This window comes from Cavia porcellus, unplaced genomic scaffold (genome assembly GCF_034190915.1).
Source record: "Cavia porcellus strain 051 isolate PalLab524CR breed Dunkin Hartley unplaced genomic scaffold, mCavPor4.1 scaffold_10, whole genome shotgun sequence".
In the NCBI taxonomy this organism is placed as follows: Eukaryota; Metazoa; Chordata; class Mammalia; order Rodentia; family Caviidae; genus Cavia; species Cavia porcellus.
This window is the reverse complement of record NW_026947493.1, coordinates 50609338-50681426: the sequence shown is the minus strand read 5'-3', so window position 1 is coordinate 50681426 and position 72089 is coordinate 50609338. Positions and strand designations below refer to the sequence as shown.

At 36.5% G+C, this 72089-nt stretch overlaps 1 protein-coding gene across 1 annotated transcript; it reads right to left on the bottom strand.

The window, feature by feature from the left end:
* Positions 1-32411: 32411 nt before the first annotated feature.
* On the bottom strand, positions 32412-59187 carry Pi15 (peptidase inhibitor 15). The gene is made up of 6 exons (XM_003480052.4): positions 58995-59187; positions 58160-58461; positions 41760-41878; positions 40641-40773; positions 40424-40539; positions 32412-38081 (listed from the first exon to the last, which is right to left on the bottom strand). Exons 2-6 carry the CDS (start codon positions 58430-58432, stop codon positions 37946-37948), a joined length of 777 nt encoding a protein of 258 aa, XP_003480100.1. The 5' UTR covers positions 58433-58461; positions 58995-59187; the 3' UTR covers positions 32412-37945.
* Between the last annotated feature and the right edge of the window lie 12902 nt (positions 59188-72089).

Genomic DNA, 72089 nt, shown 5'->3' with positions numbered 1-72089 from the left:
TGGTTGCATTTTAGGGGAAATGTCAGTTAGGTATTTGTCCACTCATAGTCCATACCCAAAAGTGCCATATTTTTTTCCCATTTGGCAAACACAAGTGAAATAAAAATACAGATTAGAACTAGAAAGACATCCTTTTCTCCTCATTACTCATACTGAGCAAGGTGTTTATTGTTTTCCTAATTTAATAGTTTCTTCTTCCAACTTAGTAAAATATCTTGTTACACACTTTTTAGAAAATGTTAGTTGTTCTCAAAAGCCCTATCAGTCCTCCATGAAAAGTTATTAATATCTTCCTTCCTGCCTGTCTCTCTCCCTCCCTTTCTTTCTGTCCTCCTTCTAGCTCTTTTCTCTTATTTTCTCTTTCACCCTCTTCCCCCCCCTTTTTCTTTTCCATGTGAAAACTTTAAGTGTAAGTGTACTGAAAAGCGTACCTTCTTCCTCCATTTCATTAATAGCTTATAACATGGATTAATAGCAATAAAGATACTTGTGTACTTTCTTTATGTCTTAGTTACTTTTTACTCATCACTGAGACAAAATACCTGAAGCCAAAGTTGGGAAAGGAAAGGTTTATTTCTTACAGTTTTTGGAGGTTTCAGTCTATACTCAATTGGTTCCAAGGCAGGGTGGCATGGCGGGGCTGCAGTTTATCGCAGCTGAAAACAACAAGGCAGAAACCACTTGGCAAGAGAGAGACACACCTTCTTTCTGCCATTATACTGTAAGCTGTCTCCACCCTTATGTGGGTGTAGCACTGACACCATCAGTCCAAACTCTAGACAATGAACTAATCACAAATGAATAATGCAAATGCGTGAGGCCTGAGGGCCACAGACATAAGCCATGACACTTTACATTGTTCCCAAATCATTTGCTCTATCAGTGTTTGTTTGAAAATCCATCAACATAAAACTCAAGATCTTTAAGTCAAACTGAAAATTCAACTCCTTTGTTTTAGTACCTATGAACAACAACCAGTAAACAAATTCTATCTCATGATAAAACAACAAAAATTTGGCAAAGTGAGGGTTAATGTTAGTTGGTGATTGTTGTTATAAAAATGTTACTCTGCATATCGTCTGACTTAGGCTCTCCAATGCTCCATTTACCCTTTTCCAACTAAAGTTGGTTTTTGGAATAGCAAGATAGCATTTATCTAAAAATCTATAGCCATCTGAATTTATTGCATTGTACTGAAATTGCATATTAGTTCTATTTTTATATTCACATTGGAATCTAGCTTGTTTCAACATTTAGAATTGTGGACTGGGAAACTATTCTTATATTCATAAGATGTTAGGATCCGAAAAGATATTTAAAGCAAAACCAAAGTTGTGTTTGTGTTACAGACATTAGGAGTTAGAGGTTTTATGACTGTAGATAAAAGTGAATGTACTTTTATTATCATATTAAAATATATATTGGAAATTTTCTTAATCCTCTAGCCATAAAATTTTGAAATACTAGAAATAATACTCTTATACTTGGAAGAGGAGAAAATCTCCATTTGGTAGACTAAACTGTTTGATAGTTAAAATTTGATTAGCTATCTGAAAGGGAAATTTTTAAGTACCAGAATTACCTTAACTATTTCAATCTAGAATGTGAACAAACTCTCATATTTCCAAAAAATAAAATTTAAAAAATAAAAGATACATTGTGATTTAGAAGTACGAAAGCCAAATTATAGAATAAACTTATTTTTAAAATTATACAAGTATATAAAAAATTAAATTATCTGCATCAAAACTGCATACTTCAAAGAAGAATAAAAAGCATGCAATGTGTTTAATGATTCGTGTTAAATAATATACCCAAAACCTAGATCATTTCTTCTGGTGTAATGAGTAAATATAAAAACATGAATAATACATCTAAGACATTGTTCTTTGTTATTTTTTTTACTAACTCAATTTTATAATCATTTTAGCATTATTACCTATAATCAGTTACTATTTTACATATAGTCATAGTTACTTTTGTCTGCAACTATTGTTCAATATTTAACTAGAAGCAATACCATTTATCAGCATTTACTAGATTTTCAAATTGACTAGTCATCATGTCAAGAAAGGTACATACAAAATAGAAAAGGTCATTACAAACACACATCACAGTTAATGTTCATAGATGTATATCTGTCTGGATTACTTTATGCTCATCGCTGAGACAAAATACCTGATGCCCAAGTTAGGAAAGGTTTATTTCTTACAGTTTTTGGAAGTTTCCGTCTACACTCACTTGGCTCCAAGGAGGCGGGTATGGCTGGGCCGCAGTTCATGGCAGCTGCAAACAACAAGCCAGAACCAGCAAAGAGCAAGACACACCTTCTTCCTGCCATTACATCATATCCTGGCTCCACTCCTAGGTGGGTGTAGCACTAACACCATCAATCCAAGCACTAGACAATGCAAATGCACAAATGCACAATGCAAACTCATGAGGTCTAGGGGACAGAGACATAAACCATGACATTCCACCCCTGGCCCCCAGGACTCATGTACATCCTTTATACAAAAGACATCTAGTCCACCTCCAAGAGTTGCCAAAGTACTAACAGTTTCAGCATTGCTGAATAGTCCAAGTCCCAAATCTCCTCCAAGATCTATTGCAAACTCTTACCTGTAACCCCTGTACAAATGAAACAAGCTTAAACATTTCTCAAATGCAATGGCATAAAATAAACATTACTATTCCAAAAATTACAAGTAGGGGAATACAAAGCATTGGAAACAAAGCAAATCTAACATCTAGCAGGACAAACATTAAATCCCAGAGTTCCATGCTCAGCATCTGAAGCAATCTGGTTGCAAACTCCAAAAGGCTTGGGTGATTCCACCCCCATGGCACTTCTGGCAATTTTAACTCCCACAGCTTTTCTCTTACATCTTCTCTGCTCGCTTTTTGCAGCTTTCCTTGGATCACCCACGCTCCTGGCTTTTCCAAAATTTGGGGTCTCCACTGCACCTTCGGCTTCACCTTTACATCTTCACAAATTGCCCTCTCAGGGGCACACTGATTGGCCTCCCAGGCCCTTTGCAATCGAGGTGGAAGCCATCTTACCCTCAGAATTCATGCATTTTCCTTGCATCTAAAATCAGCACCATGTGGATGCTGCCAAGGTTTGCTGCTAGCTGAAGCGGTAGCCAGGCTTTTCTCTTTCTTGGCTGTAGGGGTCAGTTGCCTGGACTATAGGGCTTTGTTTACCTGATTGTGACAAAAAGCTTCTTGGTGTTGCTGCCATTCTGGAACCTCATGTGACCTCTGTCGCCATTCTGGAACCTCATGTGGCCTCTGTCACCATTCTGGAGCATGGCACTCTGCAGCTTTCCCCTCTGAGCAAATTCTTTCACCTTTTCAGTGAGGCTGCAAAGGGTGGTGACCCAGTTCCTGGGATGCCCCAGGGCCATCTTTCTTATCTCTCTGTTTTCCCTCAACAATCAAAATCTCAGCTCTGTCTTTACAATCCACAAGCCTTCCTGGAATTTTACTTCTGGCCAAACTCACAGCATTGTAAATTATCCTGCTGGGTTCTTTGCTCTCCATTTGCAACACAAAGCTGGCTAAAAGCCCCCAACAACAGCCATGCCACAGCCTCAATGTTTGATTGCTTTTTAATTTCTTTTTCAAGATTAATCAGTCCATTGTCCTTTGTCTCAATCTCAGGCAAAGTCTCTGGGTATGAACAAAATGCAGACAAACTTTCTGCCAAGCCATAATACACATCATGTGGAGTCTAACAACCAATGCAGTCCTTCTTCCCAGCAGAAACCTCCCAAGTCTGTTCTTTACCATCAGGCTTTCTATCAGCCTTCTGGTCTCCTGAGCTCTGACCAGAATCTCCTCTACAGAACAGCCTAAACTGCTCCAGCTCTATGCATCCAGGTGACAAGTCCGAACCTTTCCAAACTCTGCCCACTAGCCATTTCCAAAGCCTCTTGAGAAACATGGTCAGGTATAGTCACAGCAAAGGACTCCACTCCTGGTACCAAATTTTGTCTTGGTTACTCTATGCTTGTTGCTGAGACAAAATATCTGAAGCCCAAGTTGGGAAAGGAAAAGTTTATTTCTTACAGCTTTTAGAGGTTTCAGTCTATACTCAGTTGGCTCCAAGGCAGGTGGGCACAGCTAGGCTGCAGTTCATGGCAGCTGCAAACAGCAAGCCAGAACCAGCAAAGAGCAAGACACACCTTCTTCCTGCCATTACATCACATCCTGGCTCCACCCCTAGGTGGGTGTAGCACTAACACCATCAATCCAAGCACTAGACAATGCAAATGCACAAATGCACAATGCAAATTTATGAGGCCTGGGGGACACAGACATAAACCATGAAAATATCCTAACTTACTTGCTATCTAAAGATTCCTTTACATTATGCAGTTGTTTATTCAAATGCTTTGCAAGCCAAGCCCAAATTCAGACTTAATATATTTACTTTTAATTGACACAGAAGAGCTGCACATATATATTAGATATAGTGTAACATTTCAATAAATGATCTATATATAATGTATTATGATCAGAACTGGGTAATTAGTATATCCATCCAGCAGATATTCCTCCCTTCTTTTTATAGAAAATATTTTAAAAATCTACTAGTCATTTGGATATATGCACGAAATTTTTGTCAACTATAGTCACCCCACTGTGCTGTTGAATAGTTTTTCGACCATATCTCTGCCCTTGTCAATTATCTTTTCTCTACTTCCCCCACTTCCCAGCCTCTGATAAGCCAAATTTTGCTGTTGTATTCAGGATAGTATAGAAAACAATTAAAATCAGGACACAGAATTTATAATATTATTTTATGATGGTCACCCAGAATTAACACAAGAAAGTGCAGGAAATCTATCCATAACACTAAAGACATAGAATATTCAGCCAAAGGCCTGAATTCCACAGCAATGTCCCCCAGGAGTCTAGATGAAGACCTAGAACCCATGACAGTGCCTCCACAAGTCCAGCTGCTGGTCTAGAGCCCACAAAAAGAACTCACGCCAGTCTGTTTTACAGATCTATTCTGGGAAGACCCAAAGGTCAGTGATGGAAGCTGCAAAGTCTATAACAGCAGAGTGAAGGAGCTGTGTGGTAGGTTGAGGGCTTTACACTGGAGCCAAGAAGTCATGCTCATAATAAAGAACCAGGGCTGTCCTGAAAAGCATCACAGCCATCCTCAGTGACAGGGAGGTCTCAAGCTCCATCGATGATAAGCACATTCAAGTACATGCCAGGAAGCCAGTGTGATGAGTTTGTCCTAAACATTATATGGCACATGTCTTCCCCTCTGGGGCCAGGAAGCAATGCATGATAAAAGGACCAGAGCTCCCAAAGCAAACCACAGTCATTGTCACCAACAAGGTCCAGAGCTCTTCTGATGACAATGATAGAACGCACACTGGGGAAGCTAGTCATGATGAGCTCCTCTAGGAAACCCAACAACTCAAACAGCAACACATACAAGAACCCACAACACTTCACCTCTCCTTCTCCACATCTCTATTTATGCTGGCAACTTTCTTCAGGTGAAACATATACACTCAGCGTCCTGCTGATTTAATTCCACTGGCATTAAGTTGACCACCAGTTTTTAATCCATAACATTTGCTGTCTTTTTCTATGAAATCAATTTAACATTGATGCAAAGATCCAACCCTGCTTTTGGTGTCTTGAAAAATACCTTTAAAAACTTTCACAAACAAAATTATTCAAATTCTGTAGTAAAATTCTTATTTGCTTTAATGGACCATTGAGCCATCACAAAAGGAGAAAATTTGAAGTGTGATTTAACAAGAAGAAAAGAAAATGGGAAGTCTAGTAGGTGATTTGATCTAAAACTGTGTCCCACTGTCATAAAGAGGATTGAAACAAATCAATCCTATAGAGGGGGCAGCAGGAAAATTCTCCTGACTTCATCTTGGCACTAGGTGGTAAGAAAATATAATTGTCCTTGAGAATTTATAACCACTACTTAGTCTTTAGATGACAAAAGTTTGCAGCCCAAATTCAGCCTGTCTTTGTGACCTAAAAACTCTGAATTAAGGAACTTTAAGTAGTTCCAGATGGATGGGGTCCATAAGACTAACTGAGGCAAACAAACTCCTGCTAAGATTTGAACTTCAGCCTAGGGCTTAATCCACAAAGTTCCTGCCAACTTTTAGGATGTTATATATGTTTTAAATATGTATATTCAATAATTTCATTGTAATTATTGAATAATTACACTTTTATAAACATGCAATATAAACTGTTTCTCCAGTTCACTTTTTTAGTTTTTAGATGCCCTTGTTGTTAAGTACAAATTTCTGTTTAATGAAGTTCATCTATTCATCTATCTTTTAAGAGGTTTTTGCTTACTGTGTCATGTTTAAGGAGTGTTTGTGTTTTTCCTCTAGAAACCTGTTTGTTGATTTTTCACACTCATTTCTGTGCGTTTATATCAAATCAATTTGTTGTGTAACACAGAGTTCAGTATTGTCAGTGGGTTGATTTTTAAATAGGTCTTCTTAAAAGCTCTCTTATCCCTGGAGAATGGGGGACCAAAGGCCCTTTCCTCTTTTTTTCTTATTTTGGTACAGGATTTTGGTTAGGCTTGAACAAACATGATTCTCCTTCTTAAGTCTCCCAGAGTCCTGAGATTACTGGAGCTGAGGTAGGATTTTTAAAAAGAACTAAAAAAAAAAAAAAAACTATAGATACAAAGGAGCAAGGAAAACCATAATTTTAAAATTGTATTTTTAAAAAAGATTGCAGCCTCAGGATAAAATTCAAGTTACCTAACATCTGTACTCTCTAGGCTTGTAGGAGCATCTTTTCTTTCAGATCTAACACCCAAAATCCCTCCAAGATACAATAAGTCAATAAATTATCTTAGTCAATGAAGTAGATTCAAAGGTTTCAAAGAATAATTTAAGTAAACATCATAGATCACCTGTCTGAAAAAACAAAACAATGAAAACAGACCTGCCTGTGCCTCTCTGCTATGCAGTGGACCATCTTTTCACCTTCAAAACACTGAGTTACCCTAAGTGGGCCATTGCTTTTCTCCTGAAAACCAACGCCAAATTCTCTATAGATTCACACATACCACAGATTTTCACTGCCAGAAACCACATAAATGCTCCTGGCTTCAGATTATAATGAGCCTCTCTCAATGGCCTTCCTCTTTTTGGGCAAGTACTTTTAAACTTCTGCCTAATAAATATTTTATAGCTCTTTTTAAAAAGCACAATAAGTATTTTTAAAAAAGAACAGATGCTCAATCAGTAACGAAACATTTATAGAAAATATCAAGCTTTCTCTAATGAAATACAGACACCTCTGGAATAAGCTGGGAAATACGCATATGTGAGTTTTTCTCTGACACCCTGTTCATTTGAATTTGACTTTCTTGACTTAATAACTTGTTGGGAGCCGCCAACACCGGTCGCCTTACTTGGCGGACGTAGGGCCTGTGGGTGGGAGCGGAGCCTGAGCTAGATTGCCCCTCCCATCGAGTGAGTCAAGTTGGCGCCTGCTTCCTGCCCCCTGATTGCCCTGGCGACTTAAACAACCCGCTCTGTAAGATAGTCTGCCTAGCAACAACTGATGTTAGCCAATCAGCCCGCATCGCGCGCTTTGAACTGATTGGCCACTGTTACCCTATAAAAGTAAATGCCTCTCCCGCCACAAGAGAGAAGCACACAGGAAGCACAGAGAGAGATAGAGAAAGTCCACCGGCGAGAAAGGGCTGGTGGCAGAGTGGAGGCCTCGCGGGGCCCACGCGGAGACAAATAAAGGCAAGGTTGCACACCGCCAGACTTTGTCGTGTGTCTTTCCTGCCGGCCGGGAGCGACCTCGACAATAACTGACTTAGCAAACAGCTTACTTAACAACTGACTTTAACAACCAGCTGATATGACAACGGACTTAACAACTATAGTCCTGACCTTAGTCCTAAAATCTAAACATATATTTTCACCACCTTGTTCTTCCAGGTCAAGGTTCCCTAACCTATTTTGAATTTTTGTTTTTCATACAAATGTTACATTCAGGTGATCATTTTTCACTGAAAAAGTGAATTTATAGATCAATTTGGAAGACATTGTCATCCTCAAAATACTACTTGTCAATGCATAAAAAGATTTACGCATTTCAACTGACAAACATCTCAGATTTCGTTAATTTTAAAATATTTTTTAGCGTCAAAATTTCACACATTTAATTTATATCTAAGTATTTGAAATTTTGGTGCCATTATAAATATGTTTTTTTCAATTTAATGTGTAATTTTTGTTCCTAAAAAGATTCAAACTGCCATTATTTGTGTATCTAGTAACCTTGTCAAATTTACTTATTAATCATAATTGTCTATTTTTTTTTTTTTTGGTTTTTATGTACACAATCATATCATGTATTACAAGTTTTAGTTTTTGTCTTCCTTATATCTACTGTTTCATGCCACATTGTTGTAGGCAGCTGAGTTAGTTAGAAATATTATAGGCAGAAAGACCGGGCTAGGTCCTCAAAGGAGCTACTACATAAGCTCAGATACCTTGCAACTGTGGAGGAGACAGACACCTCCTGCTGTGGACCAGGCCTCAAGAAGAAAGATCAAATGCATCCATATCCTAAGGATTAATATTCTAAATAGTTCCTTATCACTCTGAGGAAGCCAGGAGTCACAATCCCAACTTCCTAGGGAAGAGTCACTGCTCTCTAAGAATGCCTGCTTTCTTTGTGACTCCCTTCTCCATTTGTCTCTAATGTAATCAATTTTACCTGATCTATTAATCTCACTGGCTAACTATAGTTATGTCCCACCTTGTGCCCAATTGCCTTGTGAGTTCTTAATTTCCTCCACCTTGAACCCATTTTACCCCATGATTTTGCTCTATAGAAGTCCCTGGAAAAGACAGAGTCATTGGCAACCTGCTTGGGACCCCTTCTGTCTCTCTCTCAGACAGAAGCTTTCTTTCTCTCAATAAATATCCTCAACTATTAACCTCTGTTGTTCCTAAAATTCATTCTTTGATTTTAGAGAACACGAACTCATGGACATAGGAGTTGGGGATTTTCATTTCGTTATATCATTTGGAAGTGTTCCACTGAGATCACTGGATGGGGTTGAGAGTTTGCTTTTGCTTCATAGACTCTGGACTGAGACTCATTTAGGTAACAAGTTTTTATGCTTCAAATTTTGCTTTGTGTTTGCCCATTGTTTATAACTACTTGTGATAATTGCTTGCCGTTTGCCCATTTTTAATTACTTTGTCTCATATAGTTTTATTGAAATAATGTAAATTTAAATTAAAACATGGGAAATTTATAAAGTTATAATATTTCTTTAATGGTATATTATTATTTTGTTCTTGTACAAGTTAAATTTAAATTAGTTGCTAAATTTACTGATGTACCTTGCTTGACTGTATTTAGACAATAGTACTAGAGAAAATATTAGAATACCTCTGACAGGCTTTAATGTAAACTTCTGTAAAATGGTTCTCTTAAATGGAAATCTAGCTCAGATTTAGAAAATATGTATGCCTACAAAAAAAACCAGGACTCCTTCCTCATTTAAGCAGCACTAGGCTGGTGGCCAGTCTCCAAGACTTGGAGGACAGGTTTCACTGAGACAGAGTGCTCTGATCCTCCTCTGTACTCTAAAGGAAATGTCAAGCCCATTCTGCTTCAGTTTCCTTCCTTTGAATTTACCTCTACTCATTTCCCACTTTGCACTTTCCTTATAGAGGCATGTGAAAGCAGAAAAAAAGTCTAGACTATTCAAATCTTTTCCTTCTTAATTAAACCCACAGAAAATGAGTGTTTGCTACCACTGAAGAGAGAAGTCATCTTAGATGAGGGACACATACTTCATCTCTGGGTCAGATGAGACATCATGGGAATTGTGCCTGTCCAGAAGAACACACAGGCTCAGTGTTCTGAGCAAATCTCCTTTTGAGATTAAAATCTCCCCACTGAGTCACAGTGGGGAGAACCAGCTTCCATGTGACAGTGGAAGAAGCTATCCCCAAAAGCAGCACACATATGGGACCTAAACACGTTTAGAATAAGGAGGCTCTCCAACCTCTCAAGTTGTGGACTTTAAAACCTTTATTGTAAATTGATAGAGCAATAGATAATGATCTTGCTCAGGCTTTTAACTATCCGTATAAAATTTTGACAAACAGTGGTTACTCTGCCAGCTAGTTAATCATTCTTATAGCAGCTGCCACCCTTAAAAGCAGAGAATAGGTTCACCAGCATCTATTTGGTGAATCCTCATTGAAGCCAGTGGCCAATGGAGTCAATGGAATGTTGGCCAGACAGACAGCTGGATTCCTTTCTGGAGACTGATCGCTGGTTATCTGAGACAATAGAAACTGAGAACTGAGGATTCCTGGCCAGGGCAACTCTTTAGTGGATACACAGAAATTCCTCAGTGGGCATTTGCTCATGACCACTGAAAACTTCTACTTTTCTATCATTCTTATTTCTAAACTTTTCAGTGGATTTTCAGATCACTTAGACCACCCCCTTCAGAGATTAGAGTGAGGTAGTTTACAACAGTTGTTTACAATTCACAGCAGCTAGTAGGAAAAGATTTACATTTATGCTTACATATATTAAATATTCCTTGCATATGTTAATTAAAAGTAAATAGTCTTTTCCTTTTCTGAGCCTTTACCAGCTGGTAAAATGTGATTGGTAGATGACAAGTTATAAATTTAACTTGTGAGCTTCAAAGATAGAAATTTTAATAAAGTACAGCCTTATCCTGTTACTAGGAAAGGTTACCTAGGTAATTAAGTGGGAAACAAATGTCTGGAGACTCCTTGGCCCAGTACGTGGAGCAAAACTTCTCCAGTCAATTGTTCTACCTATCTCTAGAAGAGAGTTACTTCTTAACCCGAGAAGCATTCCAATTCCAGTTCACCTTTTAACATATATGCTCTCTTCCAATAAACAAAGTAGTAGTTTATTAACAAGTTATGCTTCTTTCTTTAAAAATTCCTTATGGAAACAAAGTTCATGAGCTATCTGGGAACACAGGATTATGCATCAGGCTGAGGGTGGATAGGTCGACCAAATCTATCACCTACTCTGGAGCATTGTCAACCCAGGGACACCTAGGAAACATTTATCAAATAGGAATAAAAAGGGACACCTTATTTTATTTCCTTTTTTGCATAACTAAGTAGCTCAATGTCATTCATAGCTCAGTGAAAGGTCCAGAGTTCAATGCCCAGTACAAAAAAGATTTCATACTTATGCCTTGCTTTTACATTACAGATATGGGCAACACAGTGCCAAAGCCCCTTACTCCTTTGAAATGCATCCTTAAGCACTGGAAGATGTTCAAATCTTCCATGCTGAAAAAGAGCCAATTGGTATTTCTCTGCACAAATGTGTAGCCTACCTACCCACTAAAGCCAAAGTAGAATACAGAGGGAAGTATTAATTGTGATGTTCTTTTACATCTAGTGGCATACTGTAAAAAAAAAAAAGAGGAAAAATGGTTAGAACTACATCATGTTAAAATTTCTTTGCATTAAAAGATAATTCTTAGCTATACTCCAGGTATAATTATAATCCTTATAAGATGACTCCCATTCATAGGTCTCTTTCTCTCAGTGACTTAAAGTAAATTAAGCTACAACTAGGAAAATTTTCAGATGACCCTGATAAGTACATTGATGTCTTTAGAGGATTTACTCAGACTTATGAGCTAGGCTGGAAAGATGTAATGTTACTCTTAAATCAAACATTGACTTCTAGTGAGAGACAGGCAGCATTACAAGATGCTATGGCCCTTGGAGATGAGTATCATATTATTACTTTTAGAAGACCAAAAGATAGAGACCCTGAGGAACCACTAGATCCCACTAGGGCACAAGCAGTGCCTATCCAAAACCCCAAGTGGCCTGCCAACAACATAGGAGATTAGAACAGGAGACATTTTCAAGTGCGTATTCTTGAAGGTCTAAGAAGGACAAAAACTAAGCTATTTCTAGTTATTTTAAATTGTCAGCTATTTCTCAGCATAAAGGTGAAAACCTCTCTGACTTCTTAGATTGTTTATCAGAGACAATCATAAAATATATGTCCATAGATCCTGATTCCATAGAGGGACAGATTTTGCTTAGAGACATGTTGTTACTCAGTCAACTCCAGACATTAGAAAAAAGGCTACAAAAATGCCTTTTGCTCCAGATAGTTCACTTGATACTTTAGTAAAAGTTGCCTTCTCAGTATGTTATAACTGTGATGAGAGGGAGGTCAAAGAGAGAAGCAAAGAGACCGAGAACAAACAGCTGCTTTTGATACAGCCTTAAGAAAAATAGACCCTAAGTCTAATTCTCAGGCTCCAAGAAGAGCTCATTACCTGCTATCACTGCCATAGCCAGATGACCTTAAAAGGGACTGCAATTAAAAGCCATGCCCCAACTGCAAAGGTGACCACTGGAGGTCAGACTGCCTTCTGAGGCCAAGGCCCCAGAGTTCAGATCCATTCTATCAGTTGGTCCAGCAGGACTGAAGGGCCCCAGGGCACTTGCTGCCCTCTCCCTCTGGTCAGACTGTCATCTCCACAGAGGAGCCCTGGGTAATCATGACTATAGAGGGAAAAGAAACCAGCCCATTGCTGGATACTAGCACAGGCCTCTCAGTCCTTCTTTTCAATCCTGGCCTTTCTTCTAGTCACCACACCTCAGTGAAAGGAGTCACTGGTGAGGAGGTAGTTAGCTATTTTTTTCACAAGCTGTAACTAGGATGGTTTTGTTTTTATACATTCATTTTTGATTATGCCTGAATGTCCAGTTTCCCTCTTAAGAAGAGGTATTTTATCATATTTAAATACTGTGATGTATATGCACCCAGGTCAGATACACTGCTTTCCCCTTGTGGAGACAGAAATAAATCCTGAAGTATGGACAACTAAAGGAAGAATAGGTATGGCAATAATAGCTGTTCCTGTACAGATACATCTCAGAGATTCTACTATTTTTTCCTCATCAGAGACAATATTCTTTAAGACTTGAAGTTAAAAGAAGATTAATACCTATAATTGATAATCCAAGGGCACGAGATTTACTTGAGTCCTGTAATAGTCTGTGCAGTACTCCAATCCTAGAAATTCAGAAATTCAATGGGGAATGGAGGTTGGTACAGGACCATACATTGATAAATGAGGCAGTAGTGCCCATTCATCCAGTGGTACCCAATCCATACATTCTCCCTTCTCAGATCCCAGAAGATGCCAGTTGGTTTTCAGTGCTATATTTAAAAGATTCTTTCTTTTTTTATTCCTTTACATACAGATTCTCAGTTTCTTTTTGCTTTTAAAAATCCACAGGACCAAGAATATCAATTGATATGGACTATGCTCCCCCAAGGGTTCAGAGGTAGTCCACATCTTTTTAGATAAGTGCTTTCGAGTGACTTGGCATGTTTTGAGTTTTCCCAGATCACAGTCTTGCAACATGTAAATGATATACTGTTATGTGCCCCCTCAGAAAAGCTCTGTAGTCAAAGCACTTGTGCTCTGCTAAATTTTCTAGCAGACAGAGGTTGTAAGGTTTCTAAATCTAAGGCACAGCTTTGTAGTCTTGAAGTAAAATTATATCCAAGGGAACCCTAAGCCTAAGAAAAAAAGGAATTAAACTCATTCTCTTCTTCATGTAGCCCAAAATTTTAAAACAGCTAAGGGGATTCCTAGGAGTTACAGGCTTTTGCCACCTTTGAATACCAGGTTATGGTAAGATTACATGACTCCTCTATCAACTTATAAAAGAGACCCAAAAAGCAGATACCCATATTTTATGCTGGTAACCTGATTCCCTTGCAGTATTCCAGAAGCTTAAATAAACACTTCTAAATGCTCAATCCCTGAGCCTACCCACAGGATATCATTTCAATTTATATGTGGATGAGAGGCCAGGCATGGCTTTGAGAGTGCTTATGCAAGATCAAGGACCTGTATACAGCCTACAAGGTAGCTGGGCCATGAATTAGACATTGTAGCAAAGGGGTGGCCTGCTTGCTTCAGAGCCTTGACAGCTATGGCTCTCTTATTGACAGAGGCAACAAAACTGACTTTAGGCAAAGATCTCATTGTATATACACCTCACAATGTGGCAGGACTCCTTTCTTTCAAAGAGTCTATGCTGTCTAACAACCGACTTCTTAAATACCAGGCTCTTCAAATAAAGACATGTTCCTCCTTAAATCCCGCCACCTTCTTGACAGAACAGGAGGAAAATATTGAGATTGATAAACTTAACTGTGAACAGGTAGTTCTTCATACATATATAGCCAGAAAAGACTTATTAGACACCCTGCTTACTGACCCAGATTTAACCCTCTTCTGTGATGGCAGCTCTTTCATGTAAGATAAAAACAAAGAAAGAAAGGCAGGGCATACAGTAGTAACTTTACACCATACTCTTGAAAGCTCCTCACTTGTACCTGGAACTAGCACTCAGCTAGAGCTCATAGCTCTGACCAGAGCCTTAAAACTCAGCAAGGGACAAGAGGTCAATATTTATACCGATTCTAAGTATGCTTTCCTAATATTACATGCTCACACAGCCATATAGAAAGAACAATTACCTAACAGCTAATGAATCTCCTATAAAATATAAGGAGATAGATGATCTTTTATTACAGGCTGTTCTTCAAAATCAGATGGCATATGACATTCTAGCAGCAGCACAAGAGATTACTTATATAATTATAAAAACTGAATGCTATGTATACATTCCTGATTCCTCTGCTAATATCTCAGCAGCTATTCAATATATTAGATAAATTAACAACATGTCAGACTCTTAAGATTCCCTAGAGCTTGTCTTTCTCCTTCTTATGGAAAGCTATTACTAGTTTCTCTTGGTACAAATCTTGATTAACTATACTCATAATTGTCTATTGATTTTATTCTTTGGCCCATACATATTTAACTGTTTCTTTGGCTTTGTCTCCTCTGGACTTAAAGCTGTGCACCTACCAAGATGAAAATGCCTGGTGTCTATTGAGGGCCTCTAGACAGAATCTCTGCAGTGTGTCTCTGACTGCCATTAAACCATTCTGACCCTCTTCAGCCTGAAGAAGCTAGATTGGTAATCACCTTATGGCAGTACAGGCTACTTCTTCAGAGCAGGGATTGTTACAGGCAGCTGAATTAGCTAGAAATATTATAGGCAGAGAGACAGGGCTAGGTCCTCAAAGGAGCCAGTGCAGAAGCCCAGATATCTTGTAACTGTTAAGGAGACAGACATCTCCTGCTGTGAGCCAGTCCTCAAGACAAAAGATCAAACAAATGCATCCATATCCTAAGTACTAATATTCTAAATAGTTGCCAGTCTCCCTGAGGAAGTCTGGAGTCACCATTCCAACCCCCTAGGGAACAGTCACTGCCCTCGAAGAATGTCCACTTTCTATGTGACTCCCTTCATTTGTCCCTATTGTAATCAACTTTACCTGAGCTATTAATCTTATTGGCTAACCATAGTTCTGTCCCACCTTATGCCCATCTGCCTTGTGAGTTCCCAGTTTTCCCCACCTTGAACCCATGATTTTACTCCTTAAAAATCCCTAGATAAGACAGTCCTTGGCAACCTACTTGGGACCCCTTTGTCTCTCTCAGACAGAAGCTTTCTTTCTCTCAATAAATATATTCTACTCTTAACCTCTATTGTTCCTTCTTTGCTTTTAGAGGACACAAACTTGCATACATACATAATTTCAGTAGAAATTATGGTGGTGGTCTAAAGAGGTGGAAGGCCAAAGTGGGAATGTCTACCACTTTCTGCTTCTTTCCCAGCTCCTGTTTACATGCAAAGAAAATTCCAATTGGTTGCTTGCATGTCAGCAATGCCCACCCTAAGCACCACCCCAGTTGGAAGTTATATGTATATCCCATGCCCCACATTTCTGGCAGAGAAAGCCAGACCCTGGAGGTCATGGAGTTCTTTCTGTGTCCTTAGAATAAAGGCTACTTTTACTTTATACTCTCTCTTTTGTTGTGCTGAAAACCCTATCATTCTGTTCCCTTAGCAGGAAGGAAGCATGAGTGATTCCTGGAGTCCTCCCAGTTTGAGTCCCCCTGCTAATTCATGGACCAGACCAGACCTTGGTTTAATTCCTCATTTCTCAGCATGTGGAAGCTGCTCAACTTGTTGCCACAGGCCTGCAAACAACACCATCCTAGTTCATTTACCTCAAGTGAGCCAACTTTCGTCCAGAGTTTTTCTGTTTCCATGGACTGGGCCCATGCTGGTTTACCCATTCTGTCCCTGGACTGAGGTAGCAGTTCTCACGTTCCTTGGACAGTTCAAGGCAGAGCCATTACTGTGGTCCTCTGGGATCCTGACCCTTGCCTTTTGGTGATGGCCAATGGGTTTGGATTGAAACCATTTTTAATCACACTTCCAAAATAGGTGATGATCTTTTTTTGGTTAGGCATGATCTGCAACAATTTTCACATTTCTTGGGGGAGGGCCAGAGCTCTCCCACCTTAAAATGAAATTGTCCATTTTGGCTCACTTTTAATTCAGTCATGGGAAATACTTTTTCCTCCCCCCAAAAAACACACCTCTGGGGTGCCTGGTTTGTAACCTTGGTACTCTTGGCCTAAAGAAAACTATAAGAATTAAACAATTAATCTTTTACTGCCAGGAGGCTTGGCTGACCTATGAGCTTAACAGCAGTCCATGGCCTAACGAGAGGACATTTGACCTCTGTATTCTCAAAAATTTATATGATGTTTGTTACACTGGCGACAAGTTAGCAGAAATTCCATATGTACAGGCCTTCCTTACCCTAAGGACATGCCCTTCTCTCATTAAATGATGTATGCAGTTCAAATATTTTTAGCTAACTCTACCAGAAACTCTCCCCTCCTCCCCTCAAAATCCCTTAGATGATGTGCCCCCGTTTTTACTCCCCCATAACCAAGATCAAACCTTCTCAGCCAAAAGTTTCTATACTCCCTGTGCTGACCTCCCCTCCTCCCTTACCCACAATGGTTTCTAATCCTTCCCCTAACATATCTCCGCAGTCTCCAACCTCTCATCCCCCACCCACCCAAGCCGTCTGTTCCATCTAAGGGTTCTTTCTGGTTTCCACCGCTCACCTTTGGGCCTTCCTGGTATGTATCTGTGCCAGGTGTGAGTCCTTCTTGTGGGCTCTGGACTGCCAGTTGGGCTTGTGGGAGACATTCTCATGAACTCTGGGTTCTTATCTGGACTCATGTGGGACATTGCTGTGGAATTCAGGCCCTTGACTAAATAATTTATGTCTTTGGTGTTGTGTGTAGATTTCCTAAATTTTCTTGTGTTAACTCCCGGTGACCATTATAAAATTATAAACTTCATGTCCTGATTCTAATTGTTCTCTGCACAACCCCTAACTATAACACCCTGCATCGACATTTTCTCCACCTGCTCACCATACGTGGTCTTGGGCATTCCAGCCTTCTGGCAGGCCACATGGGCAACAGCCATGCTGCTACAGCTTACATGGAGGACAGCCACCCTCTTGCAGCCCTCCACCACATGACAAGGTGCTGTCATCTTGCAACAGGTCTCAGGGTCAATGGCTGCCCCTTGTGGCTCCTCATGTGATTAGAAGTGGGCACACTGCTGTGGGTCACATGATGACTAGCCGCCATCTTGCTCTTACCATGCTGCCAGCAGCAGTTAGGCTGCTGCAGGTCACACGATGACCCACTAACAGTCTGTGTTTGCTTGTCACATGGTGACAAGTGGCCTTTTTGTAGCCAATCATCAGGTAATTGCCTACACATGTCTGCTGGATGGTTGGCTCCTCAATGGCCATCTACTCCACTCTGCCTCAATCTCTGCTCTCACTTTGGGAACAGGCTGGTCCTCAGGAACTTGTTAATATACATGTACTTTTCTCCCTTTATGACATCTCAGATTAGCTATAAATTAGGTTGCTTCTCTGTCAACCCACAAAATTATATCAGAGAATTTGAATTTATAACTAATTGTTAAGATTTACATTTTAAGGATATTTAAGTGATTCTGAACTTCACTCTCAGCTCACAAGAGTGAGCTCAGCTGTGGCGAGCAGCTCGAGAAGAAGCTGATCTCAGACATAAGGCAAATACCTCTGAAAATGACCCTGGGCCTACTGCAATGCCAGAACAGGATCCTAACTGGAATTACTAAAATGGAGAAAGTTCTTATAAAATATATAAGATGATTGAATGTCTAATTATGGGCCTTAAAAAAGTTGCTCACAAACATACTAACTATAACAAACTTTTAGAACAGGTCCAGGAGGCTAATGAAAATCTAGCTGTGTTCCTAAATCAGCTTAGGGACACCATAATTAAGTTTATCCAAACTTTCATGAAGAGATGATTGTTGTTAACTCTTATTTTACTTCTCTGTCTGCTCCTGATATTCATGCAAAGTTACAAAAGGCTGAATATGGCCCTCAAAACCCACAAAGAGACCTTCTTAATTTAGCTTTCTGTGTTTTCAACAACAAAGAAAAAACTCAAAAATAAGAAAAAGAGACACACAAAAAAAGAAATTTTCTAAATATCAATCTGATCTCTTTGCAGTCACACTTGGGGTTCCCAAGACAGGAAACACAAAACAAGACAGAGCTGCTTGAGCCCCTCCAAGACCTGCTCCAAGTGCAACAAAGAAGAAAATGTGGCAAGAGAGTGTTCCAATCCTGGTGTTCCTTTGGGGCCTTGCCCCTATTTCATTCTCAAGGGCCACCAGAAGAGTGACTGTCTTAGCCACCAGAGAGCGAGTAAGCCATCTTCTTACTCCTTGCCCTCACAGGAGACTCCATCACTGCGATTCATCACTGACTGATCTACTCTCAGACTTGCTGCTGAAGATTGACAGGGCTTGGGGCCCACAGCCCCCATTAAGGTATCCTTCTCAGAGCCCCGAGTCTCACTGGAGATCTCAGGTAAGAAACTATCTGTACTTATAGACACAAGTACAACTTGTAATGTACTTCCTGAGTTTTCAGGCCCTTGTATTAAGTCCTCAACCTCTGTAGTGGGTGTGGATGGCCAGCCTACACAGCCTTTGTAGACAGGGCCTATTCCATGCAGATTCCAGATGTCTTTTTTACCCATAGCTTCCTAGTAACTCCAACATGTCCCACACCCCTTTTAGATAGGGATCACCTTCAAAAGCTTAACATCTCCTTTACCTTCTCCCTCCCCACAAATCTAGTCCTCCAAACACCCTCATAGAGCACTGCAAAGTCATCTCCTTCCCTTCCTTCTTCTCTGGTTGATCTCATAGTTTGGGATACTTTCAATCCCACCCACGCTATCCATGCCATGCCTATTTTAATTCATCTCAGGGATCCTTCAATTTTTCCTTGAGTTCCCCAATATTCCATAGCTCCCAAACATTTACAGGGATTTAAACCTATAATTAAGCATATTTTACACAATGGTTTTCTTGAACCTACCCATTCACCCTATAATACTCCCACTCTCCTGGTACTCAAGCCTGATGGGTCTTACTGTCTAGTGCAGAACCTTAAGGTAATCAATAGTGCTGTTACCCCAATCCACCCAGTGATGCCAAACCCTTATACCATGCTCTCTCATATCCCTCCTTACACCAGTCATTTTACACTTGTAGATCTCAAAGATGCCTTTTGAAACCATCCCCCTACACCCTGATTGTCAGGATCTCTTTGCATTTACATAGAGTGATCCAGACACACCCAGGTCTCAACAACTTACTTGGACAGTGCTCCCCCAAGGGTTCAGGGATAGTCCCCACTTCTTTAGCCAAGCTCTTGCTGCTGACCTTGCAGAACTTGATCTCAAACCTAGCACTCTCTTTCAATATATAGATGACCTTCTCTTATGTAATCCATCCTATACATTACCCATACAGCATTTAGCTAGTCTCTTTAATTTTCTTGCCAGTAATGGGTACAGGGTTTCTCCTGCTAAAGTACAAATAGCTTCCCCAAAAGTCAAATATCTAGGTCTCTCTCTCATCCCCACCATTCGTTCCATCACTACAGATCATAAGGCTATTCTTCAAGAGCTCCAGGTGCCCACAACTAAAGAATAGGTTACATCTTTCCTAGGTTTAGCTAATTCTTTTATCTCTGGATTCCTAATCTGCAGCTCTAACTCAACCACTCTATAAGGATTGTAAAGCCCCTTATCAGAACCCCTAGACACCACTATGCCCATATATGCCTCCTTTCATAAATTGAAAGAGGCTTTCCTAAGAGCTTTAGCCCTTAACTTTCCTGACCCCACCCAACCTTTCACCCTATATACTACCCCTCAGGGCCGCAATGCTGTAGGTGTACCAGGACACAAGAAGGGACCTCCTTTTCTAGTGGTAGCCTACTTGTTAAAGCAGTTAGACAACACAGTAAAGGGATGAGTACCTTATCTCTGAGCCCTTGTGGCTGAAGCCCTACTGACACAGGAAGCTAAGAAGTTTACAGTAGGGAAGTCTATTACAGTACACTCACCTCATCATCTAAATGAACTTATCTTACATAAGGTACTCCCTGTTCTGATGACCCCTTCTTGCCTTGAACAGATACATCCAGCCCTCTCTCAGGACCCTTGTATCGATATCGCAACTAGTGATCCTCTTAATGTGGCAACTTTACTTCCCACCTCAGAGGGCCATCCTCACCATGATTTTATTGAGATCTTACAGATGACTCCCACCCCTTTCTGTCATGTTAGTAGCACACCTCTCTCTTTAGCCTTTGACACATCATTCATAGATAGCAGTTCAACAAACACAGACAGCCAAAAAGGGCAGGATATACAATAGTTAACCAGTCAAAAGATATAAAGGCTAATCCACTGCTACCTGGGACATCTTCCCAGAGGGCAGAACTTATTACCCTTACAAGGGCTGTTACACTAGCAAAGAACAAAGTCATAAATATGTACACTGATTCAAAGTATATGTTTAGCATTTTACATTCCCATGCCTCTATCTGGCAAGAAAGGGATTTTATTAACTTTCAGGGAACCCCCATCATTAATGCATCTCTTATCCTTAAACTCCTAAAGGCAGCACTACTCCCAAAGCAGGCAGCAGTCATTTATTGTAGGGAGCACCAAAATTCTCCAGATCTCATTGCTCAAGGCAATGCCTTTGCATTCACGTGCCAAGTTAGCTGCACAAAGGCCTTACCCCTCTCATCTTCTTCCATTAGTCCCAAACAGTCTACCTCAGCCTAATTAATCACCAGAGCAGCTAAAGTCACTTCATAAACCAGGTTACACACAAAAAACTCAGGAATGGATTTTCCAGGGATCAAAACTTGTTCTTCCAAATCATCATGCCTTAGACATCATCACTGACTTACATAACTATTTTCATATAGGCTCACAGGTACTATACAGACTCTTAGCCCCAGGAGTTATACATCCTTCTCTAAAGGCTATCATTCTTCAAATTACTCACACCTGTAATCTCTGTGCTAGGTTCTCTTCTCAGGGAGAAATAGCACCCCATTCCTTTCCTAATCATCAATTTCAAGGACACACCCCTGCTGAGGACTGGAAGATAGATTTTACACACATGTCCTGCCACAAAACTCTCAAATATCTTCTCACCTTTGTTTGTACTTTTTCAGAATGGATAGAAGTCTTTCCCACAACCAGGGAGACCATTAATGTAGTTACTAAAGTCCTGTTACAGGAAATCATCACAAGGTTTGGTCTACCTCAGAGTATTCAGTCAGATAATGGTCCAGCCTTTATTTCTCAGATCACTCAACAGGTATCCTCAAGCTTACGCATCACCTGGTGCCTACACCATTCCATAATATCCATAATCCTCAGGAAAAGTAGAAAAGGCAAATGGCCTCATAAAAGCGTACCTTAAAAAACTCAATTTGGAACTACACCAACCTTGGCCTCACCTCTTGCCCTTAGCCTTAGCCAAAACTCAGGGCACTTCCCTGGGCTCCTACCTTCTTAAGTTCTTTTGAACTTACGTATGGCAGGCCATTCTTACTCTACAATCTTCCTACTCCCCAAAATCTGCCTCCCCTCTCCTCCCAGTCCTCTCCTTCCTCTGACACTTGTGACAACATGCTGATCTCTGCCTTCCACAACCCTCTGGAGAGGCCAAACCAGATCCTCCCATATCCCCAGGAGAACTAATTTATCTCAAATCTTCTAAATCCACAAGACTACAACCAAGGTGGAGCAGCCCTACCTGGTCTTCTTTCAACCCCAACAGTGGTCAGAATTGCTGGACTCCCATCCTGGTTTCACATCATTCAAGCTAATGGGTGCCCTCCCAATCCTGAATCTAACCATCCTGAGTGGTCATCTCATCTTCTGTCACCCACCTGTCTCTGTCTCCCCAAGGCTTCACAGCCACAACTCTCAGGCTAAGTCATGTTTTGTTATCCAATTTGGTTCTTAATTCCTTACATTCTATTAATTATCTTTTTTTACAGCAGGACTCTCAACAGTCTTTCCTAAAGAGTCCCACATTATGTGTAAGATTGTCTTCATGTTGTTCTATGTGACAACTGTCATAGTTCTCTCTACCCTTAGCTATACAGTCAAACATGAGATCCCCAAAAGCCTATGCTCTTATCTCTCTTACAGTGACACAACCATGGCCCTCCCCAGCCCTCTTATACTTTTGAGCTCAATTCTTGAGCCAGAGACAAGTCCTCATACCTACACTTTTAACTTTTATGCTTTATGATAAAAAATAATCACCTCTCATAACTTCACTACTTCTAACCCCACACTTATTTTTCAGAATTCTAGCTCACCATGGTAATGATTCTACTTCACTGTGGTACTGATAAAATGACATATCTAAATCAAAGGCACCTTTCCTTCTACCTCACCTGGGTCCTTAAATGTGATAGTGGCCTGCCTCCTCATAACACCTTGTCTCTTTGTTTTTCCAGTCTAATGCATAGGCATTCACCAATGATAAAGTTGTCCTGGCTGAAACACCTGGCATCAGCTTCTGCATGGGCATCAATTATCATCCCATAAATCTTCCTAAACCCAATATGTCAACCTCTTTCAGCAGGAAGTAGTAAGAAAGAGACTTCACCCTTTCCCTAACAATACAAAGATGGGAATGAAAGGTTTTTGCCTCAGTAGAAATTATGGCGATGGTCTCAACAGGTGGAATGCCAAAGCAGGAAAGCCTACTACTTCCTGCTTCTTCCCCAGCTCCTGTTTGCACACGAAGAAAATTCCAGCCAGCTGCTCATGTGTCAGCAATGCCCGCCCTAAGCACCACCCCAGTCAGAAGTTATATGTATATCCCATGGCCAATGTCTCGGGCAGAGAAAGCCAGGCCCTGGCAGTCATGGAGCTCTCTCCACATCCTTAGAATAAAGGCCATTTTTACTTTATATGCTCTCTTTTATCATGCCAAAAACCCTATTGCGTAGTAGGTTGAGAGTTTCATTCCCCTACATCACTAAGACTCAATCATAAGGCTTATTCTCAACCTTAGTAAAAAAAAAAGTAATTTAATATTTTGTTAATGTGAAACCAGGTTTAGGCATGATGGTAACAATAAGACATAGTTCATTAATTTTTATCAGAGTAAAATTCTGTTTTTGTTTTTCATTTGTGTGTGTGTGTTGAATATTGCCAAGTGGTATTTCTCCTTTTTGTATGACATGCAGGTTTTCTCCTTTATTGTGATACAGATGAAAATTATATTAACTGATTTATGAATGATAAAACAACTTTAAATTATTGGAATAAACCCTTCTTCATCAAAATATGCATAGAAACTATTGTTTTATATATTATTGATTGTATTTAAATATTTTATAGGATTTTAATAACTTCATGATTGTTTTTAACTTTGGTTTTCTGTTTGTTTCTTATAACAGAAGCTTTAATAATTAATTTTAAAATTGTATTTTTTTTCTTTAATATCTGAGTTACATCCTCAGCCTTTTTCATTTTTCATTCTGAAACAAACTCTCTTTACGTTGCCTGAGTAGGACCTGAATTTGCAATCCTGCTGTGTCACCCTCTCTCAGTGCTAAGGCTCTTTTACGATCTTCTGTCATTTCTGATTTTTACAATATAACCATGATTGTTTGTGTGCAATTTTCATTTTATGTCTTAAGACTGAGGTGGCAGTTCTTTTTAAATCTATGGACAAAATTTTTACTTATCTTTGGGAGACATGCTAGGCAGTCATAAGAATGTTTAACTTTGGTTATGATTACAAATTATGAAAAAGATAGGGAAAGTGGACTTGCTTCAGACAGCTTCTCTTCTAGAAAGTCTTTGAGAATTCAAATCCCCCAAAAACCCCAGGTCTTCCGTAACGTGCGCTAGTTGTTCTGTTAGAAAACTGCACCATAGCGCATTTCACACGAGATTGTGTCTATGTTTTCCATTAGTGAGGTGAACATAATATAAATATTATGCACTTTTATTTCATATGCAAAATATAAAAATGATTTTTGTTTGTGCCAAGGTAGTTTTGTTGGTATAGTGTACTTTAATAGAAAAAACCTAGGCTACTAAATAGCTGTTTTAAATTCCCTAAATAATACTAATAGAATTACAATTATTTATTTAAATCATAAGGCAACATTTTGCCAAAAGTACTTAACAAGATCAGCTCTTATTCAATAATTGATTTCTAAATTTATAGTAAGTAGAAATTACCTATAGAAAATTTACTTTTGAAAATACTTTTAATTAAATAAAATATAGAACTATCTTTTTAGAATTTGTAGCATTCTCTTAATCAGTGTTCTTCACACTAATCAATATTTCTTTTAACTTAATTTTCTCATTGTTTTATAAATTCCTATGCGCTTACATGATTTTTCTGTGTTAATACTACCTAATACAAATACAATCCTAGCACAGACCTGGTAGTACACTATTTTTAGAATGTTTATGAATATGTAATAAGGAATAAAATATATAATTATATATAATATATACTGATACAAATATAAATATATTGATGCAAATATAAAATATATACTGATACAAATATAAACTCCAGTTTCAGGATAGGGAGGCTAAAAGTAAGTAAACATTGCATTTGTTTCATAGGCAATTATGAAAAGCTGTCAGGGCTGTCCTTGGAAAGATGGATTTACCACTTGAATCTGTCAAAAGTTCTCAGATGTAAAAGATCAACAAGGAGAGTACAGAATTTAAGGAGAAAAATTTCAGCACAGAGAAAATGAGTGCTACTTTGAATGGAACAGAGAGACTGAAGAAAAAAAGTACTATTTTTTGATGAATAAATCACAGAAATGTTACAAGGCACAAATTCATTTGATGAAGACCAAACATCATTCAGACATTTCCTCAATTTCATCTTACCCATGAGGCCTTGCTGTCCACCAATATCTGAGGTGAACATGGTCCCTTCAGCTTCTTCCCCTGCCCATGCTGTTTTTCTTTGTAATAATGCTGCCCATCCATCATTTAACAATATGTTTAGCAATTTCCTTATCTCTACCACTTCATTTGGCTTTTAATTTTGCATTGTGCTCAGCATGTGAAATATTCTCAAGAACTATTGGGAAGATAACGAGTGAGCTGAAAGAAGCCAGAGAATAACTGGGTAATCAGGATCAGAAGTTAATAACTGTAAAAGGTGCATTTTATGAATCTGAAGAATGAGGGTTAAACAGTGAGCAACACAGTGAATATATACACACATATATACACATATACATATGTATATACATATATATATGTATATACATATATATATATTTACTATTTTCTATTTTGGAGTTGGAAGAAGAGAGAAAATATTCTAGAAAGAAAAACTGATAGACAAAAATACGTTTTCTTGAAGATGGCTTCCCTGATTCTCTATAGTCTACTTTGAACCCAGTGAATACAGCCAGACTTCTGTTTTGTGTCAAATCATGGCATTTTCCTGCTCAGAATTCTCAGTGACTATTTCTCATAATACAAATCAAAATCTTTAAAATGATCTGGCCCACACAACCTTGCCTTTTGTGATGCTCCTGACTTCGTTTCTGACACTGTTTTCTTCCTTTCCTTCGGTGAGTTGCTGTAAACATATGATCTGGTACCCCCTGAAGGCCTTGCCTGTCTTCTTCCTCTGCTTGGAAACTTCTTCCTTCAAGGTTGGCTTGGGAGAAGCCTAGGTAGAGGCTTGTCATCGCTATCTACAGTAAACTTTTCGCATCTCTCTGAGCTCTTACTTTCTTTCTTTTTTTTTATCAGTACCAGGGATCGAACTCATGACTGCACACTTGCAAGGCAGGCGCTTATGCCACTGAGCTAACTCCCCGGCTGAGCCGTCACTTTCCTTAAGCCTTTCCTGACCCTTATGCAAAATTAAATGCCTTTCTCTGTATTCCAGCACTTCATCTCATCTTACTTTTTCTCCATAGCATTTATTTTCCTCTGCTTTTTTCCATGATTCCTTTCTTGTGTGTTATTGATCTCCTTCTCTTCCTAGAATGTATAGTCAACAAGGGTATAGTTTTTAATCTAGAATGTCTGCTGTATGGTTCCAAAATCTGCAATAGTGTCTGCCATATTTTTAAAACTAGAAAAAGAACTTGTGAAAAAAAAAGCTGTCCTATATGGATCATTACAGGATGAGGCATCCACAGAGACTTTAGCATATTAATCAGACAAGTTTGGTTTTGACATTTATTCATGAGTATCTCTATCGGTGGTTCTTCATCTGGAGTATGACAACACCCCCCCCCCACACACACACACACATCAGAGGGGTATTTAAAAGTAAGTGCAGGTAATTTTAGCTGTTCCCATAGAGTAGAACCTGCCATTAGTGCTCAGAGAAACCTGGTGAAAAATGCCTTTCAAGACATGGAACAGTCCTTCACCGTAAAATTTCTGTCACCTAAAGTGTCAACATACCCTCACTGAAAAACATTCGTCAATGTCATTTTTCCTTATCTGGAATGATAACACCAAAAAGTCACTTATTAATTTTGAGTCTATTAAAAATTGGGAAATATTTTAAACTTTATGGACATTATATCCTGCTTCTGAGGGATTTTAAATCTACCTGAAAATTAATATATTTTATAGTTCATTGTTATGTATCTAAAAAGATATTGCATTTATTTACACTACTCTTTCTGTGTGTGACGGTTTTTCCTTTCTCCTTCACGTTGGTTAAGTGGCTTACGTACACGAAGCCAGGTGAAAGTGTTCTCTCGTCAGCTTCTCCACAGAGCAGCTTCCTAAGTACCATGGGAGAAGGGTTTAGGTTCCAGGTACATCACTGGGTTCTGCCACCCCCAGGTTGCCCTTTTAAATTTGCATTGGAATTGCTGCCCGTTTTATTTGTTCCTTCTTCTTTCTCTATGACTTACTCTTATTTTCAAATACATACACTGTAGGAAGCAAAAACATAAACAAAAACAAAAATGGAAAAACTTGGTACTGCTGTCCCAGAATGTTTTTTCTTTGCCTCAGTCTTCGCCATGGAAGGGTGAAATGAGGGTCAAACTAAAAATGTCTCTGTAGACAAACTGTTTCATGAGAGAACCATTTAGACTGCATGAGCCTGTCCCCAAAGGCCATTTACTAAATTCTGATTCCAACTACGTGGTTTTTTTTAAAAAAAGAAAAGGTAATTTAACACATGAAAAATACTAGTTTTCTGGAAAAATAGGTGTGGTTGTCTGCTTCTAGGCAAATTAACAGTGTTAGCATAACTCCTAAGGATAAAGGGCCCAGAGATCCTTAGTTATTTTCATACCAAATCTACAATTGTGATAAATAATAATTTCTATTTACCTTACTAAAATTATGTTAAATAATCTACATACATTACTTCATTTAAGTCTTAGAACACCATTTATTCATTGGCCTGCTAAACAAAATTCTAAATGCTAAAGTACCAAATGCATTTAGAACTAAAATTCCAAAGTTTATTTCGTACCAAAAACTAAATATCAAGTACTAACTACATTTTTATAGCAACAAAGGGAGCAAAATCTTTGCCCTGATAAAGCATATGTCCTGAAGGAATAGAAAGCCACTAAATCAACATGTAGGAGGGTAAGGCAGTTTAGCAGCATACATACGTGTACACACACACACACACACACACACACACACACACCTTCACATGCTTCTAGTGTTTGATGCAATAATGCTAAAGCACATCGAGAACATTGTAGAAGCACAAGACAGTTATTTTGAATCTGCAGGTTAAAAGAGTGTTCTTTGTAAAAAAAAAAATGAAATGAGAGAGGACAAAAGTCACTTGACTTGACTGTTGGAGAAAAATGTTACAGTTAGAAGAAAAAACAAGTGAAAAGCCCTAAGGTGGGGTGAATGTGGTGGAATAAAGGGTAAACGGAGTAGACACCGTGAACAGCAAGACAGAGACGAGGGCTAAGGGAGGCACCGAAGCCTCGGCCTCATAGATTCGTTTACATAGTGAGGGACCTCAACCTCCACCAGGAGCCAGGAGCGTGTGGAATGAAGGCCCTCGGAAGTTCTCTTGCAGGGAAGACACCCGTTGTGCTTTGCCTTTAAAACGATCAATCCAGATGCTCTGTAGTCGGGACTATCAAACAGCAGAGGCAGAGGCAGAAAGACATGGCAGGAAGCTGCCCCGATATTCAGATCCCAGTATTCAGTGAGTGTACACTTACTGGGGTGCACACAATTGGCAAAATGTTTTGGATCTTGTATTTCCACTACATATATGCGATATAAATCATAGGATACATTAATATTTATTAGACATTAGGTTATATTAACCTCCCAAATCAGTGCACTATGCTCATTATAAAACATAAAAAAGAAATGTTTTTTAAAAAATTAAAACATTTTAAAATAGTTTGTTATCAGTTATAAAAGTTATATTTTGCTTTACCAAAATGTTATTTTGGTATCTGTTACTAACACTTTAGGTTTTCACTTTATTAGTATTTAGCATGTTTAGGACAATACGATCAAATATTTTGAAAAGCTTTCTTGGTATCTAACTTCAAGAATTATTTTACATTTATTTTGGCTTAAAAATACTTGCTAATCATGATAGTTTAACTGTTACCAACAAATCAACTGAAGCTAATGTAATCATTCATAGTATGTTTGTTATTCCACAAAGTTGGAAATTTTGAATTCTTTACTCATTCTGCCATATCTGATTAGGTCATCATTAGTTTACCTCATAACGTGACTGACAGAAACCATGTTGTCATAGGCAAGGTAATTATCAGCTGTTAAATTTCCTCAGTATTAGCTTGTTCATTTGTTATTATTTTCAATCTTGATTTCTCAGGAGTTTTCTGAGAACATTTGGCAATGTTAAGGCAAAGTTTGATTTCAAAATTAGTTAATGCTACTTGGTTCAGGAAAGTATAGAGTGTGAAAAAACTTTAATAATAAGTAAGCAGACACTTGGAGGCATAGAGAAACTGTAGATCACTCAGGCGTCCCTGCCTGTCATAGGATGTATGAATTAATAGAGAACAATTGCTGTCAATCCATTATTCTGTAGGAAATCTTGGTCTCTTGCTTTCTTTTGAAGATACAATTAAATAAAAATAGACACTCTTGTGTCTTTTTAAGGACTACTCTCAATGGTTGCCTTATGTATTTTGGCGGAGCATAAATCCTACTTTGTGCACCATTAGCCTATGATAGAAGTTGTGGTTTCTTGAACTAGGTTGAGGTAAAGCTGGTTATTACTTTAGGGTAAACAGTTTTGGACACAACAATCAGTGCACTGAACTCACCTATTCCCACAGGACTATGAGAGCTTCTAGAACTTTCCATTTGTCCTATATTTTTAATATTACTTTTTCCAGAAAAAATATAACAGTATTAAGATTTCACATTCATATATACTATTTTAGTGGCTATTTGATTTTTTTTAGAAATTTTATCTCTTTTATTTACATTGAAAAAGTTTGCTTCCTGAAAGAAGAATCTTAATTGCTTAAGTTTATTATTTTTGTTTCTTTTCATCTTTCCCAAATAATATTTTACCAAGAGTATTGAATAAACTTTAATATTTCTTTGCAAACCTACTTTTACATTATCTTCCACTAAGCATGTATTCTCGGAATCATGCCCTCTAAGGTTATTTGAAATACATTTGACCATACATCTTGTTACCTGGTTATCCCCAGAAATATTCAATTTATTCTTTCAAAATACATTATTTCACTTTTATATTTACAAGTATTGCTGTATGCATTTACACTTCCCCTTGATTTTTCCTACAATGCAGTTTACTGGTTATATTTTTCCTTAGGAGACATCCTAGGAGACCACTTTTAGAGAAAGTTTCCTCACTATTTATCAACTGCATACTTGCCGGGACTGAGTGTTTGTGTCTCTATAAATTTATGTGTTGAAATTCTAATCTCCAATGTCATAGCATTAAGAAGTGAGGTCTTTGGGAAATCATTAGATTATGCAGGTGCAGCTATCATGAATGGAATTACTGTCCTTATAAAAGAAACCTCAGAGGCCAATCTCACCCTCTTTTTGCCACAGGAGAGTAAGAGAAGAGGGACGCATAAAAGCACCCTCCCAGAGCTGATCTCAGACTTCCAGCCTCAACACCGTGAGAGATATCTATGGTTTACCAGCACTCCATCCGCCATATTTCATTATAACAACTCACAAGGGATAAGACCGAAGTCCTCCCTCATGTGAGCCTACCAGTTAATCAGTCCCTTTCTGATGTACTTTGGACTTTGTCTGGCCTTTTGCTATTATGCTACTATAAATTATGCTTTAATGCTTTATAACATTGTGTACATGTCATTTCATATTTTTGCCAATGTATCTCTGGTAAGGATTTGTAGAAGAGAAATTTCTAGGTCAAAGAGTAAATGAATATGTAATTTTTAAAGATATTCACAAATTCTGTGGTTTGTAGTTGACAAATTCTAGGGTTTGTAGAGTTTTCACAGGTCTTCATTTGTAGAATGAAACAAGGTTATATCACTTTCAGCACTTTTTACTTTTGAAATATTAAATGCTTTCATTGCTCAGTATATTGTACAGAAATTTGAAGAGTAAATTCTTGTCTGCACTCAAGTTTAGTAAAAGTCACATGTCCTTTCAAAAGCTGGCATGTTATCCTCGGTTAGTAGACTGTAAGGGAATATGACAGGGTCTCATTAGTCTTTCCTGGAGGAAGAGCATTGGGATCAAAAGGATTCGACAAGGATGGACACCAGCTCTCAGGTTTGCTGAGACAGGTGTGTCACTCTTTCAGTAAGTCAAGACTCACTAGCTCAGAGGAAGGGACAGGAAGAGGCGGTGCCCACAAAAGCATTGGTCTGCTGTGTCTGCCTGGTACAAGACTGTGAGGGAAAGCTTTCGTGTCAGGCCTACTCTGTGGGCCTAGAACTTGCAATCACACACACACACACACACACACACACACACACACACACACACATACATAAACACACATGCACATACACAGAAATCAACAAGTGGAACCCCACTGTCGCTGGAGATGGAAAGAACTTCCCAAAAGTGTCAGTGTAAACTGGAGGCTTGAAATAGGGGCCAGTGACGGGAACAAAGACTAGCAGTAAAGAGAAGTGGAGAGAGCCCAAAGGATTGCAGTAGAGGGCTTGCTTTGAAAATCTAAATTTCTAGTCTTATACTACGTCTAGGAGAGATTTTAATTAAAATCCTAGATTCTGCTACATTTCAAGGGACCTGGTCTGAGAAACTTGCCTCATTCTCAAACAGATGAGCCACGCTGAAAATGACTAGCTGACCAGTAGCCCAAAAAGTCCCTTTCTCTGAGAAATGCCTTCAGTGTCTCCCACGTCCTCCATACAGGGAGGGGAGAGGAGATTCACCATCAGCTGCTGTAACTGTGCTCAATCAGAACATCTTTCCTTCTCCATGGAGATGTCTTTTAAATTGATAGGTCAAAATGTTTCTTGAAATTTAGTGGAAAAAGAAGGGCAGGAGATCAAGAAAGGGGAAAGACAGGGAAAATAGAAAAATTGGTGTGTTTCAGTGATGTGCTAAAATTACCATCATTGTTGCTTTAGAAAAAAGTAATGTTATGCACTGTGTCAACTTGAAAGACTCAGCAGGGAGCCGGGATCCTTACTTTGTAAATACTCTCAGCCTGTAGAGGAAAGGGGCACAGAGACCTGCTTCCCTCTTTTGCCCTACTGCTCTTTTTGCCCAGTTTCTGTCTTGAAGAATGGTGCCAGTGCCATGCCACCCTGCCTTGCAGCCAGATGATTGCAGACTGAAACTTCCAAAAACTGTAAGCTAAATAAACCTTTCCTTCCTTCATTCTGAGTGTTGGGTATTTTGTCTCAGCCACAAGAGCAAAGTAACCAAGGCAAGTAATTTAGTAAAATGGTCATGTTGTTTAATTATGAGTCTAAGATTGTACTGAAATAAGAAATAAAATAAACTTTAAACAAAATAATTCATCATAATATTTTCTTAAAATAAAAAATAATATGGTGGACTCAAAATGCTACTTTGTTATGATTCACCAGGACAGAGGTTTACACAGGTATTTGATCTGTACACGTTTATGACATTAAATCACGACACCAAAGGCACCATCACAGCATTAGATACTGAACCAAACGTAACAAATTCATCTTTAAAAAAAAACCCAAAATGATACATTTTAAGGTTATACAAATAATTGAAATGTGTTACGTGCTTTTCAAATACACTGTTTTCATATACGCATTGCAATAATCTCTAATTGATAGTAGGGTACCAAAATTCTGCTAATCAAATAACAAAACACAAGATGCTGCAATATGTAGCCAAGCACCAATTTAGCCCATCATTTGATTCTCCTCCAAACTAATGGACTACAAAAACATGGACAGTGAACTGAGTATTTAAAAGAACCACTGAAGTAATCTAGGCCTCAAATGTCTTGAGGTTTAGTTTTCTTTTTTTTATTATTAGCAGATTGTTTAAGAAACAGTAGGAAAGACTGGAAAATTTAAATTGATGTTTTCTGTTCAGTGAAATACTAGGGCTCAGACAAAAATGTTCCCTGGAACTTAGGAAAATGTGGGGACAGAGTAGATCCATTTTGGGGGACTGTACTTTGGGATTTTCCATAAAATTTAGAGCATAGAAAAGATTCTTCTGAAAATATTTAGTAAACAACTTCAAAGTACATTTTATTTGGTAATGCTAACATAGTTTAAGAAATATGTTAAAACCGGATGATTTACAATACCTAATCATTACATAGCTTAACTGGAAATCTACCTGAGAATATTCATTGTCTTTACCAGTTATTGGAGACACAATTCTTATCAGTAGGGAAAAATATAAGATAGAAAGACTTTGAATGAAACATTAAAATTTTATTATTTGTTCAAAAGTATAACCAAATAACACTACTGAATTATACATCAACAGATAAAGATGGAGATACCAGTCTTTTATACATGTACCAGTTATTTAGTTTATTTCCTTTTAACCTCATATACTATGTTAAAAAATAATTATCCTGAAAATGAGACACAACTATAATTCCTTTTACTAATTATAGTTGTACTGACTACAGACATAAACCAAATAAAAATAAGTTTTATCAATGCCTGTTTCAAAAAAGAAAAAGCAAAAAATACTTTAGTAAGTACCCTTCGAACTGGAAAATCATACACAAATAATATTATTTGGGAAAGTGGATGCCAAGACACATTAACTCACTTTTACCCTATTAGTAAAGGACATCACTGGAATCAAGCACTTTTAAATGCTGTACGATTAGGACATAGTCAAGAATGAGAATACTGTGCAACTCAAAATTTTACAGAAAGCAAATGACTTTTGCTTTGGCTAAGAAGCCACCAATAATTTGTATCTACAACCAGCAGAGGGCGCTAGGGCCTGCAGTATGGTTAATAACAAGTGGACTCTTCTTGAGTTTGGAAATTGCCCAGCTAAATAATGCTTTAAAGAAGAAAAGTGGTGATGCTAAAGAAGTATAACTGCATTCTTCAGCACTTAAGTAATGTTAATTATTAAATAAAACATTTAACTAGCCTGTTTTGTGAAGATTTAACACAGGTTTTTATTAATATTTCTGAATTAAGAATTGAATGAATAAAGGAATATTACTAAAGTCATTAACACTAACAATTTACTTAGCACCACATGTTTAGCACCAGAATAGGTATTGATAGCTCACACTTAATTAACTTTAACTGCAGAAAAAAAAAACCCTAAAATTGGCTTGAGACTATGGTGATTGTAATGTATTTTTAGCACCATTGACCATAGTGAATTGTTACAGATTCTAAGTTTTTGATTGACATTAGTAAGTCAAAATTAGAACATGACATACTTTTAAAAATCATTTTATGTATTTAAATGCTTTCATCCACACATATGACAATACAAAATATTATAATACCAAAGACAATGTTAAATATTAATAGGTAATTTTATCCTCCCTAAATACTTGAGTAGGTAAAGGCTTCCATCTGTGTCAAGATTTGGCTCCTGTGTTATTGAAGAACCTAAGTATGTTGTTATACTGGTAAAAAATGAAGACCAAAATCTTAGAATTATAATTCCTTCATAGAAACATTCAGTATATCAGTTTGGATACTGCACTTACTTAATAGACAGGGCATGACCCTAAAACATTCAAACTGGCATAAATGCATTAGGTTAACTTACAGAGGTGCTGTAAGTTGACTTAACACAAGTTTGTAGGTATAGGGAAATATGTATTATTTCAATTCAAATTTTCTGAGAAAACTATCTTAGTTCACGTGACCTGCTTTGTGGGTCAGCTCTGTCCTATAGCTACAAACTTTCAAGTGAATGTTTTCAGGAGTTTCAGATGGAAGATATCAGCACCACCAAATGAGGTTGATAAAGAAGCTTTGAAGGGCCAGAAGACAGGCCGTTTACACTACTGAGGAAAATCCTAAACAGTGGTAACCGTTATTTATTCCATATTTTCCAAGTACACTTATTTGTCATAACCAGAAATATTAAGACTATGCCTACAAAACTTGCAGACAATTTTATAAAGAAATCCATTGCATAAGAGCTAAAATGGTATTTTTTTCATTCTTTCTTTGATACAGAGGCCAAGAACTTATACTGGAACATAATATTCTGACTTTTCCATTGAATAAAGAATGGTTAGAAAGAAAAATCAACCCTGTAGAACATATATGCCAATTACTGTTTCTTTAAAATGAAACATTTCCAAGTGAAAACCTCAATACTGACTCTTTAAAGCAGCTTTTATGAAATAGCTTATACCCAGACCCTTTCTGCCTCTGAGAATTACAGTGCAAAATAGTTATCCTAGCACCACTGTTGCATGCTATGAAAATATGAAAGACTGTGTTGATACTAGCAAACTTTCATTTACTTGAACCTAGAAAATAAAATACTTCACATGGCCTTTTTATATTAGTAACTTTAAAAAGTAAAGAATCACAAAAATACCCATTATGTTTCAGTTTAGTTGTTAAATTATAAATAAGCTTATTGTTCTGCTTGTATTTTAGAAAGAACTGCTATGCAAGCATAATTTGTAAGTGTGTTAGATACAAGTCTTGATCAGACTTGTTTGACAACTTATTTGGATTTTTGTCACATTCAAAGCTTTATATTTAAGAATTTTTGTGTTAAAAAAAGAATCAAAGGTGAAATTACTCTAAATTGTTGCAATTTAGACTTTTTAGCTAACTCTAAAAGTCCAAATAAACATATATTACATTACAGCCATTATATAAAAAGCTAGGATAAATACAAAGCATTAGACAAAGTTTGTGCCCAAAAGGAGCTCTATTAATAGAAATTTTAATTTTCAGAAATTTTACTGATGTGCTAAATTTACCTTCATAGGAGCCTCTGAAATTGTGGCAAATGTCACCATTTTTTTAATAAAACTAAGAAATAAAGCCACACAAGTAAGCTGGAAAGAGAATTTGAATATGAAGTTCAAGTTGTTTATTACTACTTGTTGAAGTCTTCCTAGACTACTATATCAATATTAAAGATGGACATGTTTCCTAGATTTATCAGGCAAATGCCCCACTCATAGAGTTGCCCTCTAATTGCCTAGATGTCTTATGTGAAATTGAATTGGGGCCTAAATCATAGAATTACTTCATTTTATTACTCAAAATATTTCTTTTTAATAGCATCCAGATGTGTGCCCACAGAGGCAGGGTAGTATGACTGCAAAACATTTGGCCAACATATTCAATTTATAAACATAATTGGGCCAGTTGTTAGTCATCAAATAGACCCAATTTCCAGATGTTGGGTTCCTTTCCCATTGAATGGATCTAATTAGTAATCTGTCATCTTTCAATGTATCCACCCTAAGAAATTGCAAATGTGTTCAGAATTTAAACTAGTAGCTTCCTTTTATTACTTGCATTCTAGACCTAACCTTGTTTACTTGCTCTGTAATCCTATGGAAGTGTCACACTGAACAACACACAGACAACTAAAGTGTGATATGTTCATTTTTCTTGACCAACATGTGGCATTTTCCTCTAGGAAAAGAATTTCATGAATGAGGAAAGGTTGCCTCTCCATATCACATAAGTGAAATTTTCATAATGATTTAAGTGATTTTCATAATCCAAGTTAATCACGAACTGAACTTTTTCTTTCTACAGAAACACAGAAATAAAGTTAGAAAAACATCCAGAAAGGTAACAAAATTCTGTCTGCACACACAGTATGCATGAAAGATCCTCAATATAGTATTCAAGGAGCCCAAAAGATAAGTAGACTGAGTCTCAGTAAGTAATGACAGGCAAGGCAGGAAAGAAGTGGCCTTCCAGTTCCCACATGCAATCTCCACCATCTGCTAATGGGCCTCAGGATAGACTCTGATGTCAGAATATGCACTTTGAAAACTCTACTCCTGTCTCTTGGTGCAATTACCCTATTTCTGAGTTTTATCATATATCCCCCAAATGTTGTTTCTCTTGGACTTCATCAGTTTTTGAGTGTCTTGCTTTCAGCTTTCCAAAGTCTTATCTATTCTGCTCCAGAAATATGTGGGAAGTTGTTAACTTTTCCCTTCCCCTCTTGTTCCAAATACTCTAAATTTTCCTGAGAATGAGAAAGTTTACATATTGCCATAGTCGATGATTTATTTCACCTATGGGGATAGCTTGTTATTGTGTTTGCTTCCTCAAACCACATAAAAATCAATTTGTTAAAAATTAGATTTACAGAAAAATTACTAGGCTGTTATATTTCCTGAATATCTTTGTGAGCTTCATTAGGGCCAAAACTATGTCTAATTATCTTTGCACTATCAAAATATAGCCAACAGAGTCCCTTGTATGCAGTAAGCACTCAACATGTGACTACAAACTGAACAAAATGACGCTAAATAAAAGGGTTAAATTGACTACACACTTTGATGGACTCAAATGAGATAAAGTATCTCCAAAGAGAAATTTATGATTACTTAATTAAATTATCAGTTGCTAATAACATTGAATCTTGTTTTGTGAGCAGCATAGAAATGGTGCTGAACATATCACACCACCTCAAATGTACTTTAAAATAATTTTCAGTTTTGCTCATGTTATTTATGTGTTACATGATATAGTATATGTTTGTGTGTATGCATGTGCATATATGGGCATATACATATGCATACATAATAGATTGAACATGTATTTTACTACTTGGTAACATAATAATTTATCTTCTTTATAGTGCAAAGTTTGGGAATTGTATGAAAGAACTATGTTATCACTACATATATTATATTTTAATTTAGACTTAAGAGGTCAGAAAATTGAAAGGGATTTTGATTATATCCAATGACTAAACAATATACTAGACAAACACTATACAAATGAATACTAGCATGAAAACATGATTATCATAAAATATGTATAATATGTGCAAAATTCAATATATATATATGCCTGTGATTCCCAGAAACCATTATATTTTCTGGGGGAAACAGTAAGCTTATTTAAACCAGTACAGGTAGTTTGATGTTACTCCTGGAAAACACAGATTGTCAGTACAAGATCCTCCATAAGTTGGAGGACAAGATGAACATGGTACTCCCACTTTATATGGTGCTTCTCCAATCCAATTGCCTCTAGAAGGGGAATAAAAGATTGCATTAGTAAGACAAATTGATCAAAAAATTAGATTATTCTTAAACATACTTTATTGATATGTGATCAACTTTTGAGACATTTAGTTTAGAAAAGCACTGAGAGTTATATTGATTTCTTATTTCTGTAACTCTGTCTGTATAATTTGGTTTTTAAATACTTTTCATCGGAGTGAATAAATATTACCTTAATGTACAGGTACGAAGTGAGGCCCTGCAGTAGATGATGATATCATTAAGCCAGGGAATGCTTTGTTGAACCCCACCCAAGTGCAAGCTATAAGGCCATGATTACCTAAACTTAGTCCTCCTAAACTCATGATAATTATCCTCTTTAAGGCTGATTTTAAAATACTAGCATTTTCTGGAATGCTTAGAAATGATGAAATGAGAGAGAATTCAGTATATATACAAAGAATACACTAAATTTGTCACAAAATTTTTTGTGAAGTGACAAAACATTTTAGATTCCAGGCTTCATAAAATAAACACTCTTCTGAACTACATCCCTACCCAGTCCATCATACTGGCATAGTAAAAAAAAGTTCAGATGAGCAATTAAGGATGATTTCAACTCTTTGCTCATATATAAATCCATGGTTACTTACTGTTTGTAGTTAATGGTATTACAGTTTGATACCATTGAACACATTTCACTGAATTACTTTGTATTATCAGTATTTCTTTCACTGATTGATGGCCATGATCATAATAATAAAACAAAGTCAGCATTCATGACAGTTAAAAAGTAGCTGTGACGGATTGTGACTTTCTGTAATGTGATTTTTTAAATTATACAGGTGAGGGTAATAAATGTATGTTGAGTAGCATGGTGATTAATAACTTGAATATTAAGAAATGTAAAAACTGGGGCTGGGAATTTAGCTCAGTGGCCTAAGTGCCTGCCTGGCAAGAATGAGGTTATGTGTTTGATCCCTGGTACACCAAAAAAAAAAAAAAAAAAAAAAAAAGTAATGTAAAGAAATGGATGATCAGGAAAAACTGTCATCAATGGCAAAAAGCTACGATTTGGCTACTAGTTAACATTTTAAAACTTTTAATTACTTAGGTTTCAGAAAAAACTTTTTAGTATTACTGAGATACATCATATTAGTACTAAATCTTAATTTCTTGAATCTGTAAAGCAATAATATATCTCATCAATGATACGAGAAAAATTTAATCACTGACCAAAAACAGAATAGTTAAATGAGACGAAAATACCTTTGACCATTTGATAACTTACTTACCTGGTACATTTGTGACAAAGACTTAACAGCAAAATATAAAATGTGGAAGTAAAAATATCAAAGAAATGCACAAATTTGTTATTTTTGTAAACAATGCAGGCACATTGTCTGTCCCAAATCTCTCCATCTTAATAAGTGTGAAGAAGGAACCATCAGGAAATCGCTATTTTTCTTTTCTAACTTTGTGGAAACACTGCCACTGGCGCGATGCCCTATCAATGAGTAATGCACTTATTGGTGACACATTTTCTCATTCTCTCCCCATGCTGGACTAGCGAGAGAAAATCTTTGTTTGGGATTGACTTTGGAAGACACTAAGACTATCATAAATCCTTTGCACATTTGGTTACTTATTCCAAGTGGGAACACAACAGAGTATAAATATTGGAACATTTTATCATATAAAGAACTATTGTTATCAGGAAGGCATTTTATCAAATGTTGGCAAATGTTTGTTGATCCTTATTCTACAAAAAACTTCATAAATATGACTATCGTTTATGGTCTTTGATAAATTTTTACAATATATTTTATGTAGCCATAGATGAGATTACAGAGTATTTTTAATCCAAAAAATAACAGAAATAAAGGATTCATTTCAAATGTCTTGCTTTCCTACTAAAAAAAGTGAGCCAATGTTCTGATACTGATAATTTAAAATATGGTGGTGCTGATAAATACTTATAATATTCTTTTTGAAGGCCTTTTATATAGTTATTAAAACAGTTATGTATAGTGCAGTTTTTACAGTTTCCATGAGAGGAAAAAAAAGAGGGTAAAGAGGATTTAGTGACTGCCACCATCCCAAACTGTTTTGCTTACAATTTTAGACTAGAAACTTTGCTTTGGCAAAAAGAAACGTGTCACCTGATAAGTTTTTAGGAATATGGGCATGATGATGGCCAGAGAATGAGAACTGAGGACTGAGGACTGAGGGATGATGTTTAGGGGGCTGAGAGCCGGAGATTAGAGGCCACAATGCTAAGTTTTACTGATTTGTTAAACACTCCTATCAGGCTAGAGATATTTAACACCATTCAAGATCCTGGAAATAGAACCGAACCTGGTACTTACTTTGGGGCGTAGTTGCATACCAAGTACACAGCACGTCGCCATACTGATCCCCAAACATTCATGTTCTGGCAAGTATGAATTGCACATCCTATCCGATTAGAAGTGGCCCAAACCATCTGTGAAAAGAAACAAATATTTCCTCATATTATTAAGAAAATGATGGTATGCCAAAATAAGAACATTTTTTAAAGTGTCAATCATAAAATATTGAAATAACCTGTGTATAGTGTGTGCACATGGGGCCAAAACACCTCATAGGACATCTGGGGTTGCAATCCTGAGGATATGGGAAAACATAATCTTTCACTTCATCATACCATGGCTTGACCAACTGGAGAACAGAGCGGTATCTGTATGTTAAGGGGCAAAAGAAAGAAAACAGTACAGCAATTGTACTTTTTACTGGGCTCGTGTTATATTGTTAATTCACTTTTTAAAGATTATTATGATAATACAAGAGTATATTTAACCCTCAAATTACCAACATATACTAGTATTTTTGTATTTCTCTAGACTGGAGTAAATGGTCTTGCATTTGTCTAAATTTATATTAGATTACTTTGAAAAAAGAAAACATTCAGGAATCATCAAAGTGCTATTCAATCCATTTTAAAAATTCTAACAGAACTTTATAAAAAACTCAGAACTAGGCTATCAAAGTGGTCACAATAATAGCAGTGATGCATTTTCCCCTTAAATACGGATAACTTTAATTATAGTGATAGCACAACTGATTTTCCTGCTCTGTATAGAAAAGAATGGGTCTTTGGAAGATTGGATAGTGATATTCTGTAGTGGTAAAAATTTATCCTATCAGTTGAAATAGACTTTACTATAATTGCATTTACCTGCATATGTATGAATGTGTGTGTATATATATTTATATATGTAAATACTAAAAACATGTATTGTACTTGCCTATTAATTAATATGCAAGTAAAAACAATTGGAAATTGTGCACACACATATGTGCCCATGCATGTGTGTACATAAACATGTACGATACAAATGACTTCTTCCAGAGTCATGAAAATTTTCCTGAGGAAATGGACAGGACATAGTATCTGCTTGATTCTTTCTAAGATTCTATGAAGTCAATGACTAAAGGGCTGTGCTCTAAGGGTGAAAGAGGAAACTATTCTTACTAAGATTTTTAACTAGTTATATCATTCTTGAAGCCATCTAAGATAGCCACTGGGCCTAAGGTCACTCACTGCCTGATACATAGTGGGACTCAATCAAGTATTTTCTGGTATTACTTGAAATTGATGTCATTTCTTGGAGCACAATTAGTAGTCACATAGACAAACTGCATTGATATGAAATTGTCTCCTACCTTCCAGTTCGTACAGATAGATTTTGGCCCAAAAATCTCAACAAGTAAGAAGGTCCATGATCCCAAATACAAGTAGCTGCCCAAGCCTCTGCAGATTTTGCGAGATTTTCATCCCAAACCTGTAAGAATGACAAATCTTCAGCTTTGATGGGTTTGCTATAACAAACAAAACTAAACAGAAAGGAGTGATGCTACTATATCCTAGAGTCTTTCAATTCTGGGTCCTGAGACTATTTTAACTAAAAGAAAGCAAATTCAGATCACTAATGTTCAAAATTCTATGAAACAACATATTGTATATAAAAAATTATCGTCCTTACAATTACATCTACAACCGACATCTAGATACTAGATCTTGTAAGTAAAAGATTAGCAAAGTGTCATATCTGATTACAACTAGAGGACATTTTTACTGAAATTTGTAGCCAGCAAAGTCATCTTTACAGCAATAAAGAGTCATGCTACCAGTATATTTTAAAAGTAAATATGATCAAATTTGTTCAAATTGATTTAACAAAATTAACACATCCAATATTATATAGCAAATTTCGAGATCAAACTACATCACAGTACAATACATTTCATGGAAACTTAATGCATTATACCACTTGTATCTTTAGTAATAGTAATGATATTGAAGTGATATATATTTTTAGGTGAATGAACTGGAAATAAAACATAAACTTAACTTCACAATAGTACATAGAGTGCTGTAAAAATGTATTATACTTTAATTAAATAAATTTTAAAAACAATAACTGCTGTTTTCCTTGAAAAATGAAGTTAATAATGAAACTATTCACATGTAGAACATTTAAGTTAGCTGTGAAAATTGTCGAAGAAAATTTGAGTGAGATTTTGACTAATATACATTGACATTAGTTACCACATAGATTAATATGCACATTTCCATAGCTGCATAACGACGCAAACCAAGCATTTGTGGATCTACCAATAACATAAAAACTCTAAAATGGTATCTAGTTCTCTAGTAAGTTCCAAGGTACATATTCTACACAAAGATATTTTTCAAAATTTCCCAATGTAAAAAATAAAAAAATAATTTAGTGATATACTTATGTGTTGAAAAGAGTGACTTTCAAATTGATATTTTAAATTCCAAGTTATGTAGTTATTTCTGAAAAATCTGTGTTTTTATTGTGACTAGATAGTGATCAGTAACATATTTAGGAAGTAAGACTTCATATGATGAAGGAAGGTACAGTTCTAGAGTCACTCAAAGTCACATGCAGCTTCATGTGAGAACTTGGTGCCTTCCTTCTCATCAGCCTTTGTGCAGTTAAGCAAAGGTTAAGAGCCACGTGTCAAGTTTAAAACTTGCAAACAAAAATTATCTTCCATAAATTGACATGGAATTGCTAAATTTACATAAAAAGTTTATAAGTTCACAAAGGTCATATGATATCACAGTAACCTAGGACTGAGATGAACTTCATAAAACATTCTGTTCAACTGATAACAGATTTATGCATATTTGTTCTCTGACAAACTATTAACAAAGTATAAATTTCCAAAATATAGACCATGCTTTACCAAAATAAAAAACAGCATAATTATTTCATGAAGAGAGTTCAGCAATTCATTTCTAAAATTTTATTTCTGAAAATACCATTAACAGAATGTATCTCTTTAAAGGATGTTTATCTTTGTAGTTGGAATTAATACAACTTTGTAGTTGTATTAAATTGCACATTCGGATCTAAACACTTTTCTATAATCTACTAAAATATAAACGCAACTTGGCATAAATAACAATGACCTGAAATGCAAGCATACTGTATTTTTTCCTATTTCTGCCAGTAATATAATCTGTTACTAAGAGCATGACAGCTAGTATCTATCTGCCATTTGACTCATTCCAAAAATAAAGAAATTTAATGAGGCCATTTTTTAGGGTCCATTTTATTTTATTTATTTCAAGAAAATAAATGTATTTGAATAGTCCCAGGAACAGAACCAGACTAATCTAAACTCTGGATCTATACAATAAAGGAGAAAACCCATAGATTCTATTTGACATAAATAAAAATATTAACACCCCTGTTTCCCATCATTTCATAATCTATATCTATATCTATATCAAAAGATTAGGTTGTATTTTTAATATATACAAAAAACCTTTAAAATGTAGCAATAAGTATGTCACACTATCTTTGTGCTCTGTCATATATTTAAAAACTAAGTACTGGGGGCCGGGAATATAGCTCAGCAGCACAAGTGCCTGCCCATCAAACTCAGTCCAATTGCTGGTACCAAAAATACAAACAAAAAACCTAAATATTTGGAGTGTATAAATTCATGCCTCAAATATGTTTCTAAAAGTATCCTTTTTAAGCATTAATAAAAGATATTTTGATACAAAGAAAATGTGTTTAGAATTACTGGAGCTGACATAATTGAGATATTTCTAGTAAAAGTATTGTAAGTAAAATTTTTGAGAATCTTGTTCAGGGGAGGAGGACTATGTTCTTTCTCTACCTGCTTACTTTCTGGGAACTGGGGAAAATTATCTCTGTCTCCTCCATGTTCTCAAAGGAAGATTCCGGAAAGTCAGCCAGGCACAAGTCAGGTGCCTTACTAAAGTATGATATGCCCTCCACGATGGAGAGATAACTGACTTTCCCTTTAATGCTGGCTACAGGGATATTAAAAACACTACACTGTGGTCTTTTTTTGCATTTTGACTCACACTCACCTTGTATGGAAGGGAGATTTACAGAATATAGGGCGATACGATATCTAAAAATCACATCATATCTTCTGGTACAGTTAATAGCTTTATTTTTGTCTCTGCATTTCCCTGTTGTTTACATCTCCCACAGGAAGATGGGTTTATGCTTTTAATATCAAGTAGTATTTAAATTTATGAATAGGAAAGCTTTTTGAGTGTCAAAAATAACAGTAAATCATAACTTTAATAACTATAGAAAATTTTAACAAAAGATCACGGTCTGGAGGCAGAGGTCCTGTGTGATACATTCTTTCTGATCCAAAAGCCCTAGGTTGGAATGAATGTTGCCAGGATAATAATGTGAAAGAATTAAACAACTTATTGACATTTAAGGGACAAGGCTGTAAATTGCCTAAACATTTAACTTAACTTGTAAATTTCTGTATTCATGAATGACAATCTATTTGTTAGATATCTCTGAAAATCTTTTCTGATCATTTATTTAAAGTAATCTTAGTATTACAAACTATAGATGCATCCACAGAGGAAAAAAGGACACAAGTACACTTATTTCTATGGATCACAAGTAAATACACAAACTACTGCTATCTTTTGTTGCGAAAACTAATCATCTGGTAATTACTTAGCTTTTATTCAAACAGCTTCAACATTGTTCATAGTTCTCCCCCTCTGTCAAATAAGATTCTGCCATAGATAATTTCCTCATAAATGCTTCTAATACTACCTTGGAAGGAAGAGGCAAAAATTAAGAATATTATGCATCAGTTTGGAAAATGCTTACAGGACCCATTAGAACTTAAGTATTATTATTAAAGTAGACAAGTTATCAAATAAAAATGGCCTACAGTGGAGTTAGAGTATGCATAGGTTTGCTGTTCTTTTAGCTGCTCCACATGCTGTTCCTTTATTCTTTGTTATTAGGATCCATTTAGTTGGTCAGTTCACAAGTTGGTTAGATTAGCTTGAATCCAAACATTCATTATGAGCTGCGTTACTATTACTAGTTAGTAACTTGTATTGGACAGAATACCTTGTCTATAAATCGCAAGAAATATAAAGCACTTATACTAAGACTTGAGAAAGATCCAGAATACAATCTGATTTCATTTAACTATCTAGAAGAGTTAATTCTATGAGGCAAGAAATATGAGAAGAATGCAGCATTCTCTTCAAATTCAGAAATCTTTCAAGTGTGGGCTGAAGAAATACAAAGTTGAGTCAAGGGACATTGCTGTGTGTACGAGATTACCAGCTCTCACATCTAGACAATGAAAACAACTTAAAATCAACCCAGATAAAAGGTATCTAATCAACTCTCATTAGATTTGGGATCCACAAAACAGTGGAAGCCAGGATCATGAAAATCAAATTACATCTGCAGCTCCCTTCTTATAATCCTAGCCTGTATGCCTGGCCAATCAGAAACATTTTCGAAGTTGAAAAGCATCACTAAACATTACTTGGGGCTGTAATTCTACCTTTATTTGAAATGACATTTTTTTCCTCAAGGAAGTAACATCTTTAGGTCAGAAATTTGTCCTTACTACTAATACAGCTAAGAAACATGGCTTATTGTAGTAAGTAGGTAGTCATATTTTTCAACATAAAGTATACAAATATATAATTACTCAGTTCTCTTAAGGTCAAAATTATCAAAAAACTTTTAAATCATTAAAACATTATTGTAAAATTTAGAAGAAATTAAAAAGAACTGTTTGTTGTCTAATATGAATTATTTAAATGTATGAAAAGAATAACTATCAAGAAATCTATTGAAATGTTTAAAATAAATTGAAAATATTAAAGTTCTAGTACAAAACTTTAATTTGCAAATATAGACATTAAATAAATGTGATTGTCAAAACTTGCAAGATTTAAGAAACACAGTTATTCATAAATTGAAGCTTAAATCAAAGGAAAAAATAAAAATGCTAATTTTGAAAATCAAAGTGAACTATGAAAAATTTTTCTGTACATGGAAGCCATCTTCTAAGGTATAAAATGCTAAAAACAAAAATAGTCACTTTTGAATTTTTGAATACAGATTTATGAACTGGTTAACATCATGGGTGCTAGGTGATAGCAATGGTATTGGAGGCAGTGTGGCATGCTCCAGAGACTTTCATTTTCTTGGACATTTCTTCAAGTAGTCATTTATTACATACTTAGATAAAACTAAACATGTTTTATGTAATATTTTTGGTTTTTTTTTTAATAGCATATGTTGAGTTATTTGGTCTTTTTGTTAGAAAATTGTCAAGAGTGCTGACTTGAAGAGGGTAGAAACTGCCACTCAAATATAAACAGCACAGTTATTTCCCCAGGGCAGCCACCAGCTTTGAAACACTTCATGGGCATTCTTACAGTTCTGTTTGAAAACAGGTGGGCTTATCCTCTTTAGATAGAAAAACTTGTGAAACAACAGGTGAAGACAACTGAGTTGAATATGGAAGAATCTTGTTTAACAGACAGATGGGCAGCCAAAACCTTGCCTAGTCTGAGGGACGGAGGTGCTGGACCAGAGAAAGAAAGGCTTCATGGCAGAGGCTCTACTTTGTAAAGGTGGAAGGGAAAGGTTAAGAGAACTTGATTAAAACAACATTCCTTCCAGTCTCAAAAATACTTTCAGAAATAAGACTCAATTATATATAAAAAGTAAAGGTAAGATCGTAAGGATTTATTATAAGTTTAAAAGATGATGGTTTTCCTAAAAGAATACCAAGTCCAGGTAGGTTTTCTTTTTATTTAAATGGACATACTCTTTTTTGAGGGACTTTAAACTGAATCATTGCCAGCATTTATGCTTGTGTTTTAAGGGATTATTATCATTCTCAGTGTGCTTATATGAAAGGGAGTCCTGCCCCATTAGCATACATAGGGGGTAGCAAGAAAGTGACTCTGGACCTGTGTTCACCCCAGACCTCCTGACAGACAGAGCAAATAGCGACTGCGGCTTTGTCCTCAACACTGAAAAATGGAATGAGTGCAAATTTCCATACTGATCAAAATGACCTTCACTAATTCAGACTTTTAGGCAGTCTATAAATGATTAATTATTGAGGGGCACTGGATACTGTGAATTTAACAGTGAGAAGGACCAGCATGAACTTACAAAACCACTCAAACAAATGAGTAAGTGGAAATTATAATACATTATATAATTATATTACCTAAAAAGTTCCCAAACAGTGATAATAAGCCACTTAAAACTTTGCTTCTGATATTTGCTTAGACAATAAAATATATTTCCAAGTAAGGGGCATTTCAAGTTGCAGACATCTGCAGCTCAACATGTGCTCTAAAAGTGGGTGCAAAATGGATACTGAACTAGAATTAAGTGATTGTATGGACTTTACCTCTGGAATGACTCTTCATTTGGTATAACCTATTAATTGATTTAGTATTCTTTACAAAAATGTGGGTATTTGAGTGACATAGCATGATTTTGAGTTCAATTTTAGGTCTTAAATTGTATCTATGATAGTTCTTAAAGCACATTTGAGAGTTCTCCTTGGGGAAATATCTCCAGAATATTCTATGAACTTTGACTAGGAAGATACTTAGCCCAGTCATGGACATACTTCAGCAGTAGAGACCTTGAAAGCGCACTCATAAAGTGGTTCTTTAATCATGAGAACTCCAAATGGCTTCATTAACTGAGATATCAGCTATAACATGTCTATGAAATATGCACAGAACTTTCTCAAAATCCAAAATCTTAAAGACAAATTTTGCAAATGAAGCAATTTGTTTTTCATAACTCTGTATTCAAAACTCTTTTAACCTATAACCAACTTAGTTCATGAGCACATAAACCGACAGGAGAATATGCCCACCAAATCTGCAAGACTAACATTAGGAAGCGTCCACAAGAATTAGAACAAATGAAGAGTAATTTGTAACCTCTACTCTGTATTGGTCAGGTCAAGCTGCTTCCAGGCTCACTATCAGAAGTACGTACCCATGTTGGAATTTAGTTTGGGAGAACACTAGAGAAGGACATTCCTTATTCAGAAGCACAGGACTTCCAGGTTCTAACATGATCTAAAAGGCACGTCTATGTGGACATGCATGAAGTATGAGAGAGTGGTATCTTAATTTTCTATTTCTTAAGGACACAACTTATCTTTTCCAGTATTTTCAGAAATCAAATCTCATTGCTAAATCTTCCCTGACAGCCTATGTTGGCAGCAGTCTGAAAGAAAGAAATGATATGTCTAACAATTTAATGCAAAAGGTCTGTTGGTCAAGAAAGATCTTGCTAAATATAAGTCAGGAGTCAATGGTAGAGATTTCTTTTAATATCAATTAGAAGACTTGAAGTACTCTGATATTGTTAAGTTTTCCAAAGGTAGAGTGAGAAAAGGGCAAGAGATTTGATTCCACATGAAGAAATTATTTCTAATATTTAATGATATCCTCAGACTAAATGTATGTGGGAAAATTCTTATCCAATGGCTCAAGAATAGGAGAAATGAATACAGGGTGGGGACTACATACTGCACTATTGTTGAAAGCATTGGCTTCTTGTCACCTAGAACCATGTTCTCACCATTTTAGTTAACTTGCTGTGTGACTTTGAAGAAGCTACACTCTTCAAGCTACAGATTATCTATTTTTAAATGTAAAGAATTGTTCCTATCTTTCAAGACTGGTGAGATGTAGCTGAGACAGTGAAGTGAGACACTAGTTAGCAGCACACAGGTCTGATGAGAGGCAGCGGTTATCACCGATGGGAGTTTTAGAATGGTTGTGATATCAGCAAAGCAGAAACCTGAAATGAAAAGCAGCGTTCAGTGCTTTTTTTAATCACATTACCAAACATTAATCTCTACTAAGCAAGCAATCAGATAAAATGACAACAGATAAGTCTAGGAGTAACTAAAAAAAATCAAAAAACAAAATTATACAGAAATAATAGTGAGCTTGCTTATAGGAAAATAACATTAGACAGTGGGAGATACCATGAAAAATACTTTAGAAGTTTTAAAACATTCATTCCCCCATTAAATCTCTCTTTAATATATGTTTCAACTTGAAATGTTAAGACCATTTGTGGAAGGATTTTAACAATGGTTCATTTTTCCAGAGAAATATAATAATCACCAGCCACAATTTAATCCTGCAGTTATACATTGGAAAGTTACTTTCATGTAAGGTTAATTTTTTTTAACTAATTCAGGGTTACAATGTTCTATAATGGATTTCTTGATAAACTATCTTGTGATACACATGCAAACCCTATATCTTACTCTGCCCGCTTAGAAAAATTCAAATGCCTTTCCTCCTTCCTACTGCTTGCTAAAAACACAATCTCCCTGTAATGCAGAGGGACAGATTTAATAGAATGTCCATATTTAACTAACTTACAACATACAAATATGATGCACTTTTTAATAAGAAAAATTGTATCTTGAAAAAAATATTTGTGGACTCATTTGGTTTCAAATATAGGGCAGAAAATTATAAAAGATTTCATTAAAAGTTTAATTTAAAAACAACTTGTTGGGCATTGTTTCATATTCATTTTTTTAAAAGATTGATACTTGATCTTTAATATTATAGATAATAGACTGGAAGCATTAAAATACCATCTCTTTAAACTTCAATTCGGGATATATTTTAGGTCAAATATTTTCTTGTCTGACTTCAACTATTAGTTTTTATCTTTCACGCCTTCTTTCCATGTTATTTTTCAAAAATTCCCAAAGACCACCTAGTATTTCAAGTTCATAACTGCTAAATGTTTACTGACTGCTTATTGAATAGTTTTCACATATTAAATTCACACCATTAGATTAGGTAGACTAATCAGTTTCTTGTTTTCAAAGTCCTCTGGTTAGTCTGTAGATGCACCTTACCCTAAGTGCCTCAGGACTAGGTAGGCCTGACGATTCCCAGGTCCCCGACACAGATTCGAGAGAAGTGGTTTACATCTGAGGCCTCTTTCCAAACTGGCAAAAAAAAATGTGGTATTTTCTTGCAAAAATTAGATTCCCAATCATAAAATCAATCTGTGCTGTGCCTGAGACACTCCCCAACCTCTATTGTGCAGAATGATCCGTTTTCATTAACTCAGCCTGTTCTCATCCAAAACTGTCTACAGGTGAAGAATATGCCCTCCCATGCATTAGCTACGTGCTTTTTTTTTTTTAATTTTTTTTTAAGTTTTATTTAAGGAGAAAAGAAAAAAAAAGCAGAGAAAGGGTACAAGTTATACAGATTTACAGAAAAAAAACAGTAGGAAATCACTAATTAATGGATTACATATTGTCATCTTAGAAATAATTGTTCAAGTCACAAAATTAAAGCTTGTAAAGTGGACATTCCAACAGTGACACTGCAAACAGTTCTGTTCAATGATCCAATAAAACTCTGTGATATCATTTCCTATCTTATACACTTAAATATACATGCAGTTATATAGTTTAGAGCACTTTCTTTTCCTCTCTTTTGTACAATGAATATTACACATTTTGGGTTTCATTGCTCCCACGGTTCTTATTACTTTTTGGAAGAGAGTAAAACCAAATGTGACATAACAGAACAGATTCGGTCAAGTCAAAAGGGTGGACATAATAGATAATATAAAAACATAATACAAAGTGATCCACAATGGTTACCATAATGCCTCCCGCTATCTCTAATAGAATTGCCTATATCATTAGTTATAATACGATTGAACAAAACAGTAAAGAATAAAACCGACAAAACCAAAACATTGGAGACATTGTAGGTCTTCAAAACTTTTAGCTACATGCTTTAACCTCCACAGATGTGTACCCCAGAGGACATGCCACTAGCCATTTACTGGCTGCTTAAAATCTGTTCTTTATTTTGTGTTCTCTCAGAAGAACCCATTGTCCTAATCAGAGATGGACTCATCGTCTCTGACTGCCTCACCATTTAAATCCTCCTTCCGCTTCACCATGTGAATCATTTACTCCTATTGACTTGAGTCTCAAGTATTTCACAGCTCTGATTCACTTTGTTGTACCCTTATTGACTCAAACTTAGTTCAGGTTTCAATTATCTCTAACCCAGACTTTCATGACAGCCTCTAGACTGTGCATCCTGTTTTTACATAGCCCTCTCACCAGGTAGCCAAAATGAACTTTCTGAAACTCAGATGTGGTTCTCTAAATTCCCTGCTAAAACCTCCAAACTTCCCTTGACCTTAGTATAAAATTCAGACACATTTCTTGGTGTCCATCCCAACTTCATTATATACTACTCTTTTTACACAACTTTCAAACCACATTAAATTTTTATCTACGCCTCCAACATACCATGTACCTTCTTAGAACACCTCTCTATACAGACTGTGCAGTTCTTCTGTCCTTAACTTTTTTCCTGTATGACATTTATCTTTTAATACTTAATATTTAGAATCATTCCTCCCAGAAGACTTTAGTGCTGCCCTATCGCAGATCAAGTCTAGCCTGGATCTCCACATGTGATCTCAAAGAGTGCCATATTTATTTATTCTGCTTTATCCCTCAGCATACTTATTTGCCTGTCCACAGTACTTCCTTTCAGAGGATCTGTTTCCTGTGGATTTTTCTTTTCAGTGCCAGGTGCATGAATAGACACTGGAATGAATGATTGAATTTTGAACCACTCTTGCCTATCTTAGCACCATACTCACACATTCCAGGCAAAAAAGTTAAAAGACTTCAATGAGTTGATCCACAAACATTTGCTAGGAGTTTGCTGTAGGACAAAAACAATGCTAGGCTTTATAAATACTCATAACAAGCACAGTATAATCACTTTTCTATGTTATCATATGTGATGAACTACCATTTGTCACCAAAATAAGCAGCATGGAAAACTAGGAAATGTAATCACCCTCTATGAGGCCCATGTGTCACAGCTTGTCAGTTTGTCACCTTATAGTAAGCTTCTAAATCACACCACATTAATGTTTGCACTTTTGTACTTCTTACAGTGTATACCGACAATGGTGACCAAGTATTCTTGCCTTCAGTTGAATCCCTATGTGGAGAGCTGAGCGCAGAGAAAAAGCCTCAAGGTTACTGCCTTCTTTGTTTGTATACAAGTAATATTCAATGTGCACCTTGGACAAAATTTCCTACAAAATCGCCCAGTCTCAGTTGGAAGCCAAGACACTAAAAATGTTCTACATCCAGGGGAACAGGAAAGCAGTGTTCCAAATGTGCTGGAGAAATGCCTTCCTGTCAGCAGTCTTTCTCATTTCATTGTTTTCTGGCAACTGTTCTCAGGAGGCTTGCAAATGGCCCTTAAAGCATACACTGAAGAGACTTAGGTTAGACTCATCGAATTTCCTATGTTTACAATATGAAAGTTGAGTTATCCTTTCCAAATGAGAGGAAATATACCATTACTTCATTTTAAAAAAAGAAAAAGGAAAAGATGGACATCATGAGTGGTTAGTCAACTTCCGAAGAAAACAAATTAATTCACATTTTCTACTTTCACTTCTACATGAAGTCCAAATAAGCAAAGTCAGCATTTTTCTTTAGTCCCAAGTCATAAATTGTCATCTTATATAGTCAGCTTAATGGCTCTTTCTGAGAGTGAATTAATCTATTCTCCATTCATTCATTCAAACCATGCTATTACTTTACTACCTGCTGTGACTTAATAATAAATATTTTTCTCTTTTCCATAAAAGTATAGAAAACCTTGTTCTTTGAGCTCTACAAATAATATTTATGCACTAAAGAAATAAAAGTAGCCATATTACCAACATAATTGCTTCTTAAAATCACACTACATATTTTTTATTTTTCATTTTTATTTTTTAGTTTATTTCCATGATTATTTCACATCAAGCCTCACCATTTCCAATACTCTGTGCAGACTGCCATCTTATGAACTAGTACTTGTTTCTGCTTCTCACTGTAAGTGACCATTGTTGCATTGGTCTTAAGAAATCACTTACTCAGTATGCTTACTCAGCAGTTGCTATCTTTATGGTCACATTCATTGACCCACCCTGAGTTCCTTGAGCTGCAAGGCGCATCTTCCTAAAATATACCTCTGCAGCACTTGCCTAGTGTATAAAAGACTCTGAATTCAATATTCAGGACTGAAAAAATATGAGGGAAGGACTAAACTTCTCAGTCTCCTTAATTGCTTTTGTCTCAAACAATACAAAAGCTTTTCTCAAACTCTTAAAAAAAAACTAAGCCTACAGTTACAATTTTTCTCTGTTGGTGATTTTGCTCGAGCATTTGCCCTGCCCCTTTCTAAGCATCTATCTCAAATGTTCCTCCTCCAAGGAGCCTTTCATGATATGCCAGCTGGAGATTATCGCTTTCTTCTTTAACTCATCCACAGTATTTGTCTGTCCCTCTTTCATTACATCAATCTTATGCACCAGTGTATTATGCTGAATTATACTCTTAGTGGTTTTCCCCTCTATTTGTTTTGTTCTTACAGCATTGTTTATGCTCTAAGGACAAAGCTTTTAATCTTTGGATTGCCTTTCTCATGGAGGGACCTTAAAATTTTTAAATTAACTTATTCAATTGACTTGGATTCAGGGAATATCCAACAAATTTTACTCTATGTGAGTGTTACAATTTCATTCTTTTGGTGATAATTCTTATTCTAAGAAACAAGTGTGGTTTGTGGTTTAGAGTCATAGTTTAAGCTGCCTTTAGAAGAATGAAAAACAGCTGGTGTCCAAGGAGTTCTGGAAATTATTCAAGAAACTAATTGTAGAACAGAAGCCAAGGATAAAGAAGTTGTACTTGCATAGTTAAAGCCCTGTCTATATTAGCATACATATGAAAAGACAGTACTTTACAAAGTGAAATATTTCAAACAATGAGTTTTTAAATTAAAATAATGGACAAAATATACAAAGAAAATGTTATGGAACCATAAATGAATGTCAACACTCCAGTGTTCAAATTGCTTTTGCTTTATTTAGTCAATTATACATAGCAAATTATTTAAGAAAGATCAAATTAATTTGAAGGGATGTTTTAGAATTCATGAAATTTTCCTTTATTTCAGGTGTGTGTGATAAACTATAAAGATGAAGAAACTAGTAAACTATTTAGCATAGCATCAAAAGTGATACAGTTTATAAGCATATAGCAACATGGATTTCAACCAAATCAAACAAGTAAAGGTTTCTAGTTGTTTATATCTAAGAAATTACCTGAGAAAAGAGAGACACAAAGATGCATAGTCATAAAATTAACATCTTGAAGGCTTAACTGACAAGTTAGCAAGAAATGCACAAATACCCGTAACTATGTTAGATTATAATGTGAGCATTATGACAATCAGAAATTCAAAAGAAGGAGAAATCGCAGGTGGGTGTAAGAAATACTATTAGTTTCCAAGATTCTGATATCAAAAATTTGAAAAGTAAGAATATAAATAAAAGAATAACTGAGGAGGAGACATTCAAGGAAGAGCACATGGAACAGTAAAAGGCTCAGAGTTATAGATGAGTGGTTACAAATAAGGTTGCAGGGATTAGAAAAGACTTGAACCAAAGGCCATCTTCTGTGAAATCATCACTGAAGACAATTTGAATATAGGGCTGGTGACTCAGAGCACAGATGTTTGTAAGGTGATCACAGGAGGGTTGTCCTATGAGATACATAGTATGGATTAGCAACTGAGCTAGCTTTTCAGTTCCTCTCAGTCCAAATCAGTGTTGAGTAAGTTAAAATAAAACTAAACTAACAGTATCCAGCAGAGATCTCTAGTTTTCACTTAGCTTAGAGAATTAAACTATGTCCTGTGCCTACTCAGACCTTCAAGCTACCTATTAGTTTTGCTTCCCAGCAGGTTTTCTCATGAGAGATCTGAAGTATTTCCATTGTTCAGTTTACTAAGAATTGAGCCCTTCTAACTTAATGAGTTCACTAGCAGGAGCACATTTTCCTAGGGCTAATCAGTGTTCCCTCACTTCAGATCCCTTTCTTTTTACTCTACCCATGGCTCTCCCACCAGTGATGACTTCCTCCTTCACCTGTCCCCAGGCCAGTCTCAGTGAACCCTGCCTTTACATCCTTATTAAATATCCAAGCTTCACCAAAACTCACTCATCTTCATAGTTTTAATACCCTATAACATAGTGTAACACTTAGTTATTTGGTTTGTTGTTGGATTCCCACGAAAGGGTCAAGAATGTGTATCTGTTCCATTAAAGAATGTATTCCTAGAGCTTAGAATAATGATAACACGTAGTAAATGCTTAATGCATGTTAAATTCATAAATATATGTGAGTGATCTATATGTTAAGTATTTACATGAATAATAAGTATTTACAGATGGCCCTCATATTGATTTATAAAGCTTAACTGTTCTAGCTACTGTTTCTCATTACTTTCACTGAATTAAGGAAGATTCATAATATAATTAGCATTTTTCTGATTCTTGAAAAGTAAGTCATGCATAATTGTTTTGATAACTGAGAAGAAAGTAATGAGACAATAACAAGTAGAAAATGAGTACTCCATGATTTCACTTGACATTTTATGGGGGGAAACAAAGATACCCTGACATCTTGAGAGAGTTCTCTGATTGTGAGATGCTTCCCAATATGAATACGGACTTTGGAATCATGAACACCTAAATTCTCATGCCAGTAACACCATTCATTATCCATACCACCCTGGCTTAGCCATTAATTTCTCACAGTCAAGTGATTTCATTTGTAAAATAAAGATCATAATCTTAAACTCACTGGAGAACAGGAGCTACTGACTAAGATCATCTATGAAGTCAATTAGTCAAGCCCTTGGCATGAAGAAGCAATTAAAAACATGCATATGGAATGGATTGATGCTTGTTAAGTGGGAGGAAATATTACTACAAAAGCATGGCATTTCAACCTATTTCAACTATATTTTACCCATTATGCTTTTGCTCAGGCTGATACCTCTGCTCACAATGTCTTCAAAATATTGAATTACATTTCTTATTGATCGATCTTTATGATTATTACTATTCTCATTTTAGGAGAAAAGAGAGGAAAACTGAACCTTACACACATTATATAACAAATGAAAACCTATGAAGTAAGCAGTAAGTAGCCTGGGTGAGTTTCCTTCCAAAACTGTTGAAGCATTCTTGGTCCTCATCTTAGTCAGCACAGCAGTAGCATTCCTGTCAGAAAGCCACCCCAACCCTACAGTCTGAATATTATACCTTTCTGAACACTCACAGAATCTAATGCATATTTCTTTCCTAATCCATAGTAATTTTTACAAACTCATTTGCTCCTCTTTTCTTTATATGTCTACATTACCTACTACAAAAACTTCTATATGGATACCTTTCCTACCTGGGAATCCTGAATAGGTATTCTCTGTACATCTTTCACACAAAGTTAAAAGAAATCCACAAAAGCTAGTGTTTATTTAACATCTCTCTATCCAGAGACTGTAATGTAATTTTCTACTCTTCGATTTATATATTCCTTAGAAATTTATGTGGTACACATTACCTTTATCCTTCTTTTAGAAATGAGATACAGAGTTCACACAGCCTATAATGCAGAAGTAGGATTTGAAAACAAGCATTTAAATTCCAGACCTCATAAATTTAATCATGAGACCACACAGTCTATCACTCACCAGGACTAATTACATTTCCACCTTTAAAGCATTCTAGAAAATTGCATTTTCATAGTCTAAATTGGATTTCTATGACCTATCCGCAATATGACAAGTCTTTATTTTTCCTGTGACATAAGCACCTGAAACTAAACTTTTAAAACTTATTTGTATAAAATAGATGAATCTAGAATCTGATAGGAATCTCAAATTTTAGTTCAGCACTGTAAAACCATTAGTGGTAACACATGCCCCCATCTCAATGTGGAAACACCCTTTAGTGGTCTCCATTGCCTCAATATAGGCTGAACACTGTGGTTGTCAGAGTGCTGGACTTTAAAACATAACCTTGAATAAATTCAAAACTAAAAGCAAACTTTAACAAGACTCTTTTTAATACCAACTTATTTTTTTGTACTGAATAAAGTGGTTTAAACACAGAGTCTATTTTTACGGCAGAGCAAAGAATGTGTCCATGGCAAGTTGGAACAGTGCACAAGTGCATTGGCTTCACTGTTATCTCAACGACAAAGCATTAAATCACAAGGAAGAAAAGTCAGCATGTTCTCTTAGAATGCAAATAGATTAGTGCTCATGAGAACTTTGTCCAAGAAAGGAAAGAGACACCTACCCAAGCATAAATCAGGCACATGAAACCCATAATTTCAAAAAATACTTTCAAGAAATGTTTTAGTTGATAAATGTGACTACTGGATTCAGAAAGCACAAAAAAGATTCCATGTAATTCTTTTATAAAGGAGTCCTTCCAAATGTGATCAGTCAATATGCCATACTCTTCTATGTTTCTAAAGATGTGTTTCATCAGTAGTTATGAGACTCACAGAAGAGAAATCTACAGACACACACACACACACACACACACACACACACACAGAGAGAGAGAGAGAGAGAGAGAGAGAGAGAGAGAGCCTATGATGGGACAATATTTAACATAATTAAGCACATACAAGTTTTTGCTATGTTGAAATGTAAAAACCCTTATGATTTAACATGTAAACATATCTGGTCTTTTTAGGTCCTTCCAACGCACAAATAAAAGCTTTCCCACTCAGGACTAAAAAAAAAAAAAAAAAAAAAAAAGTATTCCTCTTACCATATATTCCATATTTGCTGCGGGTGGAAATACCTTGCCCCGAACTTGATTATGATAATCAAGAATGGCGATCATATCATTCTGCGAAATGTAGCGCTTCCGCCTGGCTTTGGGAATATCCGCTGAATCTAGTGGTACGTTTAGAGTTGCTTCAATATCAGCGAAATTATTGGTTGGCGGAGATGAGTCAGTGGAATTGAGTAAGACAACAGTACTTGCTTCATAGAGAAGGGAGAACAGGAGCGCACTGCTGGCGGCAGAGATTGCTATCATTTTCAGGAATGAAGAGGCCACTGAGCTTGCTTTAAAGCAGAAAGGTAGAGTTAGGGTCTTTAAAAAACAGTGGGGTCACAGGATCTGAATTCACAGCTTCATTAGGGAGAAACACTTGTTTGACTTTCTGCAAAAATTCAAACAAATGTTTTACAATTTATAGCAGAATCTCTATTCACTTTCCTTATTTATCTTAGGGGTCTGTAGCAGACCCCTAAGAAGAGCTTTCTAAAGGTAGAAGATTCTAAACTAAACAGCATGATCACTAACCCTAACATAAATGTGAACATTTACCCCAAATATAGGAGCTATAAAGTGAATTGCTGTCAATTTGTTTTTAGTGGGAAATCTTTAAGAACTGAAATTCACCTTGACAGTGAAGAGGAAAAACTCCTCTGCAGGTCACAACAGAGAATGTGCTGATCATGTCTCCCAGGCATATACATACACGACTTGATAGAACACATACAAAATAGTATAGAAATCCAATCTCATTTCTTAAAAAAGTCAGCTACTTTAAATCAATACATGCAATATAAACTTGTTGAGCCAAATAGCTTACCTCTGCACAATGCCAAACTGAATACACAGTTCTTCCAAAAACTTAAAGTTCTTTGTTATGTTGTAGCAGGCTTGTAAGAGCAGTGTGTCTTATTACAAGCTCCAGAGAGCAAAAAGCCTGCAAGATTTGAATGCTGCTGGTTACGGGAGCAGCTAACAGCTTTTATATGTCACAGTATGCAGCGTCCAGAAAGGGCTGTCTTTCTTAGGGTCTCTTAGCCAAAAACAAAGGGGAGGGCTTTTAGATAGAAAAAAAAAACAGTGATTGGGTGGCAACCTTTTTATGTGGGTGGTGAGGAAATTGAGTCACACCCACAGCTTACAAAGTACAAACCATAAAAGACAAATCTCTTTTTTTTTGTTTCCTGGGCTTCCACCTTGTCTCTGAGTGGTTAATTTTTCTCATTTAATGTTTTCTAGTCTGGTTCCCATACAGAAAAAAAAAAAAGGAAAAAAAAAGACCGTGGGTTCTTGAAAACACAGATGGCTGAGTAATAAGTACTACATTTTTAAGGATAGTAAATGACATGGGAGCTAAAAAGAGCAAGCTGATATTAAGTCAAGAGATCAGCTCACAGAGTTAATCTAGGTGGCCACAAGAATGATGCAAGAGGAATGCCAGGCAAATCAGTATAGCCACACTATAGCATATGATATTAGGGTAATAGCTGCTCAAATGGTTGTACTCTCTGTCTCTGTGTAGCTCTATTCCTCTAATTTATATATTCTCTACCTCCCTCCCTCCCCCTCTCTCTCTCTTTCCCTCTCTGTCTTTCTGTCTACCAGAATGAAGTCAGTAAATTACCTGCCCAGTGTAAATACGAATAGAGAAGTTCACCATGAGTGACAGCAGCCAAGATAACATCTGTTTCAGGTTTAGAAGCATATAGTTGAAATTTTAAAGCAGAAAATAGCTAAGCTTTCCAGGCAAAGTTTTGGAGGCCCAGTGCAGACACCATGAAGAATTTCCCAGCAGCAGTAGCAGCCACCAACTGTCAGAAGTACCTTGTTAGGAGAATGCTGTTGGAGCAAAACCCATGTTGCACAAAGCAAGAACTGAGAATGTAAACACTAGTGTAATCTAATTGAAAGGTCTGTCATAACTGTTATATGTCACTAACATATTATATAATGTATTAACAAAATGTGGACCATTTATAGTCAGGTGCAATAGATACCCTGGAAGACTCACTATTATTTAATGAAGAAACTTATCAAAACTGACTTGCTCTATTTAGTAATGGGATTGTCTTCTGTGTGTTTCAGCAAAAGTACTATGTGAGTTTATAGTCATCAGGAGTGATGATCATGTGGCACCCTGGACTGAGAACCAATTTTCCTAGTAGTTAGTTTCAGTTAAATCACAGCACTATGTATTGCCTAAAGAATAATTTTAAACTCCTCATTGGTGCATTTAAAAATGGAAGGGAAAGGTACATGCTTTATGAGGAGTCAGACTTTATCAGAATCTTTCAGAGGGCAGTAAGGTGCTTCAAACCAAAATTCCTCTGATGTTCAAGATATATTGATGAAACACACAGTTGGATAGCAGTAAGAGGTTTCAGAGTTTCAGTTTTATGACATTTGGATGAGCATTAAGCTCCCAAATAAAGTGAAGTCATTTTAGAAGAGTTCAAGTTGTAACACTGAAAGCTTTAAAGCTTTAAACAAGGAATTATTTAACACAGTGAAGTTGATGGTGCAAGAATGAAATGAGCAGGAATAATATGAAACATTAGATTAACTGAAGGGAATGCACGTGGTTGCACACAGCTGCAGATTTTTAACTGGAGCTGTCCAACCAGGGTCGCAGCCCTTCTAAAACTACTCGTGGTAGCTGAATGAATCTCAAGAATGCAATATATGAAGATTGATGAGATACTCTCTGTTCTATGATTGCTGAACTTTTTGAAACATTAGTATTGGCCTACCTGAGTCTGTACATTCTGCATATCTCAAACAGCTGCCCAGCAGCAGACAACTGAATAGCTTTCTATGACTGAGCAGCAAGCATGAACTTTTCTTTCTAAAGGGCTCCTAAGTTATTTCTTAGATCTTCATGAAAATCAACATGGCATTCAAGATTACCCTCTTTGTCATGCACACAAAGATATATTGTCTACCTCTTGGAGTTTTAGTTGGGGGATTTCCATTGGGATGAAAATATGATCCTTGTGACACATGTCCAAACCATAAATGGATTTCCTCTAAGGAGGAATGGAGGAAGACAAAGAAGAAGAAGGAATTTTAAAAGAAGGACTTACACAGGAGATCACCTCTTCAAACCCAATTACATAAAGGCAGATCCGAAAATTGCTTAATCCTAAAACCCTGAGGCATGTCAGTGATTTCAGATGTCTTTCAACACACATGGATTATATTGTGGAATTTCAGACTATTAAGGAAACCCACAGGGCTATGGAATTGTAAGAGGAAAGACCTGTGGGAGGAGAGTTAAGAATTCTGCTTCCCAGCAGACGTTATTACCACAAAAAGTATGTGAAATGATTTGGAAGTAATTTTAATTTTAAAATACTTACAAAATTAAGGGGCATGCATCCAAGTTGTCAGTAAGAGGACTGCTAATGAACAACTAACAATGAGGTGGTTCTTTATGAAAGTTCTTCTTGAAAAAGACCACTGACGTTTTGAAACCTTGAGGACTGCATGCCAGCAAAGACAGAAATTGAATACAATTGTGTCAGTGAAAAGAAATACATATATAGTTAGCAGTATTCAGAAACCTGTGAGAAAATGGATGGGACTTAAAAACTGAAATCAGACACATGACTACTGTCTCGAATGGCACAGCTGCAAAGACACTTTGGTGTGTGAATGTCTCTGTGTTTTCCTCGTGCACACATATGTGCATGCAATTTTATTACTACTTTTTTTTCTTCTTGGTACCAGGGATCAAACTCATAACCTTATACTTGCCAGGCAGGTGCTTACACTGCTGAGCTAAATCCCCAGACCTATTACTACATTCTTTCCAAACAAAATTTACCTTATGAAGTAGCAGTATCAATATATCCTTGTTGGAGACCACTATGAAGTGGCTCCGAGCAGGATTTAAATTTTACTAATTGGCTTTATGCGTTTATCTGTGAGTCTGTCCTAGGCCTAGGCCCCTTGCCTGGCGACGGAAGTTGATTCACAGTAAGTGAACATCTGTGAATCACTAGTCCTGGCTGAGGCCCGTAGTGGCCTGTGAGGCCAGAGATACCGCCAAGGGCAAGATAAGGCTGCAGCTGCGTACCCTTTGGCTCCAACCCCAATTAACAAGGTAGAGACTGCAGCTGCAAAGATTACTCCTACAGTCTCACTTCTACCGTGTCTTTGTGATAAGACAGTGCTACTGAATTGACTTGATTCACTTACTTGGAGATGTCCTTAAAGTGCTCCTGCTCACTGCCTGAGACTTTCCTCAGTCTCTCTGCCCTTTGTCCTTGGTCCTAATATAAGTGAACTCATCCAGAGAATCCTTTGTCTTTACTCTCGAAGCCTCGAGCTTAATTAAAGGGTTTTGACTCTCCTGGAGCCCTAAAAATCATACAATTTGTCTTCCGCCGTACATTCGTTTGGGAGATCGGGGTCTAGGACAGAACCCGATATATCCTTCTAGGAATACAAAATTTCAGATACCACTGAAGACTCACTGAATCAGAATCTTCATTTATCAGGATCCTCAAATGATTCTTATGCACATTAAAGTATGAGATGTATACTCTGACTCAGTTTTCAGAAACACATAGATAACTACCTAGTACTTGTATGCCTGTTGAATAAGCTATGGAAAAAATCGATTATCTGGTAACATATGGAGAAGTAAAGACAATATAGGTATATATAAGTATTTCTGAAGTGGCAGGCGTAAGTCAGGTTCTGTTGTAAAAAGAAAAAAAAAAGATTCAGGATGTACGTACATTCAATATCTTCAAAGAAATCATTTTAGCCCTGGTGAGTAAATTACTGTATTAACTCTATTTTCTAGTTAATACTTAATTTATCACAAGGCTATTGAAACAATGGAACTTAGTTTACATGGAAAGGTGTATAAACTATAGTGTGTCATATGAATAGAAACCATTATTTTATTCTGTCATCCCTAGAAGTTTAACCCATGTTTTGTTCTGTAGTCTTTCTCACTTTGCTGCATGAAAAACATGTGGCTTTTTCTACCTGAAGTGTCTTATGAGTCTACTTCTTTTTCTTTTACCTTATTATGTCTGGTTAAAGTTAATAAGCCAGGGATTCAGCTCAGCAGCATAAGTGTCAGCCTAGCAAGCACTAGGTCATGAGTTCGATCTCCAGTAGCAAAACAAAAATAAATAAATAAATAAATTTAATCCCAATATCTTTTTCTCAGGTGTGCAGAATCACTTTGTACTGATATTCCTTCCTATCCTATGTGTCTTTTCTCTCATCTATTAACATTTCCTTCAGTTGATTTCTGCAACAGTTGATCTTGGGAATCAACTTTACTAAGTCAATGACACTAAGATGCCTGGGAAAGCAACTATTTATTTACCTTCAATCACGGCACTAGTTACTCTCAGTGCTTTAGTAGGGATGAGCAGTTATTCTGCTGACAGGGAAGTCTAGGAGGTCTGGGTTTAGTCAGAATGATTGGGCTGCCATAGTGTGTCTGTGAGATTGTTTCAGAAGAGACTGATAGGTGAGTTGGTGGCTGAGTGGGGATATCTTGTCCTCACTGGAGACAGGCACCATCCAATGGGCAGGCACCATCCAGATAGAACAAAAAAAAAAAAAAAAAGAAAGAAAGAAAGGATGAATTCTTGCTCCCTCTTCTAAAATGCAGTGTTTCTTCTTCTGTCCTTGGGACTCTGAGAATCACACCAGCAGCACCTTCCCAACTCCACACTTTTGGGCACTTCAGCTTTGGACAGAGAGGCACACTATGAACTCTTGCTTCTCAGATATTCAGATTTATACAGAACTTATATGAACCATATTCTCAATTTCCATCGTTATCCAGCCTATTGTGGGACATCTCAGCTTTTGCAGTCAAGTAAGCCAATTTCTCTAACAAATCCCTTCTCATATGCATCTATCTGTGTCTTAGTACTTCTGTTTCTTTGGAGTACACTAACTACACTTAACCACTCTGTTCCCTGTTGACTTCACTATTAGCCATGTGTGTTTGTTTATTGAACAGATGACAGTCCTCTTGTTTCTAATGATGTAATTGTTATGAATAATTACACGTGTCATTTATGAAAAGAGTTTAGCAAACAGGCAATGCCACATTAGTGGTGTATTATGTTCCCTTTCGCAAATTATGTTTTTATTTAATTACAAGCCTCGTGGCATCTAGAGTCATGGACATTTACAGATCTATCAGGTTTGTTACTGTTTTTTCACCACTCTTGTTATTCATAATCACTACCCAATCAAATATAGATATAAAAGAAAATCTTGAAAAATGAATGAATGGAGATATGTTAGCTTCTCTTCAAATTGTTCAGGTGAAGTATATAAGAAGATAAAGCATAATAAAGCAAACAGGTGATGATAGGTGTATCTGTTAATGGTGTGCGGAAATTACTTGAATTTTTCTTATACTTTAAAATCTGGAGATTGCTTCCAAGTAGAAACTAAATTAATGAAATTATTTTATATCCTTATAACAGACAAAAAGAATGGTAAAAGGCTTTAATGTCTAATCATTAGATACTTCCAATTGCAATGATGTTGAATTTATTAAATTCAGAAAGAATGTAAAATAAATTTAAAGCTAGTGTCAAACTTTGAGCTTCTGGTTAATATTCTAGTCATACATAATATATAATTATGGAATCTAATATTATACCAATATTTAAAAATTTTACATTAGGCATTATAGAGTATATAATAAATGGTAGTATATACTTTATGTATTAATAAAAATATATAATTATAATATGAAATACCCAAATGCAGAATTTTCAAAATATCTAAAACAAATAAAATATTTATATAATATCATCTATCCATATAATTTATTGTATTATGTTACCTGTCATGAATTCAGACTCAAATATTTATCTTTTAATTCATTTTTATCTTTTTCTCATAACTAAATATCATATAGTGATATCTGTGTAATTATTGTAATTTATATATACTTATTTCTCCTCTCTTTAAAAACACTTGCGGGTAGCTCCATACTGGTAAAGAATTAAAAAGCACTGACAATCCTGAATGTGATCCATCCTGTGCTTTCTCATTGAAAATAGTTCTGAAAAATAGTTCTAAAGCAGCCTGGAACAGCTTAATTCTAAATTAAGAGTTCATAACATAGAGTAATAAAGAACAATTGTTCAATGACATATTTAATGTAAATTAGAATAAAACTATTTTACAACAGAAAAGCATGATGATGGTGAAAAGAACATTCCAAGTAAGAGCTTTCTAGTAGCATAGAGAGTGGCCAGATCAGAGTAGAATGGAAGTATAAAGAGGTCTAATACAGGACTTCTACAGAAAAAAGGAAAAATCAGTAGATTTTAATGCATTTTAATGCATTCAGATTGTATATACAGATATTATACAATGAAAATATAATGTTATATAGCACTGTAGAGTTTATAAATAAATAATAATGTTATAAACAAATAGTATCATAACCTAAATACATGAAATTACTCAAGTGAGGATGAAAAACAGAAGTGTAAATTTGTATGTTGATTGGAGAGCAGAGTCAGGCTTGAAGGAGAACTGAATATTCCCCTTCTATTACAGGACCATGAAAGTTATTGGCTACTACAAAATAAATCATCCTCATGTTGGAGATTAAAGCAAACAATATTATCTTACATGACCTCTGTGGTCACGACCTCGGAAGCAGTTTAGTTAACTCCTTTGTTTAAGGATCTCTCATAAAGTTGTAGTCACCATGCAGACTGGTGTGTACATTGGACGGAGCAATAGCTTCTAAGGTGGTTTATCCACTGACTGGACGGAAGAAACTCCTCACACAGCAGCTGCACTTGTGTCATAGTGAGTAAAATAGCCAAGTGAAATAAATCAGACTTACATGTATAGACATCATAATGTCTCCTTCTTGTAAGAAATTGAAAGAGTAGAGAAGGACCAAAGGTACAATAGATACTGCGAAAGGGGAAAAAAAACTACTTAAAAGGAAAGAAAAACTGGTTTGGGGAAAAAGAGGAAAGAAGGAAGGGAGGAATATACACTAATAGAATTAGTATATATTATGTAACATGCATGGAAAGAAACTGTGAGTGTTTATATTGTTTGATCTATTTTTCATGCCTGCATCTTGTAATCTGAGCAACTATTTCGAAGATAACAATATGCAATAGAGTGATTATTCTTAATTCCCTATCACCTTGTTTTGAAATCCTGAATCTTTTCTATTGTTTTGTTTTGCTTTGTTTTAATCTCTTTTTGTTTTTCTCCTACAAAGGTTGAGTAATTGCTTTAATCTCTTTAAAACTAAAAAAGAAAGAGTTGTCTTGTTCTTCACTAAGTGGATCATAGATCCATGGACCCCTCCATAGAGCTGCGTGATGTCTCAAAGAGATCGAAACTGGCTTCTTTGGAGAATGTGGACAGACAGCAAGCACAGTAGAAGCTAAAATGTGTTGTATCACCCTGCTGTGGAAGTCACATATCAGGATTTCCATGACATACTGTAAGCCACACAACCTTCACGGGGAGAGAACAACACAAGGCAATGGATGAGTAACTGAAAATTACTGAAGGCCATCTTACAGGCTGGCTACCTCAGGAAACTTTTGGAAAATAAGATTTTAAAAAGTCATGAAATATGCAGATCACTTTCAAATAAAGAGTTAACTACCAAAAAGCCTACCAAGGGAGGTAAAAGTTATTTCTGGGAGCAAACATGTTGAGGGGCTTGAGCAACATGAAATTACTGTTTTTATTTTAACTGTAGAGGACAACTTTTATTTATTTATTTATTTATTTATTTATTTATTTATTTATTGTCTTTTTTTGAGACAGGGTCTTACTATGCAGTTCAGGCTGGCCTTGAGCTCACTGTGTAGCCCAGATTGGTCTCGAACTTGCAAGGATCCTCCCACCTCAGCCTCCCAAGTACTGGGCAGGCTTGAGCCACCACGCCCAGCTGAAGACAACTTTTAAAATTATATGCTTTTATGATTTAAATAAAAGTATTAGCAAAAATAAAATTTTATGCAGTGCAAATTAAAATGTTTACTTACATACAAATAAATGATAGGATTGAAGAAGTGGATAAAACTAAAACTATATTTGTTTATTATCTCTCTCACTGTATTTGGTTTAATTACAGAAGCTTCTCATTGAAGCCTTTAATCTTAACAATTCAACAACTTTACTGCTAGAATAATCTTTCCTTACAACTTTTGTCTGGAATGTTAGTCTTACTGATTTTGAGGCTATGTTTTCATCTTTAGTTTCAATAGGGAAAATCATATCTTCATTTAACAGTTATGCGGCTATTGATACCACAGATGTGTCAGAGCCTTGGAAAAGAGAAAGTAGCACTGTCTCCTTGGTTTTCTAATCAGTCATTAGGATGAACCTTTACCTCCACAGACATCCTTCAGAAATCTTGGGGTATAAATTTAAGAAAATAAGATCAAAATATTTAATGAGTCAAGCAGAACCTCAAAGCTGAATTAGACTTTGCCAGCTTAGAACAAGGACAAACATGAAGAAATTCTTTAAGTTATTACGGTATGTATGTTGTTGTCAATAAAATAGCTGTTTGGAGAGTTGTCACTAAAAGAATGGCAGATGCATTGGGTTTTAATGGGCAAGAAAGATTTTATATATATATATATATATATATATATATATATATATATCATACATCTATCTCTTGCAGGTATGAAAAATTATAATGGATGGGGGGGTTCCAGTATTAAATGTTAATTTTGTTTGATGAAACACATGATAAAGCACTGTAAAAGCCCAGAGTGGGAAGCAGGGTATATTTGTTGGTTATATAATGAAGAGGAAAGATTTGGATGTTAGGACCAACCAGAAATCATCTGTTGCACTATAGAGTCAGAAACCTCTAAAATTCTACATTGCTAGAAAAGAGCAGCACAATCATGATACAAGAGTAAGAAATTTATTATCTATGTAACAAGAATATATCAAATAAATCCCAAAGGATCTCTATGCAGTGGTCAAGAAGACTGACAGGTCTTTAATGTACTTATTTGTGAAATCATTTCAGACTCTACCTATAGTAACCAACAAGAAATGTTTGTTAGATTTGATAAACACTATAACAGCACAGACTTTTTTGGTAACCCAGGGTCTGGACACACAGCCAGAATAAACTTAGGCTTTCCAAAAGTCATCTGCACTCTGGCCAGAGTCATCAATTCTCTCCAGCCCTTTCACCATGAAGGAAGTCTGGAAAGAGTTTGTGGGAAAGTCCTCTTATCTGCCCAGCAAAAACTTAGAAATGAACATATGGCATGGTACTATTAGGGCCCACATGCCACCAGGCAAATTCTATACCACAAATACCATGCTTACAGTGTACAATCCAGTAGCTTTTGTGAAGGGTAGTGGGAGGAGCATTAAAATCTCAGGAAAAAGTGTCATTCTATAGACATTTGATATCATAAGACTAGCTGATAATCAGTACTTATGAAAAAATTGCTAAGTACAATTATAAATAATTAGTTAATATTATGAAAACAAAAAGCTGAAACTAATATTATTAATTATTATTCCTACCAATCATGGTCCCACAAAACCTTTCTACCACTGTGACCCCAGGGAAAGGATGTGATGAATTTACCCACAGACTCTGCATTGGATAGAATGATGGAGGAGAAACCCTGAATGGTTATTTATCCAAAATAATTGAATTAACCTGTGAGAATCTAAGACTCCTTTGGTTGGAAAACTTTATTTTAGGTTTGCTCCTAAACCCTCCTTAACTACATAACAAGTTATGGGGGAAATTAGAGCTAAAATGTTTTTGATTCAATATTGAATTTGTGATGTATAAACTTTCAAATACATTATTGATATTAATTTAGGATTTTCAAAAGTATATGTCTAAATTGTTTAGAGAATTCTACTTTTGAATTGTATTTGTTTGAGTCTTTTTTCAAAATGACTTTCACTGATTTAGGCATTGATACTATGCCTAAGTTGTAAACACATTATCCGAAAAGGGAATGCTTCTGTCTCAGGAATTCAAGATATTGATGAGGGTGTTGTCAAACATATCATTCAGTATTTCCACTGGAGCATTTCTTTTCTGTAGAAAATAGGAAAAGCAGGGGTTCCAGTAAAGATGGCGGATAGATAAGAGTAGATCACAGAAGCTCCCTGAGATAGTCAACTTAGATGCCAAAATAACACGGTGTGGGGAGTCCTGGACAGAGTGAGATGGATCCTCTTGACCCAGGAAGAAACTAAGGTGAGAAGAACCAATCAAACAGGCAGTCCTGGTGCTACTATTGGAAGAGCTAAAGATTCAGTGCTCCCACTGCAGTGTCTGAACTTGTGCAGCCATGACTTACCGAGCTGCCCAAAGTCCCACGGTTTTGACTTGCTGGAGCCGCGGTCATGCTGGAGTCGGAGATTGACAGGCCTGGAGGAGAGCTGGGTTGGTGGGGGGCCTGCATTGACCTGTGGTGAGTTCCAGGAGTGGAGCCCTTCCATGGAAAAGGTGCACCAACAGAAGAACATGTGGGAACTGGGCAGGAATGGCAAAAACAAGGGACAGCAGTGACTTCAGTCAGTTGTTCCCTTCCCAGATGGGATTTTACGTGGGGTGTGCTTGGCCTGGGTCACGGCCCTGGCTGAGACCCAATAAGCCATCCCAAACCAATTCCCTATACCCTCGGTGCACACTAACACAGTGAAGGCCTCAGCAGGTTGACTGACCCGGAGGAGAGGGGCCAGCATTCACCGCCTCTGTTTACATCACAATAACACACTGAAGGAGGCAGGATCACCTAGCCAATGTGCTTCAGAAGAACTGTAGCCAACAAAGAAAGAGTCTGCGGCCTCCCCTATATGCCTGTATGGAAGAAACAAAAAATATGAGAAGAGGGAGCAACAAGAAAAAGTCCCCAACCCCCAACCCTGAGAACACTGATCCAGGAAAGGTAAATACAAAGGAAATTGAGGGCAGCAAACATGCAGTATCAGACATGGCAATAGTAGACATAAAGAGATATCTTCGGAACTCATAGACGGGTTCAAAGGTGAAGTATTTAACTAAGTAAAGCAAGATATAAATAGATTAATAAAAGAAATGCTAAGCACCTCTCAAGAAGACACAGATGGAAGAATGGAGGAACACACAAAAAGGAGAGAATCGTTTGATGAAGAATATAAAGAAAACATAGAATACATGAAGCAGGTTCAAAGAGATTACTAGGAAATTAAATCCATTGAAATCTGGAAAAACTGCTTGAAAGAAACTAAGGATAGATTATCCAAACTGCAGGACAGGTTTGCAATGTGGGGATCATGAAAGAAAAAGTTTCTTAAAAATAACAAGGAAATAAGCAGTAACAAAACAAAAGCTAGTAGACAATAAGAGGATCTATAACTTAAGAATAAAGAATATGAATGAAGAAGAAGGGATACAAACAAAGGAACTACAAAGGCTATTCACAGAAATAATCAAGGAAAACTTCCCAAACATAGGAAAAGGAAATGATATTCAGAGGTATGAAGCATACAGAATTCTGGCTACCTACAACCAAAACAGAGCTACACCCAGGCATATGATAATCAAGATTCCAGAAATTCAATATAAGAACAGAATATTAAAAGCTATCAGAGACAAGAAACAGATTACTTATAAAGGAAGACCTTACAGCAGACCTCGACACAAATGATCAAAGCAAGAAGAAATTTGAGCAAAGTGTTCCAAGCCCTAAAAGAAAATAACCTCCAGCCCACATTGATGTGCCCTGAAAAACTGTCTCTAGAAATTAATGGAGAAACAAGATGCTTTCAAGACAAAGAGGAACTGGGGGAATTTGTGACCACCACTCCAACTCTACAGAGAATACTGAAGGATATTCTAGAGAGAGACATTCTAGAGATAAAAGTACCAGGATTGCAGGAACAGTGGCAGACAGGCCTCAGTGAATGGAGCAGAGAGCTGACAAACAGGCAACTAATGGCAGAAAAAGAGCACAATAAAAATGAGGCAGAGAAGGTTGGCTATAATCTCTAATATAGAAGGCCTTGATACACTAAGTTTAAAAAAAGGGGAATCACAGACAGAGTAGAACAGGAGGTAGGGTTCAACAAGATGCCCTTTATAGGAAATATAATTAACCTGAAAAGGGGTATATGGACTGAAAATTGGATATGAGAAAACAATGCTCTATGTGACAGGGAACCAGAGAGTAATAGGGGCAACTAGACTAGACTAGCATTTGAGGAGTGGTTGAAAAGACAGGCTTTAATAGGTAAAGGAATACAACTAGAGGTCAAGTCCAGGAGAGAGACAGTTTGGAACCACTTAGGTAAATAGCAGGTTGCCCCTCCCCCCAGCTTAAAACAGAGGGTGTTGGTGAAACCCAAAAATGCACAGTGCACCCTAGGGGAGTGAAAGGGGAAGAATAGTCTTAAAAAAGACGGCAGAAGATATTGTTAATGGTATATCAGGAATTAAAACCCATATTACTTGTACCACTCTGCTTAGATAGAATTTTTTTTTTGTTTCTTTTTTTTTATAGGTACCGGGAATCAAACTCACAACCATGGGCTTGCAAAGAAGGCACTAGTGCCACTGAGCTAAATCCCCAGCCCCATGCTTAGATAGAATTTATTCTGTCCCAGTCTGTCTACATGCACTAGGTTTGAGGGCACATACAGCTATCCCAAAAATGTCAGGATATAGCACAGTAATCATCTTTAATTTCCTGTTAACTTAATTTGGAGCCCTGTATAACTTATACTGTTTTATTATGACTGATATTAGTTAAATCTGGTTTGTTTGATTGTTGTTTAGTATTGACAGATTTTATTCAAAACTGTTATGATTGCTAGTATCAAGTCTGAGAGTATAGGCAACTACACTGTAGATGACAAGATTCACTATGATACCCATCCTGGTTTGACT

Bases quoted from the DNA above. Each gene is read 5' to 3' on its own strand.
- Pi15 (XM_003480052.4), bottom strand. From the start codon at position 58,432: ATGATAGCAATCTCTGCCGCCAGCAGTGCGCTCCTGTTCTCCCTTCTC. The intron at 40,774-41,759 runs GTAGGAGACAAT...CTTAACATACAG, and splicing joins CTATCTGTACGAACTGGAAG to ATACCGCTCTGTTCTCCAGT. The intron at 40,540-40,640 runs GTTATTTCAATA...TTCTTTTCACAG, and splicing joins TGTGCACACACTATACACAG to ATGGTTTGGGCCACTTCTAA.